Raw genomic sequence first — 56,359 nt, 5'->3', positions numbered from 1 at the left:
TGGACACCCTTGATGTACAACATGTGTGCTAGGAAAGTGCAGTGATGCAACACTTTCAAGAGTGTGAAGGATGCTTTTACCTTTTATTGCAGCAAGAATAGTTGCAGTTTGGAGCATCTCTGTGGAACACTCCGGTCCACTTGTCTGGCTCTGTGGAAACACTACAGTCCACTTGTCTGGCTCTGTGGAACACTCCGGTCCACTTGTCTGGCTCTGTGGAACACTCCGGTCCACTTGTCTGGCTCTGTGGAAACACTACAGTACACTTGTCTGGCTCTGTGGAACACTCCGGTCCACTTGTCTGGCTCTGTGGAACACTCCGGTCCACTTGTCTGGCTCTGTGGAACACCCCGGTCCACTTGTCTGGCTCTGTGGAACACTCCGGTCCACTTGTCTGGCTCTGTGGAACAGTACTGTCCACTTGTCTGGCTCTGTGGAACACTACTGTCCACTTGTCTGGCTCTGTGGAACACTCCGGTCCACTTGTCTTGCTCTGTGGAACACTCCGGTCCACTTGTCTGGCTCTGTGGAACACTACTGTCCACTTGTCTGGCTCTGTGAAACACTCCAATCCACTTGTCTGGCTCTGTGAAACGCTCCGATCCACTTGTCTGGCTCTGTGGAACACTCCGGTCCACTTGTCTGGCTCTGTGGAACACTCCGGTCCACTTGTCTGGCTCTGTGGAACACTCCGGTCCACTTGTCTGGCTCTGTGGAACACTACTGTCCACTTGTCTGGCTCTGTGGAACACTACAGTCCACTTGTCTGGCTCTGTGAAACACTCCGGTCCACTTGTCTGGCTCTGTGAAACACTCCGGTCCACTTGTCTGGCTCTGTGGAACACCCCAGTCCACTTGTCTGGCTCTGTGAAACACTCCGGTCCACTTGTCTGGCTCTGTGGAACACTCCGGTCCACTTGTCTGGCTCTGTGGAACACTACAGTCCACTTGTCTGGCTCTGTGGAACACCCCGGTCTACTTGTCTGGCTCTGTGGAACACTCCGGTCCACTTGTCTGGCTCTGTGGAACACTACTGTCCACTTGTCTGGCTCTGTGAAACACTCCGGTCCACTTGTCTGGCTCTGTGGAACGCTCCGGTCCACTTGTCTGGCTCAGTGGAACACTCCGGTCCACTTGTCTGGCTCTGTGGAACACTACTGTCCACTTGTCTGGCTCTGTGGAACACTACTGTCCACTTGTCTGGCTCTGTGGAACACTACTGTCCACTTGTCTGGCTCTGTGGAACACTACTGTCCACTTGTCTGGCTCTGTGGAACACTACTGTCCACTTGTCTGGCTCTGTGGAACACTACTGTCCACTTGTCTGGCTCTGTGGAACACTACTGTCCACTTGTCTGGCTCTGTGGAACACTACTGTCCACTTGTCTGGCTCCCTCTTTTTACTGGGAAGGACAATTATTCCCAAACAAGAGACTTTAAGCAGGTTGCTTGTCATGACTTCCTCTCCCCTCAGTTGCAGTTACTTAGACTTAAAGTTGGTCTAAGTCTAAGAGACTTTAAGCAGGTCGCTTGTCATGACTTCCTCTCCCCTCAGTTACTGTCTGGGAAATCCCTACCAAATGAAAACTTCTGGACGAAAAAACCAGATGACAAATCCAAGTATTGTCGCGCTCGTATTATTTGACAATTCAATAATCAAGTGAAACTTTTAGAAAATACCCCACAGGCTACAAGTACCGTAAATTCCAGGCTATAAGCCGCTACTTTTTTCCTACACTTTGAACCCTGCGGCTTATAAAACTGTGGGGCTCATTTGTGGATTTTTCTGGGCCGACAGCCATAATACAATTAGCTTTAAAAAAAACAAGCAAACACACTAAAATGTGTTTTATTGTTTGTGCTATGGCGTTATCTTTTGGATGGGTTAGCTGCAATGTCCTTCCATTTAGTGCTTTAAACCGGAAGTAGAGGGCAGTTCAGTCTCCTAGCCGTCCATAGCGTTATTACTCGTATGGATTCTTTATTCATCACTCCGAGCAACGTTGGCAAGTTTGACAATATAACTAAAACGGTTTATACTTATTAAAGCGTCCCATGCGTGATGTCTGTAGGAGTGTTTTCATGCATATTTGTACCTGCTATCGTCATGTACCGTAATGACGCCAGCATTGTTAGCATTAGCTAATTTGCTAACACGTTAACTTACAACGGCATTCTTTTTGTATCGTTTCAGTTTCACAAATTCCTCGGTAAATTCAGCAAAACGTCAGCGTGGAGTTCTGGAGTCTGTTTAGCTGATTGGAGAGCTAGCTTGCGCAGCTAGCGGGGTCCAGGACCATGACTTCGGTTTCGTTTGGAAAGAAATAAGGTATGTCAGTAAACATTTACAAAATATTTCTGTGTAAATAACTCATTTTGCGACGTATATACAGTGGGGCAAAAAAGTATTTAGTCAGCCACCGATTGTGCAAGTTCTCCCACTTAAAATGATGACAGAGGTCTGTAATTTTCGTCATATGTACACTTCAACTGTGAGAGACAGAATGTGGAAAAAAAATCCAGGAATTCACATTGTAGGAATTTTAAAGAATTTATTTGTAAATTATGGTGGAAAATAAGTATTTGGTCACTTCGAACAAGGAAGATCTCTGGCTCTCACAGACCTGTAACTTCTTCTTTAAGAAGCTCTTCTGTCCTCCACTCGTTACCTGTATTAATGGCACCTGTTTGAACTTGTTATCTGTATAAAAGACACCTGTCCACAGCCTCAAACAATCAGACTCCAAACTCCACTATGGCCAAGACCAAAGAGCTGTCGAAGGACACCAGGAAAAGAATTGTAGACCTGCACCAGACTGTGAAGAGTATTTCTACAATAGGCAAGCAGCTTGGTGTGAAAAAATCAACTGTGGGAGCAATTATCAGAAAATGGAAGACATAGAAGACCACTGATAATCTCCCTTGATCTGGGGCTCCACGCAAGATCTCATCCCGTGGGGTCAAAGTGATCATGAGAACGGTGAGCAAAAATCCCAGAACCACACGAGGGGACCTGGTGAATGACCTGCAGAGAGCTGGGACCAAAGTAACAAAGGTTACCATCAGTAACACACTACGCCGACAGGGAATCAAATCCTGCAGTGCCAGACGTGTCCCCCTGCTTAAGCCAGTGCATGTCCAGGCCCGTCTGAAGTTTGCCAGAGAGCACATGGATGATTGGGAGAATGTCATGTGGTCAGATGAAACCAAAATAGAACTTTTTGGTACAAACTCAACTCGTCGTGTTTGGAGGAAGAAGAATACTGAGTTGCATCCCAAGAACACCATACCTACTGTGAAGCATGGGGGTGGAAACATCATGCTTTGGGGCTGTTTTTCTGCTAAGGGGACAGACCGACTGATCCGTGTTATGGAAAGAATGAATGGGGCCATGTATCGTGAGATTTTGAGCCAAAACCTCCTTCCATCAGTGAGAGCTTTGAAGATGAAACGTGGCTGGGTCTTCCAGCATGACAATGATCCCAAACACACCGCCCGGGCAACGAAGGAGTGGCTCCGTAAGAAGCATTTGAAAGTCCTGGAGTGGCCTAGCCAGTCTCCAGACCTCAACCCCATAGAAAATCTGTGGAGGGAGTTGAAAGTCTGTGTTGCTCGGCGACAGCCCCAAAACATCACTGCTCTCGAGAAGATCTGCATGGAGGAATGCGCCAAAATACCAGCTACTGTGTGTGCAAACCTGGTAAAGACCTATAGTAATCGTTTGACCTCTGTTATTGCCAACAAAGGTTATATTACAAAGTATTGAGTTGAATTTTTGTTATTGACCAAATACTTATTTTCCACCATAATTTACAAATAAATTCTTTAAAATTCCTACAATGTGAATTCCTGGATTTTATTTTCACATTCTGTCTCTCACAGTTGAAGTGTACCTATGATGAAAATTACAGACCTCTGTCATCATTTTAAGTGGGAGAACTTGCACAATTGGTGGCTGACTAAATACTTTTTTGCCCCACTGTATATCTGCCACTTATAGTGCGGAAGAAGAAAAAAATTCCTTAAAATTTAGTGGGTGGGGCTTATATAGCAAAAATGCAGTAGGTGACCCTAAATAGGCTACATTTATCTGTCACTTGCATCAAATAATATTCAAATGTGCCACTTGTAATAGAAATTGACTTTTTCTGCCGACGTTTGTCTTGGTGACAAAGTCATTGCGGGAATATTAGATCCACCTGAGATCTTCCAGTCCAGTAATATTAGATCCACCTGAGATCTTCCAGTCCAGTAATATTAGATCCACCTGAGATCTTCCAGTCCAGTAATATTAGATCCACCTGAGATCTTCCAGTCCAGTCGCTTTTCTTTAGCAAATAAAGAGCATGTTTATCCATCCGCTCCATGTCTTGTGAAACAAAATGCAATATAATCTATCATTGAGGAGAGTCATCATGACTTTTGCTTGTAGGGAATTGTAAATGAAAGTATGGATAGGACAAAGTGTAGGCATGATGAGAAAGCTTCTATATCTACAGCATGACTACGCAGGGAACATGAGGAAGTGAGCACTACTAAGATGATAGCAAAAGAATGACAATAATAATAGAATATGAAGTAAGAATAATCATTCTAACCAAGATAATGATATCATATTACAGAATAAATTTCATATTTATATTTTTTTTCCATGGAAATACAGTGATTTTTCTCAATGCAGACATGAGAATTCAGCCTGTGCTGGCTCCAATTGGCTGTTGCATATGATATCACAGCTAATAGCGGCCAGGTAGACATGCTTCACTTCCTGCCACCCAGGAGGTCCCAGCACCACAGTCACAAGTGAAAATCTCATCTGCGGAAAGAAGGTTAATGCTTTTTTCCCTCCACCTGACACTGGAGACCTCTACCTGGGAGGTGAGCGTACCTGCATCATAGTCGTCCGATGACCATGACATCCACCACTTCTCCCTTGTGCAGCTCCACGTACTGCTCCGTCTTCGGAGGCAACATCAGCAGGCCGTTGGCACTACGCATGGACATGAGCCTGCTGGACACCTGGTTACCTGTGGAGTTAGCACGGCTTCACACCTTGACTCAAACAAAACACATGAAGTTGACCTTCACACTTGCCCTCTCGGTCCGTCTCTTGAGGTTTGCTCCAAACAAAGTGGAGTAGCACAGCAAACTGCTGGAGTTCATTTTAGCTGGATGAGAAATGACAAGTGTGAAGGCCTCCTGAGATACACGCAAACAATTGTGTTGTCAAGGTTTATGGGAAAGGTGGACGGGAGATGTCAACGACCACATTTCAAATTAGTAACACTTCAAGTAGCAGCTTGCGCTTTTTCTTATTCCTAACCCTTTGTACCGTATTTTCTTATTCCTAACCCTTTGTACCGTATTTTCTTATTCCTAATCCTTTGTACCGTATTTTCTTATTCCTAACCCTTTGTACCGTATTTTCTTATTCCTAACCCTTTGTACCGTATTTTCTTATTCCTAATCCTTTGTACCGTATTTTCTTATTCCTAACCCTTTGTACCGTATTTTCTTATTCCTAACCCTTTCTACCGTATTTTCTTATTCCTAACCCTTTGTACCGTATTTTCTTATTCCTAACCCTTTGTACCGTATTTTCTTATTCCTAACCCTTTGTACCGTATTTTCTTATTCCTAATCCTTTGTACCGTATTTTCTTATTCCTAACCCTTTGTACCGTATTTTCTTATTCCTAACCCTTTGTACCGTATTTTCTTATTCCTAATCCTTTGTACCGTATTTTCTTATTCCTAACCCTTTGTACCGTATTTTCTTATTCCTAACCCTTTGTACCGTATTTTCTTATTCCTAACCATTTGTACCGTATTTTCTTATTCCTAACCCTTTGTACCATATTTTCTTATTCCTAACCCTTTGTACCGTATTTTCTTATTCCTAACCCTTTGTACCGTATTTTCTTATTCCTAATCCTTTGTACCGTATTTTCTTATTCCTAACCCTTTGTACCGTATTTTCTTATTCCTAACCCTTTCTACCGTATTTTCTTATTCCTAACCCTTTGTACCGTATTTTCTTATTCCTAACCCTTTGTACCGTATTTTCTTATTCCTAACCCTTTCTACCGTATTTTCTTATTCCTAACCCTTTGTACCATATTTTCTTATTCCTAACCCTTTGTACCGTATTTTCTTATTCCTAACCCTTTGTACCGTATTTTCTTATTCCTAACCCTTTGTACCGTATTTTCTTATTCCTAACCCTTTGTACCGTATTTTCTTATTCCTAACCCTTTGTACCGTATTTTCTTATTCCTAACCCTTTGTACCGTATTTTCTTATTCCTAACCCTTTGTACCGTATTTTCTAATTCCTAACCCTTTGTACCGTATTTTCTTATTCCTAACCCTTTGTACCGTATTTTCTTATTCCTAACCCTTTTTACCGTATTTTCTTATTCCTAACCCTTTGTACCGTATTTTCTTATTCCTAACCCTTTGTACCATATTTTCTTATTCCTAACCCTTTGTACCGTATTTTCTTATTCCTAACCCTTTGTACCGTATTTTCTTATTCCTAATCCTTTGTACCGTATTTTCTTATTCCTAACCCTTTGTACCGTATTTTCTTATTCCTAACCCTTTCTACCGTATTTTCTTATTCCTAACCCTTTGTACCGTATTTTCTTATTCCTAACCCTTTGTACCGTATTTTCTTATTCCTAACCCTTTCTACCGTATTTTCTTATTCCTAACCCTTTGTACCATATTTTCTTATTCCTAACCCTTTGTACCGTATTTTCTTATTCCTAACCCTTTGTACCGTATTTTCTTATTCCTAACCCTTTGTACCGTATTTTCTTATTCCTAACCCTTTGTACCGTATTTTCTTATTCCTAACCCTTTGTACCGTATTTTCTTATTCCTAACCCTTTGTACCGTATTTTCTTATTCCTAACCCTTTGTACCGTATTTTCTAATTCCTAACCCTTTGTACCGTATTTTCTTATTCCTAACCCTTTGTACCGTATTTTCTTATTCCTAACCCTTTTTACCGTATTTTCTTATTCCTAACCCTTTGTACCGTATTTTCTTATTCCTAACCCTTTGTACCGTATTTTCTTATTCCTAACCCTTTGTACCGTATTTTCTTATTCCTAACCCTTTGTACCGTATTTTCTTATTCCTAACCCTTTGTACCGTATTTTCTTATTCCTAACCCTTGGTACCATATTTTCTTATTCCTAACCCTTGGTACCATATTTTCTTATTCCTAACCCTTTGTACCGTATTTTCTTATTCCTAACCCTTTGTACCGTATTTTCTTATTCCTAACCCTTTGTACCGTATTTTCTTATTCCTAATCCTTTGTACCGTATTTTCTTATTCCTAACCCTTTGTACCGTATTTTCTTATTCCTAACCCTTTGTACCGTATTTTCTTATTCCTAATCCTTTGTACCGTATTTTCTTATTCCTAACCCTTTGTACCGTATTTTCTTATTCCTAACCCTTTGTACCGTATTTTCTTATTCCTAACCCTTTGTACCGTATTTTCTTATTCCTAACCCTTTGTACCGTATTTTCTAATTCCTAACCCTTTGTACCGTATTTTCTTATTCCTAACCCTTTGTACCGTATTTTCTTATTCCTAACCCTTTTTACCGTATTTTCTTATTCCTAACCCTTTGTACCGTATTTTCTTATTCCTAACCCTTTGTACCGTATTTTCTTATTCCTAACCCTTTGTACCGTATTTTCTTATTCCTAACCCTTTGTACCGTATTTTCTTATTCCTAACCCTTTGTACCGTATTTTCTTATTCCTAACCCTTGGTACCATATTTTCTTATTCCTAACCCTTGGTACCATATTTTCTTATTCCTAACCCTTTGTACCGTATTTTCTTATTCCTAACCCTTTGTACCGTATTTTCTTATTCCTAACCCTTTGTACCGTATTTTCTTATTCCTAATCCTTTGTACCGTATTTTCTTATTCCTAACCCTTTGTACCGTATTTTCTTATTCCTAACCCTTTGTACCGTATTTTCTTATTCCTAATCCTTTGTACCGTATTTTCTTATTCCTAACCCTTTGTACCGTATTTTCTTATTCCTAACCCTTTCTACCGTATTTTCTTATTCCTAACCCTTTGTACCGTATTTTCTTATTCCTAACCCTTTGTACCGTATTTTCTTATTCCTAACCCTTTGTACCGTATTTTCTTATTCCTAACCCTTTGTACCGTATTTTCTTATTCCTAACCCTTTGTACCGTATTTTCTTATTCCTAACCCTTTGTACCGTATTTTCTTATTCCTAACCCTTGGTACCATATTTTCTTATTCCTAACCCTTGGTACCATATTTTCTTATTCCTAACCCTTTGTACCGTATTTTCTTATTCCTAACCCTTTGTACCGTATTTTCTTATTCCTAACCCTTTGTACCGTATTTTCTTATTCCTAATCCTTTGTACCGTATTTTCTTATTCCTAACCCTTTGTACCGTATTTTCTTATTCCTAACCCTTTGTACCGTATTTTCTTATTCCTAATCCTTTGTACCGTATTTTCTTATTCCTAACCCTTTGTACCGTATTTTCTTATTCCTAACCCTTTGTACCGTATTTTCTTATTCCTAACCCTTTGTACCGTATTTTCTTATTCCTAACCCTTTGTACCGTATTTTCTAATTCCTAACCCTTTGTACCGTATTTTCTTATTCCTAACCCTTTGTACCGTATTTTCTTATTCCTAACCCTTTTTACCGTATTTTCTTATTCCTAACCCTTTGTACCGTATTTTCTTATTCCTAACCCTTTGTACCGTATTTTCTTATTCCTAACCCTTTGTACCGTATTTTCTTATTCCTAACCCTTTGTACCGTATTTTCTTATTCCTAACCCTTTGTACCGTATTTTCTTATTCCTAACCCTTGGTACCATATTTTCTTATTCCTAACCCTTGGTACCATATTTTCTTATTCCTAACCCTTTGTACCGTATTTTCTTATTCCTAACCCTTTGTACCGTATTTTCTTATTCCTAACCCTTTGTACCGTATTTTCTTATTCCTAATCCTTTGTACCGTATTTTCTTATTCCTAACCCTTTGTACCGTATTTTCTTATTCCTAACCCTTTGTACCGTATTTTCTTATTCCTAATCCTTTGTACCGTATTTTCTTATTCCTAACCCTTTGTACCGTATTTTCTTATTCCTAACCCTTTCTACCGTATTTTCTTATTCCTAACCCTTTGTACCGTATTTTCTTATTCCTAACCCTTTGTACCGTATTTTCTTATTCCTAACCCTTTGTACCGTATTTTCTTATTCCTAATCCTTTGTACCGTATTTTCTTATTCCTAACCCTTTGTACCGTATTTTCTTATTCCTAACCCTTTGTACCGTATTTTCTTATTCCTAATCCTTTGTACCGTATTTTCTTATTCCTAACCCTTTGTACCGTATTTTCTTATTCCTAACCCTTTCTACCGTATTTTCTTATTCCTAACCCTTTGTACCGTATTTTCTTATTCCTAACCCTTTGTACCGTATTTTCTTATTCCTAACCATTTGTACCGTATTTTCTTATTCCTAACCCTTTGTACCATATTTTCTTATTCCTAACCCTTTGTACCGTATTTTCTTATTCCTAACCCTTTGTACCGTATTTTCTTATTCCTAATCCTTTGTACCGTATTTTCTTATTCCTAACCCTTTGTACCGTATTTTCTTATTCCTAACCCTTTCTACCGTATTTTCTTATTCCTAACCCTTTGTACCGTATTTTCTTATTCCTAACCCTTTGTACCGTATTTTCTTATTCCTAACCCTTTCTACCGTATTTTCTTATTCCTAACCCTTTGTACCATATTTTCTTATTCCTAACCCTTTGTACCGTATTTTCTTATTCCTAACCCTTTGTACCGTATTTTCTTATTCCTAACCCTTTGTACCGTATTTTCTTATTCCTAACCCTTTGTACCGTATTTTCTTATTCCTAACCCTTTGTACCGTATTTTCTTATTCCTAACCCTTTGTACCGTATTTTCTTATTCCTAACCCTTTGTACCGTATTTTCTAATTCCTAACCCTTTGTACCGTATTTTCTTATTCCTAACCCTTTGTACCGTATTTTCTTATTCCTAACCCTTTTTACCGTATTTTCTTATTCCTAACCCTTTGTACCGTATTTTCTTATTCCTAACCCTTTGTACCATATTTTCTTATTCCTAACCCTTTGTACCGTATTTTCTTATTCCTAACCCTTTGTACCGTATTTTCTTATTCCTAATCCTTTGTACCGTATTTTCTTATTCCTAACCCTTTGTACCGTATTTTCTTATTCCTAACCCTTTCTACCGTATTTTCTTATTCCTAACCCTTTGTACCGTATTTTCTTATTCCTAACCCTTTGTACCGTATTTTCTTATTCCTAACCCTTTCTACCGTATTTTCTTATTCCTAACCCTTTGTACCATATTTTCTTATTCCTAACCCTTTGTACCGTATTTTCTTATTCCTAACCCTTTGTACCGTATTTTCTTATTCCTAACCCTTTGTACCGTATTTTCTTATTCCTAACCCTTTGTACCGTATTTTCTTATTCCTAACCCTTTGTACCGTATTTTCTTATTCCTAACCCTTTGTACCGTATTTTCTTATTCCTAACCCTTTGTACCGTATTTTCTAATTCCTAACCCTTTGTACCGTATTTTCTTATTCCTAACCCTTTGTACCGTATTTTCTTATTCCTAACCCTTTTTACCGTATTTTCTTATTCCTAACCCTTTGTACCGTATTTTCTTATTCCTAACCCTGTGTACCGTATTTTCTTATTCCTAACCCTTTGTACCGTATTTTCTTATTCCTAACCCTTTGTACCGTATTTTCTTATTCCTAACCCTTTGTACCGTATTTTCTTATTCCTAACCCTTTGTACCGTATTTTCTTATTCCTAACCCTTGGTACCATATTTTCTTATTCCTAACCCTTGGTACCATATTTTCTTATTCCTAACCCTTTGTACCGTATTTTCTTATTCCTAACCCTTTGTACCGTATTTTCTTATTCCTAACCCTTTGTACCGTATTTTCTTATTCCTAATCCTTTGTACCGTATTTTCTTATTCCTTACCCTTTGTACCGTATTTTCTTATTCCTAACCCTTTGTACCGTATTTTCTTATTCCTAACCCTTTGTACCGTATTTTCTTATTCCTTACCCTTTGTACCGTATTTTCTTATTCCTTACCCTTTGTACCGTATTTTCTTATTCCTAACCCTTTGTACCGTATTTTCTTATTCCTAACCCTTTGTACCGTACTTTCTTATTCCTAGCCCTTTGTACCGTATTTTCTTATTCCTAACCCTTTGTACCGTATTTTCTTATTCCTAACCCTTTGTACCATATTTTCCCGTCTATAAGGCGCACTTAAAGTCCTTTCCCCGCCCTCAAAACTCAACAGTGCGCCTTATAACCCAGTGCGGCTAATGTAAGGAATAATTGTGGTTTTGCTTACCGACCTCGAAGCTATTTTAATTGGTACATGGTGTAATGATAGGTGTGACCAGTAGATGGCAGTCACACATAAGAGATACGTGTAGACTGCAATATGACCCAAGTAGTGTTGTCCCGATACCAATATTTTGGTACCAGTACCAAATTATTTAGATACTTTTCTAAATAAAGGGGACCACAAAAAATGTCATTGTCTTTATTTGATCTTAGTGTACATGAAAAATATGTTTATTATTGTCATTTAGTCCTTAAATAAAATGTTGAACATACTAGACAACTTGTCTTTTAGTAGTAAGTAAACAAACAAAGACTCCTAATTAGTCTATGCAGTAACATATTGTGTCATTTATACACCTATTATTTTGTACACATTATGAGGGACAAACTGTAAAAATTGATTATTAATCTACTTGTTTATTTACTGTTAATATCTACTTACTTTCTCTTTTAACATGTTCTATCTACACTTCTGTTAAAATGTAATAATCACTTATTCTTCTCTTCTTTGATACTTGACATTAGTTTTGGATGATACCACACATTTAGGTATCAATCCGATACCAAGTAGTTACAGGATCACCTTTAAGAGGTGGTGCTGTGGTGTGTGACGTAAATGTAAAAGACTTCCTTGTGGTCTACATAACATGTAATGGTTCTTTGCTCAAAATGTTGCATAGATGATGTTTTACACATCATCTTCAACTCACTTTCTGACAGTCTCTTCAGGATGCGTCTTATTTACGTGCCTCTACTTGGACAGCGTCCTCTTTGTTGTAGCGGTGTAGCGTGCAAGGACGGGAGTGGAAGAAGAGTCAAAAGATGGCGCTAACTGTTTTAATGACATTCACACTTTACTTCAATCAATAACGGAGCAGCATCTCCTCATCCGTGGCTCACTAGTGCAACAACACCCGAAATGTGTCCCGTGAAAAACCGTCCGACCGGAACTCTCTAATAAGTAAAGTTCCTTGGGTGAATAATGTAAAGTCACTACACCGGTATGTTTTAGTGCTTTCATGGTGAGTTTACTGACAGATATAAGTAAGAACTTTACACTACTTTATATTAGAAATGGCAACAGTGGAGGATGAATGTCACATAACAAGAAGATAGAGAAAAAGAAGAAGATTATCAACTACGGTGTCAGCACGGACTACAAAGGCGGTACTTATGCAGATCCCAAATACAGATCAGCAGGTACCAGAAGGTAAGAAAAGTTGTTTTTGCATAATATTGTGAAACAAAACAGCAGATAATGTCTTACCCTATACACACAGCATAGTAATACCAGTATTATGTTTAATGCACCAACAATCCATCAAGCGGTGTGGCTTCATAGCTTACCAAAGTCCTACTAAAACATTTTGATAGATTTTTGAGCGCCGTGTGTAATGTTCTATATTTTCAATGGAACATATACAATGTTGTTGTTGTTTACTTGAGTCATATTGCCATCATATTGCAGTCTACACGTATCTCTCACCATGTACCAAATAAAATAGCTTTGAAGTCAGTAAGCAAAACCAGGATTATTCCGTACATTACGGAATTTTAAGGTGCACTGTCGAGTTTTGAGGAAAAAAAAGGATTTTAAGTGCACCTTATAGTCCGGAAAATACGATATGTTTTTTGTTGGCTCGAGGAGATTTTTTTTCAATGTTTAGAAAAAAGTTATTAAGATTAAAAACTGCCTGCATCAGAACATTTTAATGGTACTAAGAGCCACGTTGAAAAGAAAACGTTTGTCTATTAAGGATTAATTTAAATAAAATTGCTGATTTCACCATGTAAAAAAACATTGCAGTCCATCTACAATTATAAATTACATTTATAATTTAAAAAATACATTAGCCAGAAATTTCATTTAATCACGGTTTGGCTAATTTGGGATATGATAAGGGAAAAAAATGCAAAACATAAAATTTTTGTTTTTTTTGCCAACTTTAACTGTAAAGCTTCTTAAATCCACTATAGAGCTGGACAACATACCGCACTACAAATACAAACCCCGTTTCCATATGAGTTGGGAAATTGTGTTAGATGTAAATATAAACGGAATACAATGATTTGTAAATCCTTTTCAAGCCATATTCAGTTGAATATGCTACAAAGACAACATATTTGATGTTCAAACTCTTAAATGTTTTTTTTTTTTGCAAATAATCATTAACTTTAGAATTTGATGCCAGCAAAACATGACAAAGAAGTTGTGAAAGGTGGCAATAAATACTGATAAAGTTGAGGAATGCTCATCAAAGACTTATTTGGAACATCCCACAGGTGTGCAGGCTAATTGGGAACAGGTGGGTGCCATGATTGGGTATAAAAGTAGATTCCATGAAATGCTCAGTCATTCACAAACAAGGATGGGGCGAGGGTCACCACTTTGTCAACAAATGCCTGAGCAAATTGTTGAACAGTTTAAGAACAACGTTTCTCAAAGTGCAATTGCAAGAAATGTAGGGATTTCAACATCTACGCTCCATAATATCATCAAAAGGTTCAGAGAATGTGGAGAAATCACTCCACGTAAGCGGCATGGCCGGAAACCAACATTGAATGACCGTGACCTTCCATCCCTCAGACGGCACTGTATCAAAAAGCGACATCAATCTCTAAAGGATATCACCACATGGGCTCAGGAACACTTCAGAAAACCACTGTCACTAAATACAGTTGGTCGCTACATCTGTAAGGGCAAGTTAAAGCTCTACTATGCAAAGCCAAAGCCATTTATCAACAACACCCAGAAACGCCGCCGGCTTCTCTGGGCCTAAAATCATCTAAGATGGACTCATGCAAAGTGGAAAAGTGTTCTGTGGTCTGACGAGTCCACATTTCGAATTGTTTTTGGAAATACTCGACATCGTGTCATCCTTACCAAAGGGGAAGCGAACCATCCAGACTGTTATCGACGCAAAGTGTAAAAGGCAGCATGTGTGATGGTATGGGGGTGCATTAGTGCCCAAGACATGGGTAACTTACACATCTGTGAAGGCACCATTAATGCTGAAGGTACAGTACATACAGGTTTTGGAACAACATATGCTGCCATCTTTTTCATGGACGCCCCTGCTTATTTCAGCAAGACAATGCCAAGCCACATTCAGCACGTGTTACAACAGCATGGCTTCGTAAAAAAAGAGTGCGGGTACTTTCCTGTCCCGCCTGCAGTCCAGACCTGTCTCCCATCGAAAATGTGTGGCGCATTATGGAGCGTAAAATACGACAGCGGAGACCCCGGACTGATGAACGACTGAAGCTCTACATAAAACAAGAATGGGAAAGAATTCCACTTTCAAAGCTTCAACAATTAGTTTCCTCAGTTCCCAATCGTTTATTGAGTGTTGTTAAAAGAAAAGGTGATGTAACACAGTGGTGAACATGCCCTTTCCCAACTACTTTGTCACGTGTTGCAGCCATGAAATTCTACGTTAATTATTATTTGCAAAAAAAAAAAAAAGTTTATGAGTTTGAACATCAAATATGTTGTCTTTGTAGTGCATTCAAATTAATATGGCTTGAAAATGATTTGCAAATCATTGTATTCCGTTTATATTTACATCTAACACAATTTCCCAACTCATATGGAAACGGGGTTTGTAATTCAACAATACAAACAATGGAAATTTAAGTTTAAAAAGACGTGTTTTGACTCCCTGAGTTTGTTACCCGCTTGTTAAGAAAGCATCTGAGACAAGAGCGTATCTCCGACTGATAACTTTCAGCTACAGCAAGATTGCAAAAGCCAGGAATAATACAAAAGGACACGACCCAATGATAAAGCCGCAACACAATTTTAAACCACAATGCGATGTAAGTGACACGGAGAAATCATTTGAATGAGAAACAAATAGACACAAGAGGATCAAGGAGGCTATGGAAATGAGGAAAGGAGGGACCAAGACCATCAACAGGGATGAGGGGGCATACATGCTTCCGCACACCGGGGACGCTGTCCTTCCTCGGCGATGCCAGGGCGGAGAAACAGAATACAGATATGTCCGGGTCGAGGAACTTTATTTAGCAGGTAAATCTACTGTTAACATGTTGGTTACTGTACTTTTATTGAGAATGTTTAAAATGTGAGCAGAAAGTGTTTCGTCCTGTTGATTCAACCTCAAGTGTTGGTTTCACTTTATTCAAAAAAGATGTGAATGCATTGGCCATTACTAGTTGTTTACTTGTTTGTTTGTATTCATAACTCATTTATATCTAATTCCCTTACAAGAAATAACAGGATTATAGGAAACGACACCTGCAGTGTCCACTGTTTATTTCACAGTCACACTTTTTAAATTTTGTTTGCTAAAAAGTTACTGAATCGATTTCAACTCACTGAATTGTTTCAGATCGTATCTTTCTTAAAAAAACAACAATATCTTCCCTGAATGGTATCAGCAACCACTAAGTGTTCATGGAATCATTCAAACTAATTATTACAGCTGATATTAAATCCTAGCACCAACAACAGTTCAAGTTTGGTTCTAGGTCAGGGGTCAGCAACCATGCGTCTCTTCAGCGCCGCCATAGTGGCTCCCTGGAACTCTTTCAGAGATGTGTGAAAACAGAAAAAAATGTGTTTTTTAATTTTAATATATTTTCTGTAGGAGGACAAACATGACACAAACCTTCCTAATTGTTAAAAATGACACAGTTTATATTAAACATACTTCACTGATGAGAGGATTTGGCAAGCACCATTTTGTCCTACTCATTTCAGCGGTCCTTGAACTCATCGTAGTTTATTTACCGGTACATGTACAACTCTCTCCGACGCTGCCACAGAAAGACGTGTTTTATGCCGCTCCTTTTTTGTCTCATTTTGTCCAAAAAACACTTCATACTGTGCGTGAATGCACAAAGGTGAACTTTGTTGATGTTATTGACTTGTTGGAGTGCTAATCAGGCATATTTTTTCAAAGCATGACTGCAAGCTAATCAATGCTAACATGCTATTTAGGCTAGCTGTATGTACATATTGCATCATTATGCCTCGTTTGTAGCTATATTTGAGATCATTTAATTTCCTTTACTTATGTCCTCTGTGTATTTAATTTATATTTGCATGTCTCATGACACATTATCTGTATGTAATATTGGCTGCATTTCTCATAGTTGTGTGCCATGTTGTTCCAGACCACAGCAAAAGTTACCCAGCTTGCAAAGATTGATAATAAATCCATTAGAAGAAGACAGTTTCATTTAACTTGGACACACACATCTATACCTTTGACCATTCTAAGACAGTCACTTCCAGGAGTTATATCTCCTTCTGAGAAGTTTTACTAATGTTTTCCAATGTTGTAAAAATGTGGAGAATAAATATTACATTTCAACATTTCTGTCAACAAGGATTTGTGTCAGCCTTTGATAGTAGTAATATAGCTAATATAGACACTTACATCATGTGTTGTCTTCATTATAACACTTATATAAGACTTTTAAAGTCATTTTGACAGTAGGCTAATATGGACACTTACATCATGTGTTGCCTTCATTATAACACTTATATAAGACTTTTAAAGTCATTTTGATAGTAGGCTAATATAACTAATATAGACACTTACATCATGTGTTGTCTTCATTATATCACTTATATAAGACTTTTAAAGTCATTTTGATAGTAGGCTAATATAACTAATATAGACACTTACATCATGTGTTGCCTTCATTATAACACTTATATAAGACTTTTAAAGTCATTTTGATAGTAGGCTAATATAGACACTTACATCATGTGTTGTCTTCATTGTAACACTTATATAAGACTTTTAAAGTCCTTTTGATAGTAGGCTAATATAACTAATATAGACACTTACATCATGTGTTGCCTTCATTATAACACTTATATAAGACTTTTAAAGTAATTTTGATAGTAGGCTAATATAGACACTTACATCATGTGTTGTCTTCATTATAACACTTATATAAGACTTTTAAAGTCATTTTGACAGTAGGCTAATATAGACACTTACATCATGTGTTGCCTTCATTATAACACTTATATAAGACTTTTAAAGTCATTTTGATAGTAGGCTAATATAACTAATATAGACACTTACATCATGTGTTGTCTTCATTATATCACTTATATAAGACTTTTAAAGTCATTTTGATAGTAGGCTAATATAACTAATATAGACACTTACATCATGTGTTGCCTTCATTATAACACTTATATAAGACTTTTAAAGTCATTTTGATAGTAGGCTAATATAGACACTTACATCATGTGTTGTCTTCATTGTAACACTTATATAAGACTTTTAAAGTCCTTTTGATAGTAGGCTAATATAACTAATATAGACACTTACATCATGTGTTGCCTTCATTATAACACTTATATAAGACTTTTAAAGTAATTTTGATAGTAGGCTAATATAGACACTTACATCATGTGTTGTCTTCATTATAACACTTATATAAGACTTTGAAAGTCATTTTGATAGTAGGCTAGCATAACTAATAGACACTTATATCATGTGTTGTCTTCATTATATCACTTATATAAGACTTTTAAAGTCATTTTGATAGTAGGCTAATATAACTAATATAGACACTTACATCATGTGTTGCCTTCATTATAACACTTATATAAGACTTTTAAAGTAATTTTGATAGTAGGCTAATATAGACACTTACATCATGTGTTGTCTTCATTGTAACACTTATATAAGACTTTTAAAGTCATTTTGATAGTAGGCTAATATAACTAATATAGACACTTACATCATGTGTTGTCTTCATTATAACACTTATATAAGACTTTTAAAGTCATTTTGATAGTAGGCTAATATAGACACTTACATCATGTGTTGTCTTCATTATAACACTTATATAAGACTTTTAATTTTTTGCAACTCCAGACAGATTTTTTTTTTGTATTTTTGGTCCATTATTGCTCTTTCAACATTTTGGGTTGCCAAGCCCTGTGCTAGGTAAACAAATCATACATCAGATGAAAAGACAAAAGGACCAAGTAGAGAAAGATTAGATGATAATTGAGATAGTGTGTAAAACAACACAGTACGTTGTTTGGGCATACAATGAATGAGTGGAACATGTTATATGGTGGCTATATGGTCAAGGGAGATGTCTTGCTTTTAGCAAGATACATGAAGATGGAAATGGAAAAAATCTCAAAACAAAACATTTCATAAAGATATTGTTTTTGTTTGCACCAGTGTGTGTGTGTGTGTGTGTGTGTGTGTGTGTGTGTGTTCACACCTGTGCTTTGGGCCCAAGGCAGTGGCTCCTGGTGATGCCAGGTGAGAATACAGCGATGGTACTCCGGTCTGGGATCTAGCTTCACGTCACATGAAAGCTAAATATAAAAAACGCAGACAATTACTGGTTGTACCACAATTATTCTTCTCTGATTTACAAAGAACAAAATAAACTAAATGCGTCAGAAATGAAAAAAACCTGTATAACTGCGGCCTGTATAACTGTGCGGCTAATTTAAGGATTTGTATTTCACAATACAAACAGTTTTCATTAAATTTCCTTTCCATCCTTGTAAGTGAGCTACTGTGTGGAACAATTTCCCTTGTGGATCAATAACGTTTGTCTGAGTCTAAACAGAGAAACTGAAATGTGTGTGATTGTTTGTGATGAGTTTGATCACTGCATGTGCTCTGCAAGGCTTTCCTGACCTTTAAATCTTTGAACTGGAAGTAAAAGTGCCGTAAATAGTGTTTCTACTTGTATGGAGTCTTCCTTCATCACTCCAAGCAACATTTGTAAGTTTTACAATGTAACTAAAGCTGTCATACTTACTAAACCGCATATTCATGCATATTTGTACGTGCTATCATAATGTAAGGAAGCTAGCATCATTAATCCTAGCTGATATGCTAACACGTCTAGCAGTGTCTGTGTTAGTATTATTAATTTACAACAGCATTCTGTTTGTGTTGCTACACTTCCACCAATTCCTCAGTAAACTCACCATGACGACATTGTCTAGTTATTGAGTCTGTTTAGCTGATTGGAGAGCTAGCTTGCGCAGCTAGTGGGTTCATGGCGATGACTTCTGTTTTGTCTGATCAGCCGTTTTACTTTAAAAAAAACAGTATCTATTGAACAATGAACAATTGTGTCTTATCCACTGGTCTTTGTCTGTTTATGTATCGGCAAAGCCAAGTGTTCCTAAACAGGAGACTTCAAGCCCATAAGAGGGTCTCTAGGGTCTGGCTCATCCTTGATACTTTGACTATCCATGATCTAAGACTGGGCTGCACTGTATTTGTTTTACAAAGTCCACTCACACTTCCTGTCAGTGTTACATGTCCCTAAGATACAATGAAGTGTAACATTCCTTTGACATGATTGAGCTACTGCAGACCAAAGCCACACCTAACCCGCACTGAAAGAGTAAGTGTGTTACCCTGGCTTTAATAATTGTAGGTCTGGGGTCCAGAATGCCTTGCATCTTTCTCAGGGCAGGAATCACAAAGAGATTGCATGTCACCACTGCAGACACTGGGTTACCTGGAAGACAAAAACCATCACAGCCTTAAAAACTACCAATGCACTGATGACCACATTGTAGGCTTGTACGGTATACCGCCATACCCTCTTCTTTGTTTTAACGGGCATGACGGCGCGTGGTGACATTGCTGCTTTTAGGAGCAGAGGAGCATGTTGGGCAGCGCACACACACAGAGTACTTACAAGCAGACACAGTGTGTAGACAGAAAATGGACGCATTTTGGTGTAAAAAGTAAAGATAAAGGTGAAGTTATAACACTGAAACACCCTCAGGAAGAGCTGCTTTAACACATGGCTAACATCCATCCACAGTGTTTTAGCTACTTCTAAATCACTAATCCTGGTCTCCATGGCGACAAATTAAGTTTATTCCAAGTATCATTATCACTGGAGGACGAGGAATAGCTAAACATGCTTCACTACACACCGTAGGAGGATACAACATCTCGCCGCTAACAGCAAGCCAGCATTCCTGAATGTAAACAAATGGATCTACACCTGACATCCACTCTAACGATACCAAGTACAAGAGGGTATCTAGTCGATACTACTATGATTACAGCAACATTTTTTAATCATCACAAAATCTTTTTTTCTTAAATGTATATAAAGTCAGTAAATATGTCCCTGGACACATGAGGACTTTGAATATGACCAATGTATGATCCTGTAACTACTTGGTATCACATCCATACCTAAATGTGTGGTATCATCCAAAACTAATGTCAAGTATCAAAGAAGAGAAGAATAAGTGATTATTACATTTGAACAGAAGTGTAGATAGAACATGTTAAAAGAGAAAATAAGCAGATATTAACAGTAAATGAACAAGTGGATTAATAATCAATAAATAGATAAATGACACAATATGTTACTGCATAGACTAATTAGGAGTCTTTGTTTGTTTACTTACTACTAAAAGACAAGTTGTCTTGTATGTTCCCTAGTTTATTTAAGGACTAAATGACAATAATAAACATGTTTCGTGTACACTAACATTTTTTGTTACAATAAAGACAATAATGACATTTTTTGTGGTCCCCTTTATTTAAAAAAAGTATCGAAAAGTATGGAAATACATTTTGGTAGCGGTACCAAAATATTAGTATCGGGCCAACACTACCACATTGTATCTCACCGGACATTCCTTGAATGGTTAATGGTAGTGCATGAAAAACACATCATTGTTGTTACATATACGCTAGAGATGCGCGGATAGGCAATTATTTCATCCGCAACCGCATCAGAAAGTCGTCAACCATCCGCCATCCACCCGATGTAACATTTGATCAGAACCGCACCCGCCCGTTGTTATATATCTAATATAGACGATGCAAGGCATTCGTGAGGTTATAAAGCTTTTGCCTGTTAAAGAAAGGAGACTGATCCAATGCAGCACAGACATTCGCGTGCCACGCTGTCACGACCCAGACGCACACCAGTGCGCAATCATATGGGAGCCGCGCTGAGCGCACCTCCAAGCGCGTCTCGCTGCCGGCGACGGCCGGGTATGGGCCCGACGCTCCAGCGCCATCCATTTTCAGGGCTAGTTGATTCGGCAGGTGGGTTGTTACACACTCCTTAGCGGGTTCCGACTTCCATGGCCACCGTCCTGCTGTCTATATCAACCAGGGTGAGCCCCACCCCTTTCGTGAGCGCACTGCGCGCGGAGTGACCCCTGTTACGCGCCCCCGGCAACGGGGGTGGCGGGCAGGTAAGCTGCGCGGGCGGAGCGCGCGGAGTGACCCCTGTTACGAGCCCCCGGCCACGGGGGTGGCGGGCAGGTAAGCTGCTTACCTGCTGCGCGTGACGCCGGCCGCGGCGAAGACGGACGAGGCGGGGTGTCGGTGCGGTGGGCGCGGTGGTGACCCTGGACGTGCGTCGGGCCCTTCTCGCGGATCGCCTCAGCTACGGCTCCCGGTGGGGCCCTCTCGGGGGAAGGGGCCTCGGTCCCGGACCCCGGCGAGGCGTCCCTTCTCCGCTCCGTAAAAGTGTCCATCTCTTTTTTTTTTTTTCTTCTGTTGTGGCATATGCTGCAGGTGCCTGCTTGTTTTTCGTATGTGGGTAACAACATTTAACTATGTATATATATTTACCAATTGGTTTAACTGCCACCCGCATGAATCTATTTAAAATCAAATTTTTTTTAATTTCAACCGCCCGACCTGACCCGCGGATAAAATCTAATTTTTTTTAATTTCATCCGCCCGACCCGCGGATAATCCGCGGACTCCGCAGTTGTGCACGCAAACCGCGCATCTCTAATATACGCCAAGGGTCTGATTTACTAAAGGTTTGCGTGTACTAAAACAGGTGCAAACCTGATAGCACACACAAAGCTGATCTACTAAACGTGTGCAAAGCGGATTACGCCTGTTAAGTGAGCAGAACAAGGTGTGCCATCCATTTTTACCTTTCCTCTCCTGCTTTGTCTTGTCTTAACTTTTTTGTTGCCTCTTTTTGCACTGCTCTCCAAATCAACATAGGAACTATTTCACTGGCCTCAACCAAATGGACAAGATCTTGGGTTTGGGGGAACCTGCTTGTGGTGACGGAGCGGTTGTTGCTGGACACACCACGGCCTCTTGGGAGAAGAAGGAGTGCCGCGTGCCTGGCGACCCTTGAGTGGAGGAGGTGAAGATATCTACCTATTGGGAAATGATGACACCAGGACATCTGCTGATTGGAGTAAGCCTTGCTGTGGTTTGTCCACAAATTGGAAGTTGCTGGCAGTCTTTAAAGTAGCCCAAAGCTGCCACAAATGATTGGAGGATGCGGGAAGAACTGTGGACACTCTTGTGATTTTGGATCACATCGGACTGTCTGCCCCGCAGGTTTGAGGACCAGTCATAGACAATTTAGAGTGAAAAGCAAATTTTATTTTCACTCGTATGCAAAACATTCTAACTTGGATTGTTTCCCTGGCTTGGAGACTTCTCCCGAAGGACACAACAAACTCCCTTCTTGTCTCTCATGGACACACACCTGTTGTCGTTGACTTTGGACTAGGACTGCACGACATCAAGGCCGCGGAACAGAGACACACTGCAGGCTTACACACAAACATGCATCCACAAAAATATACACCCAGACACATACACCACCCCCCAATCCAACGCCCTCGACGCAAATCCCATAGGGATGATGAAAGCCAGCCACCATGACCCCGCACTCCCTCCCCTCTGTTGCTAGATATCTGGAGATGTATGTTGTAATATGTATATGTGCTTTGCTATGGAGGTTTTTTCCCACTCCAGACTGAGCCCCCTTAGGAGCCCAGTCTAGATTGTATTTTTTTACTCATCCTTCCCCAGGGTTTGACCTTTTTCCCATCTTTTACGGGGCGCCTTGTGGCGACCCATCAGCGTTCCTGTTCTGTAACCCTGTACACTGTTTGTTTGTCTCATCTTGTTCTGTAACCCTGTACACTGTTTGTTTGTCTCATCTTTTTCTGTAACCCTTTACACAGTTTGTTTGTCTAATCTTGTTCTGTAACCCTGTACACTGTTTGTTTGTCTCATCTTGTTCTGTAACCCTGTATGCTGTTTGTTTGTCTCATCTTGTTCTGTAACCCTGTACACTGTTTGTTTGTCTCATCTTGTTCTGTAACCCTGTATGCTGTTTGTTTGTCTCATCTTGTTCAGTAACCCTGTACACTGTTTGTTTGTCTCATCTTGTTCTGTAACCCTGTACACTGTTTGTTTGTCTCATCTTGTTCTGTAACCCTGTACACTGTTTGTTTGTCTCATCTTTTTCTGTAACCCTTTACACAGTTTGTTTGTCTCATCTTGTTCTGTAACCCTGTACACTGTTTGTTTGTCTCATCTTGTTCTGTAACCCTGTACGCTGTTTGTTTGTCTCATCTTGTTCTGTAACCCTGTACACTGTTTGTTTGTCTAATCTTGAACGGGTTTGTGCTGAAAACAAAGTTTTGTTGTACTTGTGCAATGACAATAAAGACATATTCTATCCTATCCCTTGTTCACCCCCTGGGAGGTGAGGGGAGCAGTAGGCAGCAGCGGTGGCCGCGCCCGGGAATCATTTTGGTGATTTAACCCCTAATTCCAACCCTGGTGTGGTTACACGTGATCTGCGGTTGTGAGGCCGGTTGGATGTACTGCCAAATTCTCTGAAATGCCTTTGGAGACGGTTTATGGTAGAGAAATGAACATTCAATTCACGGGCAAGAGCTCTGGTGGACATTCCTGCAACTGCACGCTCCCTCAAAACTTGGGACATCTGTGGCATTGTGTTGTGTGATAAAAGTGCATGTTTCAGAGTGGCCTTTTAAAGTGGGCAGCCTAAGGCACACCTGTGCAATAATCATGCTGTTTAATCAGCATCTTGATATGCTACACCTGTGAGGTAGGATGGATTCTCTTGGCAACAAAGAAATGCTCACTAACACAGATTTAGACAGATTTGTGAACAATATTTGAGAGGAATAGGCTTTTGTGTAAATAGTCAAAGTTTTAGATTTTTGAGTTCAACTCATGAAGAATGGGAGCAAAAACAAAATTGTTGCGTTTATATTTGTGTTCAGTGTAAATCTATTTACACAATATATCTGTGTAAATAACTCATTTCCCAACGTAACATATCTGCAGATAATATAGTCTGCTGTGGCTAAGATATGGAAAAATGTTTTTTTCACCCTAAACTATACCGTTACGCTTTATAGTCAAGAAAATAGGGTATATACACATTTCTCTTCATGCAAGTGTAGTACCTGGCAGAGCAAAGATGAGTTTCCGTGCTCCATCAATGTCAACAGTGGCAAAGGTAGTGGGAAGACTGAACACACAAACACAGTTCAACATTTACAGGTTAGGACTACATTTGGATCAAAATAGGTCTTAGTGTGTAACAGACATGTGACTACAGTTACGTTAGGAACCAATTACAAGTCAAATGCTAAACTTAAATATTGAAATGTTTCAAAAGAAATATGAGGATGATATTACACATAAACACTCTTCACACCATCATAGCCAAGTGATTGAATAGTTTACGTCTTAATGGGCCACTCTATGTAAAATGACTAATTATCTTGTAGAAGATGAGCCAGTAGAGGGCAGTGTAGTACAACTGAGTACAGGATGAAAAAGGCAACCAACAAGTCTTACCCTGGCTTCATAAAGACACGCCCAAAGTGGATCTGAGCATGAAGATCGATGTCCAGTACTTGCTTCAGGTAGTCCTGGTTGGACACAATAAATGAAAGGTCAGCTAAATGTGTCAGTGGAAACTCATCAATTGACGTTAATCCTCATTGATACGCTCCTCAGTGTTGCCAGTTGGGAAATGATCAATGATTGTTCAGTAACTGAAAATTATCATACATACTCCATTTGGCGTTACCCAAGACTTTGGGCTAAAATACAACATTACCACAGACCATGAATAGTATAGCTCATGTGTGTCCAAACTTTGACTATGAGTACAAATTGATATATGTGTGTGTGTATATACAGTATGTGTGTGTGTGTGTGTGTGTGTGTGGGTGTGTGTGTGTGTGTGTATGTATATATATTCACATATATATTTATGTATATATATATATATATATATATATATATCTATAGTTATGTATATAAAAATATATAAATATAAATATATATATATATATATATATATATATACATACATACATGTAAAAGCCAATAAATTAGAATATTTTGAAAAACTTGATTTATTTCAGTAATTGCATTCAAAAGGTGTAACTTGTACATTATATTTATTCATTGCACACAGACTGATGCATTCAAATGTTTATTTCATTTAATTTTGATGATTTGAAGTGGCAACAAATGAAAATCCAAAATTCCGTGTGTCACAAAATTAGAATATTACTTAAGGCTAATACAAAAAAGGGATTTTTAGAAATGTTGGCCAACTGAAAAGTATGAAAATGAAAAATATGAGCATGTACAATACTCAATACTTGGTTGGAGCTCCTTTTGCCTCAATTACTGCGTTAATGCGGCGTGGCATGGAGTCGATGAGTTTCTGGCACTGCTCAGGTGTTATGAGAGCCCAGGTTGCTCTGATAGTGGCCTTCAACTCTTCTGCGTTTTGGGGTCTGGCATTCTGCATCTTCCTTTTCACAATACCCCACAGATTTTCTATGGGGCTAAGGTCAGGGGAGTTGGCGGGCCAATTTACAACAGAAATACCATGGTCCGTAAACCAGGCACGGGTAGATTTTGCGCTGTGTGCAGGCGCCAAGTCCTGTTGGAACTTAAAATCTCCATCTCCATAGAGCAGGTCAGCAGCAGGAAGCATGAAGTGCTCTAAAACTTGCTGGTAGACGGCTGCGTTGACCCTGGATCTCAGGAAACAGAGTGGACCGACACCAGCAGATGACATGGCACCCCAAACCATCACTGATGGTGGAAACTTTACACTAGACTTCAGGCAACGTGGATCCTGTGCCTCTCCTGTCTTCCTCCAGACTCTGGGACCTCGATTTCCAAAGGAAATGCAAAATTTGCATGGTTGGGTGATGGTTTGGGGTGCCATGTCATCTGCTGGTGTCGGTCCACTCTGTTTCCTGAGATCCAGGGTCAACGCAGCCGTCTACCAGCAAGTTTTAGAGCACTTCATGCTTCCTGCTGCTGACCTGCTCTATGGAGATGGAGATTTCAAGTTCCAACAGGACTTGGCGCCTGCACACAGCGCAAAATCTACCCGTGCCTGGTTTACGGACCATGGTATTTCTGTTGTAAATTGGCCCGCCAACTCCCCTGACCTTAGCCCCATAGAAAATCTGTGGGGTATTGTGAAAAGGAAGATGCAGAATGCCAGACCCAAAAACGCAGAAGAGTTGAAGGCCACTATCAGAGCAACCTGGGCTCTCATAACACCTGAGCAGTGCCAGAAACTCATCGACTCCATGCCACGCCGCATTAATGCAGTAATTGAGGCAAAAGGAGCTCCAACCAAGTATTGAGTATTGTACATGTTCATATTTTTCATTTTCATACTTTTCAGTTGGCCAACATTTCTAAAAATCCCTTTTTTGTATTAGCCTTAAGTAATATTCTAATTTTGTGACACACGGAATTTTGGATTTTCATTTGTTGCCACTTCAAATCATCAAAATTAAATGAAATAAACATTTGAATGCATCAGTCTGTGTGCAATGAATAAATATAATGTACAAGTTACACCTTTTGAATGCAATTACTGAAATAAATCAAGTTTTTCAAAATATTCTAATTTACTGGCTTTTACCTGTGTATATATATATATATATATATATAAAATAATTAGAGATGTCCGATAATATCGGACTGACGATATTATCGGCCGATAAATCCTTTAAAATGTAATATCGGAAATTATCGGTATAGGTTTCAAAATGATCGGTATCGGTTTCAAAAAGTAAAATGTATGACTTTTTAAAACGCCGCTGTGTACACGGACGTAGGGAGAAGTACAGAGCACCAATAAACCTTAAAGGCACTGCCTTTGCGTGCCAACCCAGTCACATAATATCTACGGCTTTTCACACACACAAGTGAATGCCACGCATACTTGGTCAACAGCCATACAGGTCACACTGAGGGTGGCCGTATAAACAACTTTAACACTGTTACAAATATGCGCCACACTGTGAACCCAAACCAAACAAGAATGACAAACACATTTCGGGAGAACATCCGCACCGTAACACAAGAGAACAAATACCCAGAACCCCAAACTCCACTTGTTATTAACTTGAATTACTCTTAATGTCCACAAGATGGTGACAACATAGCAGCAAGTATACTGAATCCTGTATGTGTTCGCCAATAGCCATTATTACACCGAAGGGCCCATACATCATACGTTTACAGATTTGTCTTTTTTAATTATTGGTCCAAATGTGATGATTATCTGGCAATGCTGAGCGCTGTGGATGTGGATGTGGTCGGAGGTTACCTTCTCTCCCATAGACACACCCCCTGAGGTGATGATGACATCCGCACGACTGATCCCTTCATGGAGTGCTGACAGCAGGTCATCAGGACTGCACATACAGTTATGATACATTAAAGTTCCTAAATGATGAAATAAGTAAGTAAGTACATTTTATTTATAAAGCTTTTGGACTGTTCTGGGTGCACCGGTCTAAAGTCTGGCAGCTGCATTTTGTAGCGTCTGAAGTCTCTTTAGCGTGGACTTGTTGAGAAGAGCGAAGAGAGAGTTGCAATAGTCAATACCAGATGAAATGAACGTGTGAATGATCATTTCCAATTTCTCACTTTAGAAATATTTCTGAGGTGATAAGAAGAGTTTTTGGTCAGCTGAGGACAGAGACCCTCCAAAGACAAGCCCAAGGTTTCTGAGGCTGCTGTGAACAGATGCACCCAGAGCACCCAGGAAGTTCTCTTGATCAGGAGGATCTTTTTAACGGGAGCAATTATCAGAGTTTCCGTTTTGTTAGAATTTATCTGGAGGAAATTTGAGGACAAGCAGTTTTTGATACAGGATACACATTCAGACACAGTCAGATAAAAAGTGAAAGTGAATCATTGAAGGAGCATAACAGTTGAATATCATCTGCATGGAACTGATAAGAAACATTTTTGACACTACTGATGAAGACATCTTCAATGTTTTTGTACTTCAAATGAGAGATGCATGTTGAAGGGTGTATACTGTATTTATAAGTGTAGCCTTGGCTAGGTCATTGGTCAGTGGGAACTACCGTATTTTCCGCACTATTAGCCGCACCTAAAAACCACAAATTTACTCAAAAGCTGACAGTGCGGCTTATAACCCGGTGCGCTTTATATATGGATTAATATTAAGATTCATTTTCATAAAGTTTCGGTCTCGCAACTACGGTAAACAGCCGCCATCTTTTTTCCCCGTAGAAGAGGAAGTGCTTCTTCTTCTACGCAAGCAACCGCCAAGGTAAGCACCCGCCCCCATAGAAGAGGAAGCGCTTCTTCTTCTACTGTAAGCAACCACCCGCCCCCGTAGAAGAAGAAGAAGCGCGCGGATATTGCGTTTCATTTCCTTTGTGTGTTTACATCTGTAAAGACCACAAAATGGCTCCTACTAAGCGACAGGTTTCCGGTTCATGAAAAGACGCAATCTCTCCATCCGCACACGGACTACTATTTCACAGCAACTGCCTAAAGACTTTCAAGAAAAGCTGGCTACTTTCCGTGCATATTGTAAAAACAAGATAGCTGAAAAAAAGATCCGGCCAGAGAACATTATCAACATGGACGAGGTTCCACTGACTTTTGATATTCCTGTGAACCGCACTGTGGATACAACGGGAGCACGTACGGTGAATATTCGCACCACAGGGAATGAGAAGTCGTCCTTCACTGTGGTTCTAGCTTGCCATGCTAATGGCCAGAAACTTCCACCCATGGTGATATTCAAAAGGAAGACCTTGCCAAAAGAGACCTTTCCAGCCGGCGTCATCATAAAAGCTAACTCGAAGGGATGGATGGATGAAGAAAAGATGAGCGAGTGGTTAAGGGAAGTTTACGCGAAGAGGCCGGGTGGCTTTTTTCACGCAGCTCCGTCTATGTTGATATACGACTCCATGCGTGCCCACATCACGCTGGTTTTTAATATATTATTAAAGTTTGACTGACCTATCTGACTGTTTTTTTGACATTCCTTTAGCGCAGTTAGATGCGGCTTATAACACGGGGCGGCTTATAGGTGGACAAAGTTTTGAAATATGCCGTTCATTGAAGGCGCGGCTTATAACCCAGGGCGGCTTATGGTGCGGAAAATACTACTGAAATTGCTGTGTTCTTTCTTCTACATGTTTGGACGCCTTTTTGAGGCCCTTAACATGCAGGAAAAGCCCACATATTTTGCAGGCGGGTTAGGTATGGTGAACCCACAGCCACTGCCACTGCCAGCTTATTTCCCGAGGGGGAGGTTTTTCTTCCTACTGTCCCCAGCTCATTGTTGATGTGAGGTCCGTTTGGCTTTAATTGATGAATGAGAAACATGATTGTACACCTGTCTTTTGTTGTTAGTTTGTTTTGTATACAAAACCCAAAAGCAGTGAAGTTGGCACGTGGTGCAAATTGTAAATAAAAACAAAATACAATGATTTGATCTGGAGAAATCACTGCATGCAAGCAGCAAGGCCGTAAACCAACATTGAATGACCGTGACCTTGGATAACTCAGGCGGTACTGCATCAAAAAGTGACATCAGTGTGTAAGGGGTATCACCACATGGGCTCAGGAACATCTTCAGAAAACCACTGTCAGTAACTACAGTTGGTCGCTACATCTGTAAATGCAAGTTAAAACTCCACCATGTAAAGCCAAAGCCATTTATCAACAACACCCAGAAACGCTTCGCTGGGCTGATGCAAAGTGGAAAAGTGTTCTGTGGTCTGACAAGTCCACATTTCAAATTGTTTTTGGAAACTGTGGACGTTGTGTCCTCCGGACCAAAGAGGAAAAGAACCATCCGGACTGTTATAGCATGTGTGATGGTATGGGGGTGTATTAGTGCCCAAGACATGGGTAACTTACACATCTGTGAAGGCACCATTAATACTGAAAGGTACATACAGCTTTTGGAGCAACATATGTTGCCATCCAAGCAAGGTCTTTTTCATGGACGCCCCTGCTTATTTCAACAAGACAATGCTAAGCCACATTCTGCACATGTTACAACACTTTGCAGTACAAGACTAGACTGGCCTGCCTGTAGTCCAGACATTGAAAATGTGTGAAGGCTAAAATATGAGAAGGGAGACTGTTGAACAACTTAAGCTGTACATCAAGCAAGAATGGGAAAGAATTCCACTTCAAAAATGTGTCTCCTCAGTTCCCAAACCTTTACTGAGTGTTGTTAAAAGGAAAGGCCATGTAACACACTGGTAAAAATGCCTTTTTTGCAATGTGTTGCTGCCATTCAATTCTAAGTTCATGATTATTTGCAAAAAATCCCAAAGTTTCTCAGTGTGAACATGAAATATCTTGTCTTTGCAGTCTATTCAATTGAATATAAGTTGAAAAGGATTTGTTGTATTCTCTTTTTATTTACCATTTACACAACCTGACAACTTCACTGCTTTTGCCTTTTGTGAATAATATATAATCTGGACACTTACTTGTCTCCAACAATGCCCAGGTTGATAGTGGGGTATCCATGTTCCTGGATGGTGGCCAGCAGAGTGGATCGGTTAGAATCCCTGATCTTACCAGGGTGGAGGTCGTCCTCTGGATTCAGCAGCTTTAATCAAAGAAATGCCATCAACAAGACAGTACAGACTAGTAGATAAGTGCAGAACACCTGTTTGCACAGATACACACCTCGTTTCCAGTGGACATGACAGCTACCACTGGGAACTTGTGCACACTGACGTCAGTCACTCCCACTGTAGCCAGCAGACCTATTTCTGATGGGCCCATGTGTGTTCCTTTCGCTAATACACACTCCCCTCGCCTGATGTCATGACCTATTGGTCTACACACACAATTAGAGGTGCTTACTATTTCTAAGAACAATCATTTAGTAGTCCATGTCTTTTCGTTCTCTGTTACCTGATGTCCTGCCCAGGTCGAGCTTGGACCATAATCCTTACTTCTAACTCTTCTGTACCCTGAATCACAGCAGAAATAATGTCACTTGATAAGACACATACAACCCCCTGAACAAATGATGGTGTGCTGACATCTTCAGACTCCCTTAGTAGTTCTGTATCTTCCACTTGGACGACCGCATCAGCACCGCAGGGAATGGGAGCTCCGGTGGTCACTCTCATGACTTGGCCTGGCATCACTGTGTGAGTGGGCTGCAAAGATAAACACACATACATATATACATACATATATACACATATACGTATATATATATATATATATATATATATATATATATATATATATATATATATATATATATATATATACGTATATATATATATATATATATATATATATATATACGTATATATATATATATATATATATATATATATATATATATATATATATATATATATAAATAAATAAAATTATATATACATAATTATATATACTTATATACATATATATAGATATCAGTGACGTGCAGTCACTAGAGGCAGGTGAGGCCCTGCCTCACCTGCCATCATGGAAAGAAAAAAAAAGTAAAAAAAAAAAAAAAAATGTAATTGTTATATGTATCCAGTGATTATACTATAAAGTTATTTTCCATTTAACTTCACCAGTTTTAGATTATTTTTATTCAAAATCGCTGAATTTTCACATTTGCCGTTCAAATACTGAGAAGAGACGGTGCGGTGATCAGCAGCCAGTTGAGGCACGTCACTCAGTGTCGCAACATGGATTGCGCAATGACTCGGCTAACTGCTGGCCTGCTGTGCAGTGAGACTGTATTGCTATATGAATTATATTATACATTTCCATAGTTTAGTTAGCTGAGGTATATAATGTACAGTGTATTTTGTCAACAACTGTATGTGTGTAACGTATTTCTTGTGCTGAGCGATTATAAAACGGCTGCAAAAGACGCACTGTGTGAGGCTCGCCTCCTGCACCCCCGCCGTAGAATTGTTATATCAACTAAAGCCCACACTTAAACTTTCCACGTGCAAGATTGAATCTATTTAAAAAAATTATTTCATAAGAAGCCAAAAAGTGCAAAAACAATAATGTTGGTGTTGAAGGAGTTGTGAATGACTGCAGGGACACAACATTAGGTACACATGCAGACTGCAGGTGTACCTAATTCACAACTCCTCCAACACGAACATTATTGTTTTTGCACTTTTTGGCTTCTTATTAAATAACTTTTGTAACCTATTTTCATGGGCTTTCCTCTTTGTGATGTTAAGTTCCTGTTATGCGCTGTTATACTCTATATGCCTTGAGCTCTTATTTTGAAGGCGCTAGGAGCGGAAGTGATGTCACGTTGCGGAGGTTTTTGAAAGAAGGTAAATAAAGTGGTCCTCGTGTAAACTGGAGCCTCCGTGTTTGTTATTTTGTAGTTTCATACAGTATAGGCCACATTTATAAACCCTCGGTTACACTTTTTTAAATAGATTCAATCTTGCACGTGAAAAGTTTAAGTGAGGGCTTTAGTTGCGGCTCATGGACTTAATTTCTAAGTAAAGGTAAGACCATAATAACGTTTTTTTTATTAAATGTGTTTTTTTGTGTGCTACAGTTTGTATGTGTAAAGTTAAAGTTAAGTTAAAGTAGCAATGATTGTCACACACACACTAGGTGTAATGAAATTTGTCCTCTGCATTTGACCCATCCCCTTGATCACCCCCTGGGAGGTGAGGGGAGCAGTGGGCAGCAGCGGCGCCGCGCCTGGGAATCATTGTTGGTGATTTAACCCCCAATTCTAAGCCTTGATGCTGAGTGCCAAGCAGGGAAGAATGCTGGTATGAGCTTTTAAACATAACCCGTTAACTGCTGCCAATCAAATGGTGAATAAGATACTCTTTAGGGTTCATATGTTTGTAAATCTGACTGTGATGAAGTCAGTGCCTCACCAGCCATCAACCTCACCGCACGTCACTGATAGATATATATATATATATACATATATATATACATACATACATATATATACACTTACATATATACATATGCATATACATACACATACATATATATACATACATATATACATACATATATATACACACACATATATACACACACATATATATAAATATATACACATTTATATATACATATAGAATAGAATAGAATAGAAAGTATTTTATTGATCCCTGGGGGAAATTCAGCACCATGTATATATATATATATATATATATATATATATATATATATATATATATATATATATATATATATATATATATATACTGTGTGTGTATGTATATATATATATATATATATATATATATATACTGTGTGTGTATGTATATATATATATATATATATATATATACTGTGTGTGTATGTATATATATATATATATATATATATATATATATATATATATACATACACACACACACACACATATAAATATATATATATACACATATATAAATATATATATACACATATACAGATATATATATATATGTGTATATATATATATTTATATATGTGTATATATATATATTTATATATATGTGTGTGTGTGTGTGTGTGTGTGTGTATGTGTGTATATATATATATATATATATATATATATATATATATATATATATATATATATATATATATATATATATATATATATATACACATACACACACAGTATATATATATATATATATATATATATATATATATATATATATATATATATATATATATTAACATGCACCAAAAGTCCCCATATTTTGCAGGTATGGTGAAAAATGTTAATAGTTTTGTGGTGCTGAAAATGATCTTTCAAAATTGTCTCTCTAGCAAGAAACCATGAACCCCAGTTTCACGTAGCCACACAAAAATGCCAGGAGATGTTTATCCTGACAGGACGCACATAAAAGTCTCAGACACCCATACCTGAAAACAAACAGGAAGTCGGATATCTTGGTTTTCGTCTTCCATCATTTTGGGTGAAAAAAAGTGGTCGTAGTTTAACAAACTCCTCGCGGTTACAATTACACATACAACAAATTTAGCCTACGCCATGAAATGTGGGCGTGGCATGGCGCTGAACATTGCTCCGATGATACGCCATAAAACACGAAACGTTAACTTGACTCTGAAATATTCAGATCTTGAACTTACTTGGTAGAAATGATGGCGACACCCGGAACTGCCCGGTTCACCACCTGTTCATCGCTACTTGTAGTGGGTGGAGCCTAGCGCCGAAAACCGCCCCACGCCATCACCAATGTAAATGTAACTTTCTGCACTTTTTGATTAGAGACACTAAACTGACGGTTGATCATTTGCAAAAACCGTAATCATTTGGCGCCAAACTTTGATCTAATGGTTCACCGCAAAACGTTAATAACTCCACCCTAATTGCTGCAAATGATGATGAACGTCTAAAGTGGCCTATTTTTATTTTATACAATTTATCTAGACGTTCTGACTCCTTAACATGCAGGAGAAGTCGCCATATTACAAAAAAAAAGTATATTTTGGGGGTCCTGAAACACATATGGAAAGTAGAAAGGCTGACCTGTTGTCCAGCTTGTGACTCTCCCATGATGAAGCGATCTCCTGGGCCATCAGCAGCTGCAGGACAATCATACATGTCACAACTAGGCTTACACTTTCTTCAAATCCAAACCAAACGTGAATGCACCCTTATTGCCATCCTGCATGTATCGCTCTCGCTCTAATCCTATACTCAAATATTCTCTATACTTGCTTTTCTAGGCCACACATTCTGACAGTGTTGACTTGAGTTGAGTTTGTGTTTATTTGGAACATGCATGCATACAACATGATGCATCACACCTGCATGCATACAACATGATACATCACACATGCATGCATACAACATGATACATCACACATGCATGCATACAACATGATACATCACACATGCATGCATACAACATGATGCATCACACATGCATGCATACAACATGATGCATCACACACGCATGCATACAACATGATACATCACACATGCATGCATACAACATGATACATCACACATGCATGCATACAACATGATACATCACACATGCATGCATACAACATGATACATCACACATGCATGCATACAACATGATACATCACACATGCACGCATACAACATGATACATCACACATGCATGCATACAACATGATACATCACACATGCACGCATACAACATGATACATCACGCATGCACGCATACAACATGATACATCACGCATGCACGCATACAACATGATACATCACACATGCACGCATACAACATGATACATCACACATGTATGCATACAACATGATGCATCACACATGCATGCATACAACATGATGCATCACACATGCATGCATACAACATGATACATCACGCATGCATGCATACAACATGATACATCACACATGCATGCATACAACATGATGCATCACGCATGCATGCATACGACATGATACATCACACATGCATGCATACAACATGATGCATCACGCATGCATGCATACAACATGCATGGCAGCTCCCTCCATCAGTGTGTGAATGTGTGTGTGAATGGGTGAATGTGGAAATAGTGTCAAAGCGCTTTGAGTACCTTGAAGGTAGAAAAGCGCTGTAGAAGTATAACCCATTTATCATTTACATTCTATGGCTAGTATGGCTCCTGTTTTCGCAACTTGTGATTGGATACTCACTTGGGAGCCAAGTGAGTAACCAATCACAGCGTGAGGCCAGCTCGAAGGCCTTACTGACAACAACTGTTGATCTGATTGGCTATGGCAATTATCTATCAACTGTATGTGCCCGTTCACTTACAGTGCACACACATTGTTGATTCTGGCACAGCATGGCAACATAAGCTAGCTGAATTGTGCTTGGATACAAAGTAAAAGTTAAAAAAAACCCATCAGTGCAAGGAGCATAATATGACATGAAGAGAATGTGAATCCTTTTATATATTTAGGGAAAGTCAATTAAAATGACTTTTATCTTGAATTATGATGATGATGATTCCTGGTTATGTTAGGCCAGCAGAGAAGGCCTTGCTGGCCCTGACTGATATTGTTCCAGCCGTAACCATGTGTTGACATAAATGATGGTATTTATTGAAGTCACTGAAGGCCTAGGTGGGAAACACACGTCCCGCCACTGGTCAAATTTTAAAAAAAGGTCTGAACAAGTGAAGCTTGAAACTTACCTCTTACAGCGTAGCCATCTTTAACAGAGGCTGGAAATGGAGGAAGGTTGTCTTTGGCGTAGATGTCCTGAGCGAGCACTCGACCCATACCGTCTAGAGACAAGAGCGCGGGAATTGTTTGAACATTTCTATTCAACAAGACCAGTGTGCATGTGATGACTGTCATAATCAGTTCTCTTGACTCACTGACCTCTGTAGTTAATGACTTCAATCCCAAGAATAGGAGTCATCTCTAGAACAGTGATGAAGGCTTTGTCCATGGATGTCAGAGGAAACGGGGACATGCGATGACGTCGTGCCACCTTGCTGATGTCCACCGCACTGTGACCTGACACATGTCACAGGGACATTTGGCAGCAGAACTACACGCTAGCAGAAAGTCTGAATGGTGAACAAGACTTACTGGCTCTGAGAATGTTCTCGTTACTGCCACAACGGGACTGAACCTGAAGAGGGACACGGGTTGTCAAAGTGAGGACACGGTGAGTATCAACACGTCCATGACCTCGGACCGTCCAAGGAGGCGGGTGTCTACCGCTGAAAGTTGCTTACACATTTACTTGTGACTTTCGCCAGAGATAAAAGAACCAGTGATTCATAATACAGGATTTATGAACCTTTGTGGATTCATGTTGTGTCTTCTATGAAATGTTATACTCTAATTTTATTTTGTTGGATGTCTCGTATGTCTTTTTTTTTTAAATACTACATTTTTAATCAGTCCAACAAAATAAAAGACAATAATACAAGTCCAATTCCAATCCAAAGGTGGTCCAGCAACATTGGGAAAAGCAACCAAGAGAATCATTGAGAGGACACACAAACAATCCATAGTAGTCAAACAAAAATGTAAAATATCAACAACAGCATCGATACCAAGAACAATTACGATGTAACAGTGATTAAAAATCCCTCATTTACATTATCATCACAGCCATTTATAAAGAATTTTTTAAAATAACTAAACAATCCCATAAGCTTGACAACACTTTGTGTGCAATATTTACCACAAAGATAAAAGACGTCATATTTTAGGTTCATTTAATAGTTGAAACACATTTAAATAATGGATCCCATATTCCAATATATGACGCATTATTATCTCCAATAAATGCTGTTTTTTCTACTGATATCATCTTCATAGCTTGTGTATACCAGTCAGTATTTATTATGTGTATACACCAGTCAGTATGTATTATGTGTGTATACCAGTCAGTATTTATTATGTGTATACACCAGTCAGTATGTATTATGTGTGTATACCAGTCAGTACGTATAACGTGTGTATACCAGTCAGTATTTATTATGTGTATATACCAGTGAGTATTTATTATTTATGGATACTAGTGAGTATGCATTATGTGTGTATACCAGTCAGTATGTATTACATGTATATACCAGTCGGTATGTATTACATGTGTATACCAGTCGGTATGTATTACGTGTGTATAACAGTCAGTATTTATTATGTGTATACACCAGTCAGTATGTATTATGTGTGTATACCATCAGTATTTATTATGTGTGTATACCAGTCAGTATTTATTATGTGTGTATACCAGTCAGTATGTATTACGTGTGTATACCAGTCAGTATTTATTATGTGTGTATACCAGTCAGTATGTATTATGTGTGTATACCAGTCAGTATTTATTATGTGTGTATACCAGTCAGTATGTATTGTGTGTATACCAGTCAGTATTTATTATGTGTGTTTACCAGTCAGTATGTATTACGTGTGTATACCAGTCAGTATTTATTATGTGTGTACACCAGTCAGTATTTATTATGTGTGTACACCAGTCAGTATTTATTATGTGTATACACCAGTCAGTATTTATTATGTGTGGATACCAGTCAGTATGTATTATGTGTGTATACCAGTCACTATGTATTTGGATACTAGTCAGTATGTATTATGTGTGTATACCAGTCAGTATGTATAACGTGTGTATACCAGTCAGTATGTATTATGTGTGTATACCAGTCAGTATTTATTATTTATGTGTACCAGTCAGTATGTATTACGTGTGTATACCAGTCAGTATGTATTATGTGTGTATACCAGTCAGTATGTATTATGTGTGTATACCAGTCAGTATTTATTATGTATGTGTATACCAGTCAGTATTTATTATGTATGTATACCAGTCAGTATGTATTACATGTATAAACCAGTCGGTATGTATTACATGTGTATACCAGTCGGTATGTATTACGTGTGTATACCAGTCAGTATGTATTACGTGTGTATAACAGTCAGTATTTATTATGTGTATACCAGTCAGTATGTATTACGTGTGTATACCAGTCAGTATGTATTATGTGTGTATACCAGTCAGTATTTATTATGTGTGTATACCAGTCAGTATGTATTACGTGTGTATACCAGTCAGTATTTATTATGTGTGTATACCAGTCAGTATGTATTATGTGTGTATACCCGTCAGTATGTATTACGTGTGTATACCAGTCAGTATTTATTATGTGTGTATACCAGTCAGTATATAGTATGTGTGTATACCAGTCAGTATGTATTATGTGTGTATACCAGTCAGTATGTATGTATGTATACCAGTCAGTATGTATTACATGTGTATACCAGTCAGTATTTACTATGTGTGTATACCAGTCAGTATGTATTATGTGTGTATACCAGTCAGTATTTATTATGTGTGTATACCAGTCAGTATTTATTATGTGTGTATACCAGTCAGTATTTATTATGTGTGTATACCAGTCAGTATGTATTATGTGTGTATACCAGTCAGTATTTATTATGTGTGTATACCAGTCAGTATTTATTATGTGTGTATACCAGTCAGTATTTATTATGTGTGTATACCAGTCAGTATTTATTATGTGTGTATACCAGTCAGTATTTATTATGTGTGTATACCAGTCAGTATGTATTATGTGTGTATACCAGTCAGTATGTATTATGTATGTATACCAGTCAGTATTTATTATGTGTGTATACCAGTCAGTATTTATTATGTGTGTATACCAGTCAGTATGAGTTGGACAATCAACATCTATCCATGTTTTAAATATCACCATTTTTGTTGTGATGCATATTAAAATAAATGCATTTGTACTCTTTGCTGACACGTTACTAAATGGGTGCAGATCACCAAGAATACTAGTTCACATTTAGGAATGTGATTGACTGCATTAGGGTGGCACCAAAAATCACTGTTTTGAATTTTGGATCAGACCTTGGTGGGATTGTTTGGTTAGGCTAGAAAACAACGGAGGTCAAATATTGGGCTCATTTCTGACATACTTCTCAAAACGGTTATTTTCTTCGACCTGGACTTAATCATGTTCTACAGTCTACATAAACGTATTAGTTATTTACAAGACACTTGGAATTAGTGTTGCACACGACAAGACCGACCATCTTGTCCACCCAGCCATGGGCCGTGGTTAGTTAGAGGCCAAACTAAAGCCAACTGTGCTTTGAACTTTGGCTCCATGCTGACTGTGTAGGACACCCTGTGCTAGGCCAACAGGAAAGGTGTGCATGTGTGCGTACCTTGGGTGTCGGGCATGATGCGGTGGAAAGGCGTGAGGTCGCCTGCGTGGCCCGGGGTGACTCAGAAGGGGTGGAACTCAAAGAGGCAGAATCTCGAGGAAGCACCTGAACACCTCGAGAAATGATCGAGTCCGGAATCTACAGGTTAAGACAACGTAAACATTAGGATCATCCAGAAGCACAACTATGTTCAAGTCAAACTGTAATTGGATACTTGTTGATCACTAAAAACATTCATGAAGTTTGCTTCTTTTATGAATTTATTATGAAAATGTGAGCAAATGTGAGGGTGAAAAGTATACATACAGCAATGTTAATATTTGCTTACATGTCCCTTGGCAAGTTTACCTGCAATAAGGCGCTTTTGGTAGCCATCCACAAGCTTCTGCTTGACCACTAAATTGTATTATGACTGTATTATGCTGATAGTATATATTTGTACCATGAATTGATTAACGTGGACCCTGACTTAAACAAGTTGAAAAACGTATTGGGGTGTTACCATTTAGTGGTCAATTGTACGGAATATGTACTGTACTGTGCAATCTTAAAATAAATAAAAGTTTCAATCAATCAATCAACACTTGACTTGGTGCAGTTCAGCTAAATGTGTTGCTTTTCTGACATGGACTTGTTTCTTCAGCATTGTCCACACCTTTAAGTCAGGACTTTGGGAAGGCCATTCGAAAACCTTCATTCTAGCCTAATTTAGCCATTCCTTGACCACTTTTGAGGTGTGTTTGGGGTCATTGTCCTGTTAGAACACCCAACTGCGCCCAAGACCCAACCTCCGGGCTGATGATTTTAGCTTGTCCTGAACAATTTGGAGAAAATCCTCCTTTTTCATTGTCCAATTTAAAGCAGCAGTTCCATTGGCAGCAAAACAGGCCCAGAGCATAATACTACCACCACCATGCTTGACGGTAGGGATGGTGTTCCTGGGATTAAAGGCCTCACCTTTTCGCCTCCAAACATATTGCTGGGTATTGTGGCCAAACAGCTCCATTTTTCTTTCATCTGACCACAGAACTTTCCTCCAGAAGGTCTTATCTTTGTCCATGTGATCAGCATCAAACCTTAGACGAGCCTTAAGGTGTGGCTTCTGGAGCGAGGGCTTCCTTCTTGCATGGTAGCCTCTCAGTCCATGGCGATGCTTGACTGTGGACACTGACACCTGTGTTCCGGCAGCTTCCAATTCATTGCAGACCTGCTTTTTGCTGGTTCTCGGTTGACTCTTGATCATCCTGACCAATTTTCTCTCAGCAGCAGGTGATAGCTTGCGTTTTCTTCCTGATCGTGGCAGTGACAAAACTGTGCCATGCACTTTATACTTACGAACAATAGTTTGCACAGTTGCTCTTGGGACCTTAAGCTGCTTTGAAATGGCTCCAAGTGACTTTCCTGACTTGTTCAAGTCAATTATTTTTCTTTTTCAGATCTGTGCCGAGTTCCTTTGACTTTCCCGTTGGGGCGTTTGTAAGCGAGTCTAATGACTGCATCACATGAGCCCTATTGCAATGTGCTCAGAGAAGTCAACAATCATAATCACTCACATGAACTTAAGAGGCCATGAAGCTCATTTGATTTGATTGTAACATTTCTACATCACCAAAATTGATAATGTACGTGCTGTATGTATACTTTGGACCCAACATTTTCAGTAGAGCCATAATAAATTCATAAAAGAAGCAAACTTCATGAATGTTGTTTGTGACCAACAAGTATGTGCTCCAATCACTACATCGCAAAAAAATAAGAGTTGTAGAAGTGATTGTAAAGTCAAGACAGCCATGAGATGATGTTCTTTACACGTGTATGTACACTTTTGACCACCACTGTACATAACACTTAAATAAGGCTTTTAAGTTTTTGCGGCTCCAGACAGATTAGTTTTTTGTATTTTTGGTCCAATTTGGCTCTTTCAACATGTTGGGTTGCCGACCCCTGGTTTAAAGCGTAAAAAGAACATCATAATGTGAGGTCATCCTCCTAATTAGCAATAAGAAAAGTTAAAGTGTGAATGGATGGGTGGGGGAGAGGAAGGGATGGCGTTGCCTCACCTGCTGGTCATGGCTACAGGAGCAGGTGAAATGAGTGGGAAGTGCAGGCGTGGTGCTGAGCAGGTAGGGACCCCCCTTAGCCATGACCACAGCATGGCTGGTCTGATGGAACACAACAACATGCAAGAAAGGGACACAAACACACACACACACACACACACACACACACACACACACACACACACACACACACACACACACACACACACACATGGATCCAGATGAACAGATGCATGACATGAAATGGGCTCATTGACAAAAAGTGGTAATGTTACTGTACATACAGTGGACCTTCAGAAGTACTGGCACAACAACAATGATGAGGGACAGCATGTGACAGAAAACCACACAAGTACTTGACATCATCTAGTCTCCGTTCCCAGGTGTGTGCTTTTCAAAATAGAGTTTGTGTCTTCTGTTGCTCCAGCCTCCATGTTTGTGTACAACTGAAGTCATGAACTGAAGACTCAAGTTGACATGGATTGAAGCCACATGGACCGAATATATTCAGTGTTGGTGTTAACGCACTTTTTGTGTCTTTTTACACATTGAAATCAGAAAGGACGCCAATTTCCGGAAGTCCACGCCTCTTCCGGACGCAGATTTTTATTATTTTTTTAACCGCCCGGTTTGCTTGTTTTTAAAAATGTTTTAATCGATTATCGCTTTCCGCCGGTGTTTTGTTTATATTTGCCGGGTCAAATGATTAATTATTAATCAACTTCAAAGTAATGCACTCTCAGGTACAATTTCTTACATTTTGATTCAGTGAAAGTTTTATTGATCACAAATACTGCATTTGCGGTATTAGGACTAGGGCGTGTTATTGTTTTGGTCATAAAGCCAAGAAACCAATCTTCAATGACAAATGGCCTCAGGAGACACTTCTCAGCAAATGGCTGACTTATGAAGATGGAAAGATGTTTTGCACGCCATGTAAACGGGCTAAGAAAAAGAAGACCTTGACGAGCGGGTATATGTATGTTATGAATGTGTATGTTACTACATTATATATGTACTTGCAGTGTGTATATTGCACATATTACATATAGTTATGAAGGTGTCTGTTACTACATTATATATACATATATATAGTAACAGACACCTTCATAACAATATGTAATATGTACAATATACACACTGCAAGTATATATATAATGTAGTAACACACCTTCATAACAATATGTCAACTATGAAGGATAAAACACTGAATATTGACAACATATGAACGTCACACACCTTCTCCATCCACATATTTTACAATCAAACGAAACACAACAAAAATGCAACAAACAAACAGTGAAATATGAACGTGAAGGGTAAAAATAAACCCACCTACAATCTGATATATGTGATACATCACTAAGTTTAGAACTTTGTTGTAAAAATCTCCTTCCACGTCTTTCCCTGACACCCACATTTCAGGCTGTGGAAACACTCCACACCCACACTGCTTGGTACCTCATATGAGCTGCTGTGACTTACATTACCATAGTAACTAATTAGATGACCATAGTAACTCATTAGATGACCGTAGTAACTAATTACATGACCATAGTAACTAATTAGATGACCATAGTAACTCATTAGATGACCATAGTAAGTAATTACATGACCATAGTAAGTAATTACATGACCATAGTAACTAATTAGATAACCATAGTAACTAATTACATGACCATAGTAACTCATTAGATGACCATAGTAACTCATTAATGACCATAGTAACTCATTAATGACCATAGTAACTCATTAGATGACCATAGTAACTCATTAGATGACCATAGTAACTAATTACATGACCATAGTAACTCATTAGATGACCATAGTAACTCATTAGATGACCATAGTAACTCATTAGATGACCATAGTAACTAATTAGATGACCATAGTAACTCATTAGATGACCATAGTAACTAATTAGATGACCATAGTAACTAGTATATCATGCAGATTCCAAGCATGTAAAGACTTAGTATAGTTGAAGTTCATTACAACACATGCGTGCACATCATAATGGCAGCTACACTTTACATCTTAAACATCTAAACAAATGATTTGGGAATGTTCGGCGGGCCAGATTGAACATTTTAACGGGCCGCATGTGGCCCCCGGTCCTTAATTTGCCCAGGTCTGGTCTGAACCCGTTAGGTCTGTAAAATTGTCAATTTATGAATGTAAAAGTGTTTGTTTATTTTGTTGACCACTGACCAAAAAATAATAAACTCAAGTAAACTTTCAAATTGAAACAGAGCATTTGAAGGAATGTTTTACTGAATGTCCATTTTCATGTGTCACTTTGCTGCGTCTTGGCCAGGACTCCCTTGGAAATAATGTTTTTAATCTCAATGGGATTCTTCTCTTGGTTAAAAAAAAGTTCAATGAAATAAAAATGGCATGGCCTTGTCTTCTATGGAAGAACAGGGTGGACCAGGACTTGATGTGCAGACAACAAAAACATCTGCTGAATCATCAGTATTATCTGAGCCACTGTGACCTTACTCATTGCTGCAATCATCTATGTTGACTTTTCAAAGGTGCAAATTACCTTGGCAGCAATAGCAGCTGCGGTGATGTGGGAAGAGCCGTGCTGGTGGTGATTGTGGTGGTGGTGGTGTGCGTGGCGACCTCTCCGCCGCTCGTCCTCCTCCTCGTCCTCCTCCTCTTCACACTGGGTGCCTCGCTCCATGGTGTGCGAGTGGGCGTGCGTGTTGGTGTGGGCGTTGGCCAGCAGGAAGGAAGGAGAGGGCAGCTGTTCCAAGGCGGCATGTACACATTTCACCCTGACCGTGGCCTCGCGGAGCAGATCGATAGCATGGGGCAGAGCCGGCAGGATGAACTGAAAACACTCCTGGAAACAAAAAGATGTGGAGTTTTAACATGTGTGAACGGCCACATCTTGTGGAATGTGAGAAAGGGAAAGTGAGGTTTGAAGTCATTAACAAGGTCTTCCAGTCAGCACATCACGGTAGAACCAGTGGACAACTCCCTCACCAAGTGAGTTTGAAGTCATTAACAAGGTCTTCCAGTCAGCACATCATGGTAGAACCAGTGGACAACTCCCTCATCAAGTGAGTATGAAGTCATAAACAAGGTCTTCCAGTCAGCACATCCTGGTAGAACCAGTGGACAACTCCCTCATCAAGTGAGTTTGAAGTCATAAACAAGGTCTTCCAGTCAGCACATCCTGGTAGAACCAGTGGACAACTCCCTCACCAAGTGAGTATGAAGTCATTAACAAGGTCTTCCAGTCAGCACATCATGGTAGAACCAGTGGGCAACTCCCTCATCAAGTGAGTTTGAAGTCATTAACAAGGTCTTCCAGTCAGCACATCATGGTAGAACCAGCAGACAACTCCCTCACCAAGTGAGTTTGAAGTCATTAACAAGGTCTTCCAGTCAGCACATCATGGTAGAACCAGCGGACAACTCCCTCATCAAGTGAGTTTGAAGTCATTAACAAGGTCTTCCAGTCAGCACATCATGGTAGAACCAGTGGACAACTCCCTCACCAAGTGAGTTTGAAGTCATTAACAAGGTCTTCCAGTCAGCACATCACGGTAGAACCAGTGGACAACTCCCTCACCAAGTGAGTTTGAAGTCATTAACAAGGTCTTCCAGTCAGCACATCATGGTAGAACCAGTGAACAACTCCCTCACCAAGTGAGTTTGAAGTCATTAACAAGGTCTTCCAGTCAGCACATCATGGTTAGAACCAGTGGACAACTCCCTCACCAAGTGAGTTTGAAGTCATTAACAAGGTCTTCCAGTCAGCACATCATGGTAGAACCAGCGGACAACTCCCTCATCAAGTGAGTTTGAAGTCATTAACAAGGTCTTCCAGTCAGCACATCATGGTAGAACCAGTGGACAACTCCCTCACCAAGTGAGTTTGAAGTCATTAACAAGGTCTTCCAGTCAGCACATCACGGTAGAACCAGTGGACAACTCCCTCACCAAGTGAGTTTGAAGTCATTAACAAGGTCTTCCAGTCAGCACATCATGGTAGAACCAGTGAACAACTCCCTCACCAAGTGAGTTTGAAGTCATTAACAAGGTCTTCCAGTCAGCACATCATGGTAGAACCAGTGGACAACTCCCTCACCAAGTGAGTTTGAAGTCATTAACAAGGTCTTCCAGTCAGCACATCATGGTAGAACCAGTGGACAACTCCCTCACCAAGTGAGTTTGAAGTCATTAACAAGGTCTTCCAGTCAGCACATCATGGTAGAACCACTGGACAACTCCCTCACCAAGACAAAGGGCTAACCACATTTTGAAGTTAAAGTAGCAATGATAGTCACACACACACTAGGTGTGGTGAAATGTGTCCTCTGCATTTGACCCGGATGGGTCAAATGCCTTGTTCACCCCCTGGGAGGTGAGGGGAGCAGTGAGCAGCAGTGGTGGCCGTGGCGGGGAATCATTTTTGGTGATTTAACCCCCAATTCCAAGCCTTGATGCTGAGTGCCAAGCAGGGAGGTAATGGCTCCCATTTTTATAGTCTTTGGTATGACTCGGCCGGGGTTTGAACTCACAACCTACCCATCTCAGGGCGGACACTCTAACCACTAGGCCACTGAGCAGGTCATGTTCAACCGTTTTAGCATCCTTGCACCGGCTGCCTGTTCCTTTCCTTGATATACTATTTCCATGAGTTTATTTTGCAATGTTTCTGTTTCTCATTTTGTTAGTACTATTTGTATTTCACTACTTGAAGCACTTTGTGAGCTCTCTCTGTAAGAAAGGCTATATAAATCAAATGTATTTATTGACTAATTTACCAGTGGAATTTGTCTTCAAATGGATCAGTTAAGTGTGTGAGAAAAGCAGAGATACCAAGGTCCAAGAACTATACCTGAGAGCCTTTCTTGCTCCCCGGAAGGTTGATGATCAGAGTTTTACCACGGATACCACACACTGGCCTGGGATGGAGAGCACAGGAGAACAGGCTGGGGTCAAACCACAGTATGTTTTGCTAACAAGTGAGTATTGAAGGCTGGAAAGTGAGACTGAAATCCTCACCTGGACAACATGCCAAGTGGCGTGACGTTAAGGGATCCCATCAGCATGGCCAGAGCCATACCTGGAGCCTCTCTCTCGATCACATCTCTGGTGGCCTACAACGGGTATGAGGGATGGAGGGTCAGGCAATGACTGATAAATAGTCACTGTTTGATCATGTTCTTATTTGAAACGTCTGCTATTACAAAGGCAAAAGCAGTGAAGTTGTCAGGTTGTGTAAATGGTCAATACAACAAATCCTTTTCAACTTATATTCAATTGAATAGACTGCAAAGACAAGATATTTCATGTTCACACTGAGAAACTTTCTTCTTTTTTTGCAAATAATCATGAACTTAGAATTGAATGGCAGCAACACATTGCAAAAAAGGCATTTTTACCAGTGTGTTACATGGCCTTTCCTTTTAACAACACTCAGTAAAGGTTTGGGAACTGAGGAGACACATTTTTGAAGTGGAATTCTTTCCCATTTTTGCTTGATGTACAGCTTAAGTTGTTCAACAGTCTCCCTTCTCATATTTTAGCCTTCACACATTTTCAATGTCTGGACTACAGGCAGGCCAGTCTAGTACCCACTCTTTTACTATGAAGCCACGCTGTTGTAACACCTGGCTTGGCATTGTCTTGCTGAAATAAGCAGGGGTGTCCATGATAACAACATATGTTGCTCCAAAAGCTGTATGTACCTTTCAGCATTAATGGTGCCTTCACAGATGTGTAAGTTACCCATGTCTTGGCCACTAATACACCCCCATACCATCACACATGCTGCCTTTTACACTTTCACCCTAGAACAGTCCAGGTGGTTCTTTTCCTCTTTGGTCCGGAGGACACGATGTCCACAGTTTCCAAAAACAATTTGAAATGTGGACTTGTCAGACCACAGAACACTTTTCCACTTTGCATCGGTCCATCTTAGATGAGCTCGGGCTCAGCGAAGCGTTTCTGGGTGTTGTTGATAAATGGCTTTGGTTTTGCATAGTAGAGTTTTAACTTGCACTTACAGATGTAGCGACCAACTGTAGTTACTGACAGTGGTTTTCTGAAGTGTTCCTGAGCCCATGTGGTGATATCCTTTACACAATGATGTGGCTTTTTGATGCAGTACTGCCTGAGGGATCCAAGGTGCGTAATATCATGGCTCACGTGCAGTGATTTCTCCACATTCTCTGAACCTTTTGATGATATTACGGAGCGTAGATGGTGAAATCCCTAAATTCCTTGTTGAGAAATGTTGTTCTTAAACAATTTGCTCAGGCATTTGTTGACAAAGTGGTGACCCTCGCCCCATCCTTGTTTGTGAATGACTGAGCATTTCATGGAAGCTGCTTTTACAGCCAATCATGGCACCCACCTGTTCCCAATTAGCCTGTTCACCTGTGGGATGTTCCAAATAAGTCTTTGATGAGCATTCCTCAACTTTATCACTCTTTTTTGCCACTTGTGCCAGCTTTTTAGAAACATGCTGCAGGCATCAAATTCCAACATGAAATATCTTGTCTTTGCAGTCTATTCAATTGAATATAAGTTGAAAAGGATTTGTTGTATTCTCTTTTTATTTACCATTTACACAACCTGACAACTTCACTGCTTTTGCCTTTTGTCGATGTGTATATATACAAAGACAAATACACATATTTATGTGTATATACACATACAGTATATAAACATATCCACATATACACACATATATGTACATATACACATACAGTAATTATATATATACCAAACATATACTTATACATACATTATATATATATATATATATATATATATATATATATATATATATATATATATATATATATATATACACATATATATACACACACACACACATACACACACATAGTAGTGTTGCAACGATACCAATTTTTTGGTACCGGTACTAAAATTATTTCGATAAACATATGTTTCTTATTGCAGTTAAGTCCTTAAATAAAAAAGTGGACAAACAAGACAACTTGTCTTTTAGTAGTAAGTAAACAAACAAAGACTCCTAATTAGTCTGCTGACGTATGCAGTATCATATTGTGTCATTTATACACCTATTATTTTGTACACATTATGAGGGACAAACTCTAAAAATTGACAATTAATCTACTTGTTCATTTACTGTTAATATCTGCTTATTTTCTGTTTTAACATGTTCTATCTACACTTCTGTTAAAATGTAATAATCACTTATTCTTCTCTTCTTTGATACTTGACATTAGTTTTGGATGATACCACACATTTAGGTATGGATCATGTCGATACCAAGTAGTTACAGGATCATACATTGGTCATATTCAAAGTCCTCATGTGTCCAGGGACATATTTACTGACTTTATAAACATTATATACTTTTTTTTTTTTAACGAAAGAAGATGTTGTGATGCATATACAAATAACATCCATATTGACATTATATATACCGTACACACACAGACACAAACACATATCGAGAATTGATTCTGATAGGAATTGTTACCCTAAGAATCGGGATCAATTTTGAATCGTGAGTTGCTGTGAGATTCCGATCTCAAACATGACCATCCCTGGCTAAATGTGTGTACCTCTGGTGTCACATCTCTAAATGTGTGTACCTCTGGTGTCACATCTCTAAATGTGTGTACCTCTGGTGTCACATCTCTAAATGTGTGTACCTCTGGTGTCACATCTCTAAATGTGTGTACCTCTGGTGTCACATCTCTAAATGTGTGTACCTCTGGTGTCACATCTCTAAATGTGTGTACCTCTGGTGTCACATCTCTAAATGTGTGTACCTCTGGTGTCACATCTCTAAATGTGTGTACCTCTGGTGTCACATCTCTGGGTGCAAATCCAGTTCCTCCAGTGGTGAGAATGAGATTAAGCTCCTGGTCATCACACCAATCCAGAAGAGTTTCCTGTGAGGAAAAGACAGAAAATGCCAACACCCTGATTGCACGTGGACTTGAAGCAAAGTCCGGTACCTTGATTTCATCAAGCTCATCTGGGACAATTTTATAGGCTGTGATGACGCCACCTAACCTGCAGGTGGGGAAAAGAGAGAATTAGTGTGAATGTAAAGATGTATGTGCTGAATGCAGGTGCAGACTTACAGCGAAGGATCATGGACCAGGTCCTTCAAATTGACCCCACTTCTGTCCTCAGCCAAGTTCTTGTAACAACTGTCACTGACTGGGGAGGACATTTCACAAAAGGCCAAACATAAATGACAGCATGAGAACTACTGAAAGTATGTTTGTCATAATAGGCAATTCAGTTACTCGGGTAATAATACCACAACTATTCATCACATTGACAACATGTATCACAGAAATGAACATATTAGTCTGAACAACCACAGGCATCCTTTCAACTTACACTTAGTAGATCACTTTTGGAACATTGTCAGCATTACTTGGTTATTCCTCAAAAATGGCACAAGTTTGAAATATTATTTTCCTTATATCCTCACCAAATAAAACCCGCCGGTTGCCAACAAATCCCAAAATCAGGTGTATTCCAACAAAAACTCAATAAAAAATAAAAAAACGATAAAAAAAACATCCAAAAAGTGCCAATAATATCCCATTTACATTTGGTGACTTCAATATTAACCAAATATTAGTGCTATTGTTATTATAAATATTAACAAGTATTAGTCATATTGTTATTATAAATATTAACCAAATATTAGTGCTATTGTTATTATAAATATTAACATGTATTAGTCATATTATTATCATAAATATTAACCAAATATTAGTGCTATTGTTATTATTAATATTATAAAGGATTAGTGATATTGTTATCATAAATATTAACAAGTACTAGTCATACTGTTATTGTCAGGACTTGGTCCGGGGTGTGTGCTTTTCCAGGATGCAACGGAAAGTTGGCACGGGCGAGACGGGAATTAAGGTACATGATTTATTTAACTACAAAGAAAGGATCAAACAAAAGGCGCGCACAGTGGCGGAGAATAAACTATGAACAATTAAACAAAACTTGAAAACTATGGCTTGAATAAAGAAAACTTACTTGGCATGGACAAAAAGGGAGCAGCGTGAACATGGACATGAAACAATGGACAGAGCATAAATGTGGTGTGTCGTCAGGACGAACAACAGAAAATGAATGAACTTAAACACTATGGACATGATTAGTGAAAGCAGGTGCGTGACTCAAAACGTGAAACAGGTGCGTGACGTGACAGGTGAAAACTAATGGTTGCTATGGTGACAAACAAGAGTGCACAATGAGTCCAAACGTGGAACAGGTGAAACTAATGGGTAATCATGCAAACAAGACAAGGGAGTGAAAAGCCAGAAACTAAACAAAACATGACTTAAAACAAAACATGATTACACAGACATGACAGTTATTATAAATATTAACAAGTATTAGTCATATTGTTATTATAAATATAAACAAGTATTAGTGATATAGTTATTATAAATATTAACAAGTATTAGTCATATTGTTATTGTAAATATAAACAAGTATTAGTGATATAGTTATTATAAATATTAACAAGTATTAGTCATATTGTTATTGTAAATATAAACAAGTATTAGTGATATTGTTATTATAAATATGAACAATTATTAGTGATATTGTCTCTGCGATGAGGTGGCGACTTGTCCAGGGTGTACTCAGCCCAAATGCAGCTGAGATAGGCTCCAGCGACCCCGAAAGATACAAGCGGTAGAAAATGGATGGACGGATGGATAGTGATATTGTTATAATTAATATTAACAAGTATTACTGATATTGTTGTTATAAATATTAACAAGTATTAGTGATATTGTTACTATAAATATTAACAAGTAATAGTGATATTGTTATTATAAATATTAACAAGTATGAGTCATATTGTTATTATAAGGAGACAAACTATTTATAGTGGCGCTGTCATCACAATGTTGACATTGTCAACTGATCAGCTGCTTCCTCATTTCCTTGCTCGTCAAACTTGATTCTAGATCATAAATCATGCCTCTCACCTGGATAGTAGAAGGAAGAGCATGTATTCCGACAAGTTGGTACACTTTGACAGTCAATTTAGACCCAATAATGGCGAGAGCGACATGAAAAGACGATTGGTTCCACCCCCCTTATGAGTCATTCTTCATCAAAATGGGAATATATGAACATCCTAGGAGTCGGCCTCCTGATGACAGCAGACATTGTACAGTTAGTGATGTGTATTGGTGTCATGTTTGGTACCACTACATGTGTGGATGTGACCCAACTGTATTGTTGTCATGTTTGGTACCACTACATGTGTGGATGTGACCCAAGTGTATTGTTGTCATGTTTGGTACCACTACATGTGTGGATGTGACCCAACTGTATTGTTGTCATGTTTGGTACCACTACATGTGTGGATGTGACCCAAGTTTATTGTTGTCATGTTTGGTACCACTACAAGTGTAGATGTGACCCAACTGTATTGTTGTCATGTTTGGTACCACTACATGTGTGGATGTGACCCAAGTGTATTGTTGTCATGTTTGGTACCACTACATGTGTGGATGTGACCCAACTGTATTGTTGTCATGTTTGGTACCACTACATGTGTGGATGTGACCCAACTGTATTGTTGTCAAGTTTGGTACCACTACATGTGTGGATGTGACCCAACTGTATTGTCATGTTTGGTACCACTACATGTGTGGATGTGACCCAAGTGTATTGTTGTCATGTTTGGTACCACTACATGTGTGGATGTGACCCAAGTGTATTGTTGTCATGTTTGGTACCACTACATGTGTGGATGTGACCCAACTGTATTGTTGTCATGTTTGGTACCACTACATGTGTGGATGTGACCCAACTGTATTGTTGTCATGTTTGGTACCACTACATGTGTGGATGTGACCCAAGTGTATTGTTGTCATGTTTGGTACCACTACATGTGTGGATGTGACCCAAGTGTATTGTTGTCATGTTTGGTACCACGACATGTGTGGATGTGACCCAACTGTATTGTTGTCATGTTTGGTACCACTACATGTGTGGATGTGACCCAACTGTATTGTTGTCATGTTTGGTACCACTACATAAGTGGATGTGACCCAACTGTATTGTTGTAATGTTTGGTACCACTACATATGTGGATGTGACCCAACTGTATTGTTGTCATGTTTGGTACCACTACATGTGTGGATGTGACCCAAGTGTATTGTTGTCAAGTTTGGTACCACTACATGTGTGGATGTGACCCAAGTGTATTGTTGTCATGTTTGGTACCACTACATATGTGGATGTGACCCAACTGTATTGTTGTCATGTTTGGTACCACTACATGTGTGGATGTGACCCAACTGTATTGTTGTCATGTTTGGTACCACTACATGTGTGGATGTGACCCAACTGTATTGTTGTGATGTTTGGTACCACTACATGTGTGGATGTGACCCAAGTGTATTGTTGTCATGTTTGGTACCACTACATGTGTGGATGTGACCCAACTGTATTGTTGTCATGTTTGGTACCACTACATAAGTGGATGTGACCCAACTGTATTGTTGTAATGTTTGGTACCACTACATATGTGGATGTGACCCAACTGTATTGTTGTCATGTTTGGTACCACTACATGTGTGGATGTGACCCAACTGTATTGTCATGTTTGGTACCACTACATGTGTGGATGTGACCCAACTGTATTGTCATGTTTGGTACCACTACATGTGTGGATGTGACCCAACTGTATTGTTGTCATGTTTGGTACCACTACATGTGTGGAAGTGACCCAAGTGTATTATTGTCATGTTTGGTACCACTACATGTGTGGATGTGACCCAACTGTATTGTTGTCATGTTTGGTACCACTACATGTGTGGATGTGACCCAACTGTATTGTTGTCATGTTTGGTACCACTACATGTGTGGATGTGACAAAACTGTATTGTTGTCATGTTTGGTACCACTACATGTGTGGATGTGACCCAACTGTATTGTTGTCATGTTTGGTACCACTACATATGTGGATATGACCCAACTGTATTGTTGTCATGTTTGGTACCACTACATGTGTGGATGTGACCCAACTGTATTGTTGTCAAGTTTGGTACCACTACATGTGTGGATGTGACCCAACTGTATTGTTGTCATGTTTGGTACCACTACATGTGTGGATGTGACCCAAGTGTATTGTTGTCATGTTTGGTACCACTACATGTGTGGATGTGACCCAACTGTATTGTTGTCATGTTTGGTACCACTACATGTGTGGATGTGACCCAACTGTATTGTTGTCATGTTTGGTACCACTACATGTGTGGATGTGACCCAACTGTATTGTCATGTTTGGTACCACTACATGTGTGGATGTGACCCAACTGTATTGTTGTCATGTTTGGTACCACTACATGTGTGGATGTGACCCAAGTGTATTGTTGTCATGTTTGGTACCACTACATGTGTGGATGTGACCCAACTGTATTGTTGTCATGTTTGGTACCACTACATGTGTGGATGTGACCCAACTGTATTGTTGTCATGTTTGGTACCACTACATGTGTGGATGTGACCCAACTGTATTGTTGTCATGTTTGGTACCACTACATGTGTGGATGTGACCCAACTGTATTGTTGTCATGTTTGGTACCACTACATGTGTGGATGTGACCCAAGTGGACTGTCAGCAGGGTCCAACTTGTGACAATCTATTCGGGTTTTCCTAGTCGGCTGCTGGCTTGCATCCTCTTTGAGCATTTTCCTCACGTCTCCTCCTGCCTTGGAGAAAAAGGCAGTGGGCCTACTTGTGACTGTCATGCGACTATCCTGCTCTTCACCACTCTCCAGAAAAAAAGGCCAGCCGCGCTAATTAGTAGACCTACAGAAGAGTATTACGTTTAATGCGCCTCGCCTAATTACATTATGATGTCATTTATGTGTTAAATATGACAGACCGCGCCGTCGAAGTGTGTCAAACGGACAGATGTGGTGGTGATCACGAAATGCTGCACACACGCAAAGGCAGCCGACAAATCTGCAAAAAGACATGAATTATGCAGCTCGTGTAGACAATCGTTATTACACGGCGAGAAATGACACCGTGAAGGTAGCAAACAGAAGAGACCTTTACCGGAAACTCGGCGCGCGACGTCAAAATAAAAGCACGACACCGCAACGAGAGCGGAGCGAGCTCGAGCGGGAATAGCCACTTATTTTGAAAGGGATTTCCCCGCATGTCCGCTTCCACTCCGTCGCTTTACGCTGGTTCTACTAAAGCGCCATATAGTGTATGTGAAATGATACAGAATAAGACATGAATGTTGAATAAAGACTCCGCCGTGGTTTTAAAGCCTCCGCCACATGTGTGGCACCTGCCAGGCGGCTGCTAGCAGCAGCTAGCGGGAGTCCAATGAGCGGTTCTCACGCTGCTAGCTAACTAGCTCGTGTAGCTCGCATCGTGACGCCAACAAAGCACACAAGATTGCACGATTCGTCCGCCTTTAATGGCCTAGTTTGGCCTGGCCGGGCACTTTAATGGCCTCTTTTGGCCTTACCGGTCAGGATCCCCACTCGAGTCTGATGGTCGTGGTTGGTGAGCACCATCCCGTCCGTCGCCATGTTTACGTCGCCCTGCCTGCACTGTGACAGCATGTAGGAATATAGAATAGTGAGCGGGCTGCCGCGCCACCTCTGGAGGACGCTGGCTGCTGCTGTGTGTCTTCCAGCCTGCTTTACAACACCATTAACAGTACACTACTTCACTCGTCTAATGTACAACCCCCAAACAGCTACTTTGGAAATAAATTAAACAAGGCAGGAAGTCTTTTAAAAGTTAGCTGTGTCTTAGGGGTGGGCAATACTGCAAATTCCGGTATCGATCTGACAAGTGAATGCAACATTTCCAGAGGTGGGTAGAGTAGCCAGAAATTGTACTCAAGTAAGAGTACTGTTACTTTAGAGCTTTATTACTCAAGTAAAAGTAAGAAGTAGTCACCCAAATATTTACTTGAGTAAAAGTAAAAAGTATGTTGTGGAAAAACTACTCAAGTACTGAGTAACTGATGA

General features: G+C 39.4%; 1 protein-coding gene across 4 annotated transcripts; it reads right to left on the bottom strand.

Annotated features, from left to right (window-relative positions):
• Positions 1 to 4,624: 4,624 nt before the first annotated feature.
• Positions 4,625 to 56,103, bottom strand: LOC133623637 (gephyrin-like). 4 transcript variants are annotated; one of them, XM_061986880.2, is made up of 24 exons: positions 55,849 to 55,940; positions 50,443 to 50,521; positions 50,314 to 50,371; positions 50,155 to 50,247; positions 47,357 to 47,451; positions 47,190 to 47,256; positions 44,880 to 45,182; positions 42,332 to 42,433; positions 40,272 to 40,409; positions 37,137 to 37,179; positions 36,924 to 37,061; positions 36,734 to 36,826; positions 35,085 to 35,140; positions 31,633 to 31,752; positions 31,502 to 31,560; positions 31,271 to 31,424; positions 31,069 to 31,190; positions 27,900 to 27,987; positions 25,100 to 25,173; positions 24,703 to 24,767; positions 19,870 to 19,973; positions 18,708 to 18,804; positions 4,889 to 5,027; positions 4,625 to 4,816 (listed from the first exon to the last, which is right to left on the bottom strand). In XM_061986880.2, exons 1-23 carry the CDS (start codon positions 55,910 to 55,912, stop codon positions 4,894 to 4,896), a joined length of 2,346 nt encoding a protein of 781 aa, XP_061842864.2. In that variant the 5' UTR covers positions 55,913 to 55,940; the 3' UTR covers positions 4,625 to 4,816; positions 4,889 to 4,893. The 4 variants fall into 4 exon arrangements, with proteins under 4 accessions (XP_061842864.2, XP_061842866.1, XP_061842862.2 ...); XM_061986882.2 differs by lacking the exon at positions 42,332 to 42,433 and having other exon boundaries at positions 55,849 to 56,101; XM_061986878.2 differs by having other exon boundaries at positions 31,502 to 31,752; positions 55,849 to 55,941.
• Between the last annotated feature and the right edge of the window lie 256 nt (positions 56,104 to 56,359).

The sequence above is a fragment of the Nerophis lumbriciformis genome, linkage group LG26 (assembly GCF_033978685.3).
Source record: "Nerophis lumbriciformis linkage group LG26, RoL_Nlum_v2.1, whole genome shotgun sequence".
In the NCBI taxonomy this organism is placed as follows: Eukaryota; Metazoa; Chordata; class Actinopteri; order Syngnathiformes; family Syngnathidae; genus Nerophis; species Nerophis lumbriciformis.
The sequence above is the reverse complement of the archived record's forward strand: the minus strand, read 5'-3'. Positions and strand labels throughout refer to the sequence as shown.

What these genes read in the sequence shown, in the direction of transcription:
- LOC133623637 (XM_061986878.2), bottom strand. Translation starts at nt 55,912, where the DNA reads ATGGCGACGGACGGGATGGTGCTCACCAACCACGACCATCAGACTCGA. An exon ending in CGTGTCTTTATGAAGCCAGG is followed by an intron (nt 24,768 to 25,099) that starts GTAAGACTTGTT and finishes TTGTGTGTTCAG; the next exon opens with TCTTCCCACTACCTTTGCCA. An exon ending in ACTCATCTTTGCTCTGCCAG is followed by an intron (nt 19,974 to 24,702) that starts GTACTACACTTG and finishes TTTGTCTTCCAG; the next exon opens with GTAACCCAGTGTCTGCAGTG.